Source organism: Triturus cristatus, chromosome 5_1 (assembly GCF_964204655.1).
Source record: "Triturus cristatus chromosome 5_1, aTriCri1.1, whole genome shotgun sequence".
Taxonomy (NCBI): Eukaryota; Metazoa; Chordata; class Amphibia; order Caudata; family Salamandridae; genus Triturus; species Triturus cristatus.
In genome coordinates, this window is record NC_140587.1 from 618,044,269 (window position 1) to 618,116,357 (window position 72,089).

Genomic DNA, 72,089 nt, shown 5'->3' on the forward strand with positions numbered 1-72,089 from the left:
GGGGAGAGCGGACATCCCTGCCGCGTACCGCGAAAGATACTAAAAGCGGATGAGGCAAAACCGTTATACTTGACTATGGCAGTGAGTGTACAATAAAGTTTCTGAACAGCCGAGATGAACCCTCGACCGAGGCCAAAAAAGCCCATTGTGCACCACAAGGAGTCCCAGGCCACCCGGTCGAAGGCCTTCTCGGCATCTAACATAATCATTCCTATATGCTGCTCCATGTGCTTGGCGATATCAAATGCTACTATAGCGGTGTTAATATGTGCGGTCGTGTCCCTGCCGGGAATAAAACCATGTTGTTCCTCAGATACCATCAGATGCATCAGGGGAGCTAAACGCGATGCCAAAAGTTTGGAGAACATTTTGGCATCTGAGTTAATTAAAGATATCAGTCTATAGGAACTGAGATTATCCGGTGGCTTATCTTTTTTTGGGAAGACAATGATGTTGGTTTTGTTCCAGGAGGGAGGGGAGTCACCTCCCCTAAGTATCTCATTGATCAGCTCAAGAAGAATTGGAGTTATTAAGTCCCTGAATGTTTTATAAAATTCGAGTGGTAGGGTATCTTCCCCCACTGCCTTGCCTACAGGGAGGGCATCCATTGCAAGATCAAGCTCTGCTAGATCGGCCTCCCTTTCCAAGCTCAGGATCTGAAGCGGGTTTAATATGGGAAGCCCGCTCTCTTGTATATACGCAATAGCCTGTTGAATGTAACCATTACTCACTTCATTGTACAGGTCCATATAGAAAAGCCTAAACTGCTCCAAGATATCTCGCGGTTTCGAAAAGACGTCACCATTTACCCCCTTAATTTTTTTAATATAAACCCCGGCCCTTTGATCGGCAATCTGATGAGCCAATATACGTCCAATCTGTTCCCCGTACTCATATTGCTGAGTTTTAAATTTAAAAAAATTACTAGCTACTTTATCTTTAAGCCTTCTACCTAACTTTGCTCTGATGTCAACGATCTGTAGATATATTGAGTGTTCCTCAGTGTCTTTTAGAACAATGGATTGGGCATGTTGCTGTTCTAACTCCATATATTTCGCATGGTCCTTTTCCAGCGATCTAAAGTAGGTCCGATTTTGTTTGACGATAAATTGAAGGGTGACCCCCCTTATATATGCCTTTAGACAGTCCCAGACTATTGCGAGCGATGTGGAATTTAGGTTATTTGCTAAAAATTCCTTAAGAACTTCACGCATATGTGAAATGTAATCTGCGTTGCTAAGAAGGTGCTTTGGAAACGAAAATTCCCTACTTTGTTTACCTTTATTAGAGCCAATAATCAGAGTGAGCATAACCGGATTGTGATCCGAGGTGATCTTGGGGCACACCGCCATATTAGAATTCTCCAACAGATTGTTTTTAACAAAAATCATATCTAAGCGGGAGTAGTGTTTATGCGGGTGTGAAAAGAAAGTAAACCCTGGAAGTGAGGGATGTAGGATTCTCCAGGCATCTTCCAATTGATGAAGATATAACATTTCTTGGATCGCTACCCTCACCTGAGCCATTCTGCTCCTTGCTTTTAGATTTGTGGTGTCAATTACCTTATCTAATATGCAATTCATGTCACCCATCACTATGAGATCACCTGACCAGTCTAGTAGTTCTGAGCTGAGTTGAGAAAAAATATCAGGACAATCATTATTCGGGCCATAAATCGTACAGATTGTCGAATTGTGATTATGTATAGAGAGCTGAGCTATCACCCATCTTCCCTTAGAATCAGCCAAGGTACGTATAGTTTTAACCCTAAGCTGTTTAGCCTTCAACAATGCCACCCCCCTAATAGAGACCGACTGTGAAGTACAAATAATTAGCTCATAGCCTAGCTGTTTCAGATAACTGCTATCTTTAAAAGCCACGTGCGTTTCCACAAGGCCAACAATGTCTGGCTTAAAAACCTTCAGCTCTTCCGTGACGAGGCATCTTTTGTTGGCTTGGTTCAGCCCACACACATTCCAAGACATAATTTTAATGCTTGACATAATGTAAGTTCAGTTTAAATCTAGGTGTACCATATCCATCTATACCTAAAATGACATATAAAATTTGCAATCGAAATTTCATAAAATAAATACTAAACTTCGAAGATAGTGGTAGAGTATCACAATATTTAACAAAGAGAGAGTCACACTATCATAGAATAGCCACAGAGAAGTTAAGGATCAGGCTTTGCTGCATGTTGCCATTTAAAGAGAGCATTTCTTGCTTCCAGCTCGTTGAAAAAAAAATAAGTATGGCCATCTTTGACAATTTTCAAGCGGGCGGGCTCCTGTAGCATAACCTGCGAGCAGACTAACTTAAAAGGGTCAATAAGTTGCCGGAGGAGCCACCGCCTTTCCATAGTAGACTTTGAAAAATCAGAACGCACGAAAATTGAGATAGAGCCCACTTTTACAGGGGTTGAGGGACGTGCCTTAAAAAAGATAGCCTGTCGTAGCAAAAAGTTGCCCAAAAAAACCAGTATAGGCCTAGCAAAGTTTCTTTTAGCTTGGGCATCTCGTGAAAGAAAAGGAGGCAACCTATGCGCTCTTTGAATTTGAGTGTCCATGTCTCAGTCATCCAGGTCTGGAAAGGCCTTCCGAAAGAGATCAACAATAAATGCCCAAGGATCAGAACCTTCATTGCCCTCCGGAACACCAAAGACTCTCAGATTTGGGCGCCTCTGCCGATTTTCCAAATCTGCTATTTTAGATTGGGCGTCGGCAAGCTGTGACTCATTGATGCTAACTTGTTTCATAGTTGATATATTATCCTCTTCTACCGCGGCCACTCTGTTTTGAAGTTCGGAGACCTCAGACATTAGATGAGAAACCTTAGAAGTGACTTCGGCCAACGATTTTTTGATTTCGATGCTATCGGCCCTGGCCTGATTATAGTATTGTTGTGCCTCAGCTCTTTGAATTTTGAGTGCCTGCATAATTCCAAACATAGAGGGCTCGTCCTCCTGACTTTTATCCTGACGATGATCAGAGTACTTCTCCATCCCTGTGGCCTCTACAGCCCCTCTGCACAGTAATTCCTTATGTGACATTGATTGGCTGATCCCTGCTTTTGGAGCCATTGAGGCCTCAAGGGCGGGTTCTGATCCCGACAAATTCAGCGGGCTATTCTGGATATCGTCCAAAGTAATCGCCCTCCTAGAAGGTGCGTTAGCTTAGAAACATCGACTGGCAAATACACCACGTCTGAGTGATCCTTCAGGGATGATGTAGGAGTGGCAGTTGAGGCTGTGAGGGGACCTGATAAACCTGAGTTAGATAATCTAGAAACAATTGATCTAACCTCTCCCTTTGTAGAAACCCATTTCCGCAAGGGGCTCGGCTCTAAACTCTGTTTTGTGGTATTTGTACCTCCTTTCAGCCGTTCCATTGCTTCTGATAAATGAGCCTTGGTGTTGGCGCCGCCTGAACCCCCTCGACCTCTGCCGCCTTTCCCAGACCTAGGTTGCTTGTGGTTTTTTCCCTTCTGAAATTCCCATTTCTCCAAGGTAGCTTTATTATTGTTATGAAGTGTCTCCTGTTTATCTAGATGTTGAGGAGAATTCAAGGACATTTGGGTCTGGGCAGAGCTGTGTGAAGCAAGTCCCGGCTCCTCAATGCAACTTCCAATGGCCGCCCCCTTTCCATGGGCGGAATTATCACTCAAAAGGTTTCAACAGTTCGAGGCGCTACTTTGACAAGCTCCATTATGAGGTAACACATGGTTATCGCACTCAGCGCCGAGCAATAGCTGTGACGGTAATTGAGCCGATTCAGTGCTAAGTTGCGTAGGTGGCATTAATATGTTTCCACTAGCTTCTATAGAGGGAGATAATACTGTGCGCTCTTGAGGGCAGGCTGTGCTATTTGAGGTCTGCAAACCCATACCTGCCGATGAGGAGTTTTCCGGATTTGCCGAAAAATTACCGCCACCAGTACTAACATTAGATTCCCCTGGACAGGGAGTGCCATTTGTTGACAGATCTTTGACCGCGGTGTTTAGAACATTGACCATTTGGTCGGTGGGTACTTCCATATCTACGCTGCGGGGGCGAAGTAGAGCTGTCACCCTTCCAGATCGTAATAGCTTCAGCAGGGGCTTGCTCACCTGGGGGTTGGAGGGCACGATATCTCGCTTCTTTGAACGATTTACCCCGAGAATAACCCCACAGTCAGCCCCCAAACATATAGATTGCTCATCTGACCTGAATGTATTTGATCCAGCTGTTGGAGAAAGAGCGTGAGTTGCAGTCTTTACCGGAGCCCCGCCTTTCCTCGGCGGGTCGTTCTTGGCGGCGCCACTGCTTTGAAGTGTGGGCCCTCTCCTCCAAGGAATACAGGCAGACACCCGGATTGGCAGCTGCCTTCTGCGCAGCTGCATACACAGCCCCTGAACACGCTGAAGGAGTGTCGGGGGGGCGATACAGGTGAGGCCGCAGGAAGAACTCTAAGCGTGAACCACCTCGCTGCGCGGACTCCAAACACCGCGCAGCTGATCTCAGCAACACGGCACATCAACTAGGATAGCGGGGACAGCTGTAAGCAGGAGCGGAATTCGAGTGAGTAAGCATGTAAGCAGCCGCGCATTGCTTTATCTCCTCTGGTAGCTTTTTTTTTTCCTTCTTTCGTTACGTCCTGTAATTTCGCTTCGCTACTCCACCTCGGTTAAATCTGTAGACTTCATCTCCATCTCCATTCCCAGGGCATTCAGCAGCCCGAGATCGAGCGTCCAGAGGGACAGCGGGAGCGGCCGGTGCGGGCTCTCAGGGAGAAGTGGGAGGGGGAATCCTCAGCAGCGGAAGCAGTCCGCTCACTTCCCTTCCACCTCCCTACCAGTGCAGCTCCATCCTCGCTAGGTATTACAGTCTCGGCCAAGTATCTGGGGGTGTGTTTGTGTGCCAATACTAACGATATATTTGACCTAAACTACACACCGTTGCTGAAAAAGGTTACTAGTGACTTTCGTAGATGGCATAAGCTCCCACTGACCATTATCGGTAGATGTAATATAGTGAAAATGAGCATACTTCCTAAACTTTTTATATCTTTTTCGTGCCATCCCTCTAAAAATTCCAATGACCTTTTTTAAACGCTTGGATGGTGTTGTTGGAAGTTTTATTTGGAGTTTTCGGAGAGCAAGAAGGGCGATTAGATATATTAAGCTGTCTTTTAGGCAAGGCGGTTTCAAGCTTCCAGATTTTAGAACCTACTTTTGGGCTGCCTTCCTCAGTCGGATTCAATCTCTTATTATGGGACCTGACGCTAGGAAACCCTGGCTCTCGTTTCAGCTAGCATGTGGCTCAAACACTGGATTCTTATTACAACATATGTTCGACCCAAATTACTACAAAAGAGTCCGATTTAAGACTATTCGGCATATTTTTCACATCTGGCAAGATATATGTAAAAAACTCAATCTTCCAAAGTGGCATGAATTTATCTATCTTTGGGGCAACCCAAGGCTCCCTGATATTTTCTCGGATACAGTTGCACGTGCATGGCAACAACAGGGAATTACACTTTTGGGGCACTTATACGATAAACACGGCTTTAAACCATTTCAATCACTTATAGTAGAGTATGAGGTTACATATAATTCATTTTTTAAATATCTACAAATTAGGGATTTTTTTATGCGGGGAGAAGGTTTAATGGCACTGTCCCCTTCAACTGAGGTTCTTCGAGCGATATTTAAGAATAGCAATCGCGGTCTTATAGGGAGAGCTTATCGCTGTTTTATTGAGACAGTTGACGGGGATATTATACAGGTTACAGACAAATTAAACACTATGTTTGCAATAGAGGTGACTCCCGAAGAGGTCTCAGACTCCCTGGTCAGAATCAATTCTTCTGTAACCTCAATCAATTTAAAGCTACAACACCATCGCATCTTTTTTATGTTATACTATACCCCTGAAGTTATTTCTAAATGGGCCGTGTCACATAATACAATTAAATTTTACTGTCCTAAGTGCAATGATTTTGCCGTAGACTTACGACATATGTTTGTTACTTGTCCTAAGCTTGCCGATTTTTGGCATAAGCTTGCACATGAGCTAAGTAAGTTAATCGGCAAAGTAACTGTATTATCGGAGAAAGAAATTGTATTAGGTTCAGTATTCGACACAGGTAACATTTCAAATTCTTTAGTGTCAGTTTTTATTGCATGTGCTCGTCTGACTATTGCTAGGGTATGGATTGAAAAATCCAGTCCTACCATTATTGAATTTTGGATACTATTAAGGGGGGTTTATGAGATGGAACTGGCACTGGCAAAAGCAAGGGGATTGAGATCTTTGGTTAAATTTGGAAGGCTTTGGTCCAGCCTCGAGTGGGGCTAATAATTTTTATACTGAAATTCTATACTATTTGTTAGGATATTTGTTTTGTGTATGTGCTTATATCCATCTGTATCCACTGTTAGGTTTTTTTTTTTTTTTCTATTTGTGTTTGTGACCATTAAAGTAAAATATGAAATAAAAAAAAATAATAAAAAATCGATAACTGTATAACAGTCAAGATTTCACGTATGTACAACCACATTCCTTTGTTGGCCAATCTGACGTCTTAAAATCCTGTTATGCCAAAAACCTAGGTGTGTCCAAATTAAACCATATTTATACTGCGGTACCCTTTACACATAATCCTTCGACACTGCTCGAAAAACACATCTATCTACACCTGGGTACATTGGAAGTCACCGGAGCACCTCTTGCCCTGCATTGTTCATAAGAAATATTTCTACTTCATAAAAGTCTGATTAAATTGTAAGTGACTGTATAAGAGAAGGGTGAGTTAGTTGCTGCTCGATTAATATGGTCTCTCAAGACAGAGGAACGCTGAGATGAAGAGTGGACCGGCATCGCTCAAAGGTTCGCCTGCATATCAAATGGTTATGAAATTGGATATGTGGTTATGGTGAAATAACGGATTAACAGCTGTTCCTCTTGCATGGTACCTTTCAATTGTAGTGACTGGACTATTTAAAATAAATGTTGAAACAAGGGATATATCAGTAAAGAAATACGTGGATGCATTTTGACTATGATTTAGTTGCTAGGGGTCGGTACAGGATTACTGATAATAAAAGGCATGGTATTAAGAATCATTTTCCTTAAAACATTGCACACTGGTCATATGATTAATCGAGAATTTTAAAACTGTAAAGAAACGTGGCAAAAAGAGGAAATTGCTACACCAATCTGTTCTTCTCTCTTAGCTTTCATGCACAGACTCTGAGAGACAAGGATAGAGGTGATTTTATGGGGCGATTTTATAGGGCTGTGCATTTCCCATGGCCATTTAAATAGACCACCACCCTGTGCTAAGATGGCAAAATTAAATTCAGCAAATGTGTTCTCTGAATTAGTACATAAAGAGCCTGCAGACAGTGACGTCCAGATTATAGTGAATAAAGATACGTTGCTCAGCATATTTCAGGGTAATAAAAATGAATTCACAAATGCTCATCAAGCTCTCTACAATACTATTCATCAATGTTACCAAGAAAGTGTAGAGCTTCCCTCCCATGTGAGGCATGGTCTCATCTGGTAGTAGAAATATGATGATCCTTATCTCCAAACCACTCTGTGACCATCTCTGCAATTAATTGTCTTATTTTAGATATGACTGCTCAAATGCGGGAGTGGCATAACCACCACTATAATTTATTTCAAGAGTTGAAAGGGGCTCACCATAATAAACTGGTCAAAAACAAGATCGAAAAATGTCTTTCCATACGGACATTTACCAGTAAAGCCACAAATGAATGTGCAGAACTGCTAGATAAATTAATAGATCCTCAATGTGAAATTTCACAATGGCCTCCCATGTGTTTCCAAGACCAGCTAGCTGAAATGTTGCTTATCGCGAGGGACTGGGTGGACAGAGACTCTTCTATTGTCCATGATCTCTATGATCATTACATTAAGAATCTCTAGCATGTTGCTCGAAGGTCACTTTAGTGACCAGAACAAGCTGATAAGTATCACTGGGCTTCTAGGTGTTCCATTTTACTGCAGGCCAGTTGCATACATGGGAGGACTTACCTAAATTATTATCTCACCTTCAACAAGGTGTAGCTCAAATACGGATGCTCAGGAAAGCCATTCAAGACCTTAACGGCCAAGTACTTTGATTACAAATAAAACAATTAATACCTCCTGACACACAAACACCTGATTTGAAAGATGGAAAAAGGTGCACACATGCCTGAAGTGTTTTCCTTATGTGACCTCTTGATGAAAAAGAGTGCTGTTTTCAGCTCAAGGACAATGAAGCATTTAAGTCACGCATAATGCGTTTTGCACTCATGTTACACTTACAGCTTCTAAAGTTGAACTATTGGAAAGTGTTTATTTGCATATGACCAATGTTTCAGCTGCTTTTGCTATACTTGTACTATTTTGTTTATTTCTTCCTGCTGAGCCTTGAAACATTGTAGGGAGAATGGAATGATGTGGTTAATTGGTGAACAGATAAGTGCTGGGGCTCTCGTCAGGAGGAAGCTTGCACCAGCCCATTGCTCCTATTTGTGCCACCTATAAAAGAACTAACTACTAACCATGTAACCTTACAAGTGAGGAAAGGATGTGGTGTAACATCCAGAGCTGCCAACTTTGGAGATGGGGAACTAGGTTAGAGTCTCGACGGAAGCTCAATATCTTGTGATTCTGGGCAAATCACTTAATCTCCCCGTGCCTACAAAAATGAATGTGTCCTTAACTGGTGCTCATGAAAAGCACTCCTATACCTTCAGGTCGAGTTTGCGCTATGATCGCCAGTGTTGAGCACCAGAAACCACTGGCTCAAATTAAGCTCTGGATGTATACTACTTCTGATTCCTGGCACATTGTTCTATTACTATAAGTGATAGAATGTGTTTTAATTGTTCTCCAAGTGTGGTTCTGCAGCCAAGTGATAATTCACCCATTGGTGTGATACCCCTCCTTGATGGAAGATTGCCGACCTTCAAATAGACATGATAGTTTGAGTGACAAGAATGAGCTCCCAGTAAGCCTTCTGCTCTGTGTGTTCACAATACGCAAGAGCCTAACCACACAATGGCCACAGATTCTGGGAATACAGCCAAGACTGGTAGATCAGACCCACTGCCTCGCCTATGTCTCTCATAAGAGGACATCTGAGTTTGAAATCATCTTGAATGTAAAAGGCGGAACAGCGCACTGTAGTCTCCTGTTCTAGTGAGGACTATTGCGCCCCAGCCTTATTCCCACCATTCAGTCTTTTGGCACGGTTAGTGGTAGAAAGAAGTAAGCTACCAAGAGTGAACACAGTTATTCGAAGAGAGGGTGGTAGAGTAGTGATATAATCTCACAAAGTAAGCTAGATACAGATGGACATTCAATAATGTCCAATCCATGTGTTCCAACCATATTTGCAATATACACGTGTCCGATTTGTTTTCTTCTAGACTCCGGAGATACCATTTTTTTAATAGCGGTTTTTTAAGTGCTGAATGTTCACTAATGATGTATGCAATTGAGGTGCTCTGTCATTTCGATAGAAAATGTACCTTTAATGACGCTGTGCTTGGTTAGTTCAACATAATACACCAGAAAACATTTTCCTATTGCTTGCTACTCATCAAACAGGTGTGTGACACATTAAGTACTATTTAGGGAAAAGCACACTGTCTATCTAACCTTGTGCAGGATATGTTCCACAGTATTGTCTCTTAAGACCAACAGGCTGCATTTATAAGAGGGTGAGATTAAGGTAGGCGGTATTACGGACTCTTGGTCAATTCACTAACTTTTCCAAGTTATGGGATTAAAATGATTATACATGCTCATACGATGGCACTAGCCCATTTCACTAACTTATTAATGATGCTGACTCCCTTTAACATGGTTCTGCTCTGTGCTGTGAGCAAGGCTATCTAATTGCACCTTTTGTTATTACTTTCTTTCCGCAAGCAAAGCAACTGTTTGGACATGAATTTACGTCACACACATTATTATAGACATTGTTCACATCATGTCATGTGTTTTTGGGTAAAGCAACAGAAACAAATAGTTACACAGATTTGAAGTGGATTCCCAAAGTTGTTTCTGAATGTACACCATATGTTGCACACAACGATCAGAGGAGGGTTTGGTGATTGTTTCTGTTTTCTTAACGCCTTTGTCGCGTATGCCTCACTTCCTTCTCAACCTCATTAAGTTTAACAGGTTTCAGGTGTACTGCAAGTCTGGTTCAAAACAACGAAAAAGTGTGCACTTGATTCATATCCAGTTCTCAAACCGTTGTTTTGGTTTGTCTCTCTGTGCTTGTAAAAGGAAATATCAACTGGAATGCTGCTACATCTATCTCCATTGTTGAAATTAATTGATTATTCTGGAATCTATTTCATCATGCGAAGATATTACCCGATGCGCGCTAAATATCACAAGCCTAGCTACTATGTAACCTCCTATAGGCTCTATTGCCGTCATCTAAAACTATCCTAATGAAATGCTCAACTGATACAGTGTCTACACACTATGGAACAAATTGATCAAGGTTATGCATCACCCTTATGCCATGCAAGGTGACGTAGGGCGATGCAAAACCTAGAATGAGGTTTACCAAGCTATACAAGGCCACCTGTGTGACCCTGTGCGGCTTGGTATATCTGGAGTAACTCAAGGCAGCGCAAGTCACTGCCTAGCGTTATGTGCCCTGTGAAGGCTTTCCATGGGTGGAGAGTGGGTGCTCCCACGGATCCACCCACATATTTTGGCACATTCCCAGATTTACCAAGACAGGTAAACCTGTGAATGCATAAAAATGCTACGCCTTCCCAGGCGAGGCAGAAGGAGGAGAAATTTCTTTATTTCTCCTTGTTGCTTCCTCTTTATGAGTGTGCTGCATTCTGCAGCCCATTAAGGAAGAGGAAAATGCCTTCTGAGGATTGTTTGCGAACCTGCCTACAATCCAGGCACCCTTGCACATGGCGCAAGGGTGCCTGCATTGGTACAAGGTAGAACATTGTGTGCTAGCGCAAGGAGAGGACAGGCATGCACCATATAATGTTAAATATGGCGCATTCTCACCAGCTCCCTTTGACGCAGCGCAACTAGATGTCTTGCTGCGTTGTGTTGCGTGAATGTATGATAAATCTGGCACTATGTTCTGATGTGTAATGCATTTAATTATTAAGCAATTGATTTGTAGTTAGGGAAATAAAATTTCCATATTGTGAGTTTCAGGTTTGTTATTGTCTCACAGCCTCAGGATAAAGGATATAGGTAATGATTACATTAATACTGCAGAATATTTAGCGAAAGGTTGCACCATATGAGATACACTATAGATCCCAAGGTGGATGTGTGCAAACAGATGAGGGTTTTGAGTAGACTACCGTGAAATTATGTTCAACAATGACTCTGTTGCCATTAAGGACTTCTTTGTTCCATGACCCAGGCTCCTCTCAAACTGAGAGACTGTACAAAAGAGCTAAGATGCATAAGTGGTTAACAATGCCTCTGTAAATAATTGATTTAATTGAAGACAAAAAAGACTTACATTTGTTTCCCAAGTAATTCAAAGTACCTGCAGAGGGTTGGAGTGTGATGTAGAAGCTCCACTGTGCCTCTCGCCCACCTGTATTGAGCGCAGTGGAAAGGTGATGAAAAAGGAAGTGTTAAAAAAACAAACTGATTGTGCCTCTGATTAACTGGCTTGGGTTCTTGCACTTCCATTGACTTTGCTGGCAGTAAGACCCTGATTGAATTACTATTGTGAGACTCCACTACCATCACTGATGATCTGCTACCACAGTACTGCAAAAAACTAACAGAGTACTGCATTTTCGTCATTGGCAGGTGTTACAGGTCCTTACAGGCCTCTTGGGTGTATTATTCAACCAACCAGTTTCAAAGAAGAGCTGCCTGATTCTTTGACCACAAAATATGCTATAACATAAGGTATTGAAAGCCTACTCGTTTGCAACTAATGATCAGATAAGATCTCAAACAGAGTATACGTGCAGGAACTAGTGATCTTTGCCGTGCATGATGGATGAGACTTCAGAAATAAAATACCAGACAGTGACCCTGGACAGCGGCAGTCTTCTGCACTCCCTCGCCAGCAATAATAGATACAGTACTGCTCATTGTGTTCATGGAGTCCAAAGACTGAGGCCAGTGAAGGAGTGTTGAATGACTTTGAAATATCATAGAAAATGCCCCCTGTTGTTAGGACAATGAAGAAATGGGCTGTGTTGGGATTGAAATAAAAAGGAAATCGGTGTGTTGTATTGTTGAGAAAGTATTTTGCAGTCCTAAATATCTCTAAATGCTGTATCTGCACACATCTCTTGTTTAGCACTGAAGATGAGATGACTTATAGTGTAGTGCGTTTAACCAGAGCAGGTGTAGCATAGTATAACATATCAATGAAAACACACCAGATAGGTGCTAGAAGGGAGCCGCGTAAGCAACTAAATATCAAATCTTGTCTAACAAGGAACACCAAACCAGAAGAATTATCACTAACACAGTATCACAGAACTCCTAGGATAGGATTGAAGAGCAACAACCTGGGTGTGTTAGAGGAACTAGAGGACACTCATAAGATTCCTAGATTGAAACAGAACAGGAAGAAGTAGTGCCATTGTGCATCTGAGCCACCCCTTTTACCACCCATCTCCCTTGTGAGTTGTTCTCAAATTTATCAGAGGAAGAAGTGAAGAGATGAATGCAATTGTATTGATTACTTGATGCATCTGACAGGTTAGATACTAAATATATATATATATGGGAAGAAGCACCTGCCAACATTACATACATTTACTCGCTTTCCGTGTGAAGGAATGGAAAATTATGGGATTGTCTCCACATAGAAATGGGATAAGGGGATGCATTTTGTGTTTGAAAATTAGCTTACTTTGTTCTGCCCTGAGATTGGAATGGGAGTTGGTACCTATCCTTTATTATGCTTAGAATGTTCCATGTTTAAATTGGCTGGAAGTAAAACCTAGAACAAGTGAAGGGATGATGAGGCACAGGAGAATGGCCAATTGGAATAGTAACATGCTAATTGCCCTGGAGATAATAATACCACCACAGAGGTTGTCTCATAACAGTCATAGGATAAATGAATCAACAGCTGCCTAGGTAGTATTAGGGATGAAATGACAGCAAAATGGATGTCATCAGATATTTTGCAGACCAAAGAAGGTGGAGTGTGCAGGTGGTGGGCCAGAAGTGGTGTACCTTCCTACCAGACATCAGTGGCAACATTAGGCAGGCAATAAATATGATCTATCAGAGAAGTAAGAAAGCATGACATGTACAGAAAGGAGGAGGGTGGGATTCCTTGACTGCCTGGTTGGGTGGATGGGGAATATAGATAGTGGAGGCAGTTTGGATGGGACTTAGTATCTTGGTAAGTCTTTGCATAATAATTACAGTTGTGCCACAATGGATCCCAACTAAAATGTGCAGGCCCCAGTAGCATAGAGCAGAGTCTCCCAATGAGCAGGAAACAAGAAAATGATGGCCATTGAGCTTGATTAAATAACTTATTGTGTGTCAGAGAAGGGTAATGTGGAATGTATTTTGTGATATTCAATAGGAGCAAGCATACAGAAGTTGCACAGGCCTGTTGGCCTCTAAGTGAACTTGAACTGCCAATAGTTTTGCTGTAAAAATTATCATGTCACAAGAGTATCTGTCAAGATGTTGCTAAGCTTCATTTGCCTGTTTCATAAAGCAATGTTCATGTTTAGCCAAAGGTTTTATTCTGATTAATGATTAATAATTGGAAAACCTCTATTGTTTCACAGAGAAACTGGCTCTCATTGGCTGTGTATCATTTGTGCAATATGTACTGTAATCTATAAAAACCTCATGTTAACTTCTGTATTTTCACCAAGTCCACCCTGGTACTCTGCTCCTCGCATCACCTGTTGAATGTTAAAGCTACACTTCGAATTTTATTGCTTTGTGTCTTTATTAATTTTAGGCTCCCAAAGCACAAACCCTTCCATCCTCAGCTGTAGCCTTAGGTGTAGACAATGGCACAGTTGACTCCTCCATATCTGTGGATGGCAGTGCATCTAAAAAGGAATACAGTGCATTGCAGTTGGGATATTATTTTGACTTCCACCAAATGTGATCAAAAGTAATGGGCCGTGTCATCCTATTTCTTGAGTCTAGGTCTGAGTGCCAGGAATGTCTTATAGTTGGCAGATAAGTGGCTTTTGTGACAATCTACTGTGAAAGGGAGACCTTTTATGGAAGTCAGGATGACCTGTTGAGCTTGAGGTCACAGAAAAATTGTAAGAATAAGCCTTGGACAACATGATTTGGAGGAAGTTCCATATCTTGATTTTTGGGCTCACTGAAACTCCAACAGAGATGAGGTTTCAAGGTGCAGAAGGAGAGAAAAGAAATCAGCCAGGAAATATGCCATTTAGTCTCTCTCAATACCTTGTCCAGGTAAGAAACCAACTGCCTTACCGATGGGATCTCCCTTTGCTATAAACTATTGTGAGACTCCTGGCATATTGTCAGTGTTCATGGTGCCAGTGGTTTTCAAGGTCAGCTAAGATCTGTGAGGCAAGTTGCCACAGTGGCTTTTAAATGAGATATATGTGGCAAACCAGGTACAAATTCATCTATTATTTTGAATCCTGCAAGATGCCTCTACCAGATGATGTAGAGTTACTGTTGTGATATCTTTCAAATATGGCTGGCTAGAACACCACACAATGAAAGGCGGTAAGACACTCTGCAACAGTACAAACTGTTCTGGAGAGTTTTCTCAGCCATGCTTCAATGACAGATAACTGTACCACCATGGGAGAGGAGTTTCACATACATGCTACCTCTGTGCACCAACATCAGTTTATCTTTCTACTTCCACGCTCTCAGCACTATATAAAAGGTAGGTGACAGTGTGACAACATTTGATGTGATACTTTATTATGGTGAACAGGAACACAACCCATGGAATGATGAGGTGGGAGGGCTGTAAAGAATCTTCAGATCGATTATCCATCAGAAAGAACATTTTCAAAGGTAATTAGTTTGTTCTTCTGATGGATGCTTCGAACCGTTGATTACGCACCTTAGAATAGATACAATTGCAGTACCTCGCAGAAGAACATGGCAGGCAAAATGAACCTCATGCCAGACGCTGGCTGTCAGGGAGGTAGTGTTTTGTGACTATATGAACAAACACCAATGTCGCAGCAGATATCAAGAACTGACTTTCACCTTGTCAATGTCATCATAGCAGCTTTCTTGGTCCCGTGAACCTCACAAAGGAACTCCCAGCTTCCTTAGTGTGAAGCTGACAGAGCCTTTCCTCTACTTTCAAGAGTTGTGGCAGAGCAAACAACTTCAGTAGAGTAGTCAGCTGGCCAGCATGAATAACAAGTTACTTACCTTCATTAATGCTCTTTCTGGTAGAGAATCTATCCAGCTGCAAATTCCTTTTGTACATCCCGCAGGCAACAGACTTGATCAAAAATCTTTTCAGCAGCTCCTCTTTGCTCTGTCAGGAAGCGCTGTGCGGTTTCACACCAAATTCGTTCTGCTCCATAAATGACGTGTGGAGCCTATATGAATGTCACCGCTGCATGCTGACGTCAGTTGCTTTTGAGTATATCCATGCCCCCAGATGTACACCTCCAAGTGCACATTGATTGAGGCCACTGTGCAGAATCCTAAGCCTTGGGATCTTTTTAATGGATAGAATCTAACCACAGAACAGGGAGGAAGAGAGGGTCGGTGAGGAATCTGCTGCTAGATAGTCTCTACAAGAAAGAGCATTACCGAAGGTAAGTAACTTGTTCTTCTGCTAGAGACTTCTAGGCACAAATTATTCACCTCTTGAAAAGATTGCAAAGCAGTACTTATTTGGAGGCGGGTCTGTGAATGGACTCAAACCAGAAAATCTTGCAAGACCGAGAAATTTGTTTGCAACAGTCCTTACAGCACTTAAAAACATTTTTTTGGGGGGGGGGGGGGGGGGGGGAGGGTGACATCCCTTGCACACTGAAGAAAAATTCTGAGGTATATGTCTCAGAGATACCAAGGGTGCTCTGGATTTGTGTCTGGTGATGTGGAAAGGAAGGAACTGACATCAGCATGTAGAGTGGCACCTATATAGGCTCCGTACGTCATTTTCGAAGCAGAGTAGCGTCCATGATCAGCCACACCAAGTTACTGCAGAAAGGTTTTCGGATCCAGTTTAATGCATGGGGAATATATATTTTAAAAAGTCTCTATCAGAATGGGTGATACCACCTTCAAGAGGAAGCCACTTATTTGTCCAGGTAGAGAGTGGTGTAGGGAGGTTGCACAGAGAGTGCTTTCAATTCTCACACAGTAAGCATAGGTTGTGGTGTCAAGAATGACAGTCTTGAAAATCAGAATGCGTAACAAGCGGATGTGCATAGCGCCAAATGGAGTGCACATAAAGAATGTGAAGACTAACTTTAGGTCCCACTGGGGCATTGAAAAAGGCCTAGGACAGAAAATATGCATCAAGCCCTTCAGAAAATGCATCACAACCAACACTGTAAAAAGTTAGGGTTGACCAGGCAAACAAAAAGACGGAGGGGTTGACAAAGTTATCCTTAACATTGCCCATTGCAAGGCCATGCAGGCCCAACAACAAAACGAACTATAAAACACCAGAAAGTATGGTCTGCATCGGGTCAGCAGGGTGGTCCATACACCAGGTCAAAAACTTTTCACAGCACCCAATGTAAATGGATTGCATGGGAGAGCGTCTGGCTGCAAACATTATATCCACCACTTCAAGCATCAAGTCAAAAGGAGTCAATTGCTGCCACTCAATCTCCACAGATAGAGGTGAATTGGACCTCCTCCTTTACCGAGAAATAAGGTTCTCTCAATGTAGAATACAGATCAGAGGGAAAATGCTCAGGAGCACTGGGAACCACACTCACCTGGCCCGTGCAGGCCTATTAACATGACGTGGATCTGGTATGTCCTGAATTTTCTCAGAACTCAAAGTAGTGGTGGGAGCATGTACAGGAGACTCCTGTCCCATCACAGAATTAATGCATCTGCCAGTTACCATTTTGGAGGCAACACCAGCGTGCAGAAGCTTTCTACACATTTGACAGTGTCAAACAGATCTAGCCAGGACATGACCTACTGATAAAAAATGCTCTGTGCTACCAAGGGATGGAGATGTTATTTGTGGTCATCCAGCCAACTTGCTTAGTAGTTGGCTACCGAAACATCTTCTGCTGCTCCAGTCATCTCCAAAGATGCTGAGTCTCCAGGCACACGATCCAGGACGCCGTGCCACCCTGCTTGCTGCAGTACCACATGGTAGTTGAGTTGTCTTTTAGAATATTACCTTGATATTGGGTAGATAGACTTTCTGGGCTTCAAAATATTGATTGAGAGCTGGCATTCCATTGGCATCCATAGGCTCCTGATTTCTACCTCCATAATACCATAACAGCATATGCTACAACTGGGAAATCCAAGAAGGGTAGGGAGAGTGGCCTGCCAATTGTCCGACTGGAGGGGGTGCAAGTTATAGTTAGAGCTGTTAACTGTAAATGCTGAATTTCTTAGATTTTTTTTTATTCAAAACGTTAACATTCTCACTGAGAAATTCACCTATCATATTACTTTAACCTATTTTTTTTTCAGTGAAAGTCTAAGTTTCTTTTAAAACAAAAACAGATATTTTTATTATGCCCAACTATAGCCAGGGCTACTAGAATTATGCAATTTGGTGGCTGCTGTGATTTACGCATATTTATAGATTAGATAAAAATACATTAATAGTTTTGGGGAGTGTATGTATGGCAGATGACTTTATAATATATGTTGTATTCAGACATTATTTTAGTTTTTTTTTAATTATTGCAACAAAATGTGGTTCACAGTTTGCAAAATCTTTACAAAAATGTATGTGTATATTAAACAGATAAATAGAAACTGTTTATTTGCTCAGTGATTGTAAATCTGAGATCAAGACATGTCACGAGCAATGTTTTTTTGAGATGTTACTGCTCTCGCGAGCGTTAATGTTTTCAGTTATTATTTATTGCTAATCTGTAACAGAGGAGTGAATAAAATATGGTTGGATATTTATTTTTTTAATCCCGGATGCCCTGGGAGTTGCCTTTATAAGCTGCAACCTCCAACACAAAAGGGATGGGAGACTGGTTGGGCTAGCAGCGGGGGCTGGATGTTGGCAATATTGAAACTTCCTACCGTAAGTTCGAAAGGGGGTACATTTTTTGATGAAACTGTCTGGGTGAGGCAGACAGGCCCAAGGAACATGCTGTGACCCAGCTTTCTTTGAAACTATGCTGGGCAGTAAGTTTTCTAACCAAAAAGGCGAGAACCATCAAATGGCATGTCCATTAGGGATACTTGGAGATCCCTGGGAACCAAAGACCTCATCTGGGCATACGTGGTGCTGAAGCACCACACTCGTGCCAATTTTCCAACCCTAGCAGTTGGTTGTGTTCAAGACAGAGTGCATAACAAATGTGCCGCATCGCAGCCATCCTGGATAGCTTGGATCAAGGATGTCTGGAGGTCATCTGGAACAAATGGTGAAACTTGAGCTACCTTGTTCCATAGGGCATAAAAGTAGCAGCCTGTAAGTGAGGCGGCAGCAGGGAATGCCTACTTAGGTTTCAATAATGTGGAATAGGTGGACAAAAGGATACAGAAAATGTTTGAAACGGATGAGCCTCAATGCTGCAGTATGTTTGTATGCTCTCATCAAAATCTCATAAACACATTTTCTTTTAAAGAAGACTGCTGGCTTTTACTGAGCGCAGAGCAAGGCTATGTGGGAGAAACGATGCGGTTACCCAAATGTCTCTATTCATTTAGACTCCTAATCAAAGTTTTACTTTACAGGTGGGCACCTGCACCACCAAGCTCTATGGCGTCGGGTTCATGATTTCAACCAAGAGAGTATCCATGAGGAATTTATTAAATTGTAATAAAGGTTCTGAGCAGGCTGGAGTACCACTGTAAGAACATTCGTTTTGACCTCCATAGTAGGTAGTAGTAGGTCCAGTACCTCTACCGCCCAACATATAACAGTAACAAAGGAAGCACTTTGTTTTGTGGTACAAAAGGGGGTGGTGATGGACGGAGCATCAGAACCAAACAGTCGCACCCAGTCAACAGATCTGGGTTTGATCCATCACCGTTCTTTAGCCCAATCTGCCACCCCAGTTAAGACATGGCCATATGCAAATCAGTCTGATCCTGTGCCTCATGGGAACAGTCCAGCCTGAACTGCCAAGCCATGCCTTCCCTGGACTGGAAACAAGCTTCCTAGAACCGGTTTCTGGCATTTCAGCCGCCTTCAGCCAGGCTTGCTTGAATCCAGTGGCAAAGTGAGCAAGGGACTCACGTCTGAGCATACCCTGCCAACTTATGGCGAACAAAGCGGTACAAAAGGGGGTGGTGATGGACGGAGCATCAGAACCAATCAAACACTCACACCCAGTCAATAGATCTGGGTTAGATCCATCACCGTTCTTTAGCCCACTCTGCCACCCCAGTTCAGACATGGCCATATGCAAATCAGTCTGACCCTGTGCCTCATGGGAACAGTCCAGCCCGAACTGCCAAGCCATGCCTTCCCTGGACTGGAAACAAGCTTCCTAGGACCGGTTTCTGGCATTTCAGCCGTCTTCAGCCAGGCTTGCTTGAATCCAGTGGCAAAGTGAGCAAGGGACTCACGTCTGAGCATACCCTGCCAACTTATGGCGAACAAAGCGGTACAAAAGGGGGTGGTGATGGACGGAGCATCAGAACCAATCAAACACTCACACCCAGTCAACAGATCTGGGTTTGATCCATCACCGTTCTTTAGCCCACTCTGCCACCCCAGTTCAGACATGGCCATATGCAAATCAGTCTGACCCTGTGCCTCATGGGAACAGTCCAGCTCGAACTGCCAAGCCATGCCTTCCCTGGACCGGAAACAAGCTTCCTAGGACCGGTTTCTGGCATTTCAGCCGTCTTCAGCCAGCCTTACGTGAATCCAGTGGCAAAGTGAGCAAGGGACTCACGTCTGAGCATACCCTGCCAACTTATGGCGAACAAAGCGGTACAAAACGGGGTGGTGATGGACGGAGCATCAGAACCAATCAAACACTCACACCCAGTCAACAGATCTGGGTTTGATCCATCACCGTTCTTTGGCCCACTCTGCCACCCCAGTTCAGACATGGCTATATGCAAATCAGTCTGACCCTGTGCCTCATGGGAACAGTCCAGCCCGACCTGCCAAGCCATGCCTTCCCTGGACCGGAAACAAGCTTCCTAGGACCGGTTTCTGGCATTTCAGCCGTCTTCAGCCAGGCTTGCTTGAATCCAGTGGCAAAGTGAGCAAGGGACTCACGTCTGAGCATACCCTGCCAACTTATGGCGAACAAAGCGGTACAAAAGGGGGTGGTGAAAGAGCGGTGATGGATCAAACCCAGATCTGTTGACTGGGTGTGAGTGTTTGATTGGTTCTGATACTCCGTCCATCACCACCCCCTTTTGTAGCACTTTGTTTTGTGGCACGGCTGGGAGGAGAAACAAGGTCAATATCTGGAGAAGCATCCAGGTCACTGGATTCTAGTAGTTCCTCATATCATCAGAATAATCTTTAATCGGTTAATTAATTCCATAAAAGATACACACAGAACACCAGGGGCAAAGCTCATATAAAAAGATTAAAAGTCCAGAATGACAGCTAGAATACAAATAGAGTTAAAATTCGTTTAAAATCATACAGAAATACATAATACGGTATTACAATTTCAAACATTCATCATCATGGAATTACATGGGGCACACTTAATACATAGTATAGCTGTCAACCCATTTTTTCCTGATCCTAATTGCACATGTTAAAAACCTTGCAACATTAAAGCAAACATCATAATGTTACATTATTTGTAGTAAAATTAAAGCGGGTCTGGACTGCGTAAATTGCTTCCCTCTTAATAATTGATGATGGGGACTACTATTAGGTTCACAAAAGAATGCAAACTGCATCGCATCCTGGTCAGAAAAATTGTCACAGCGAGATGGAGCTAAATTCTCAGCCTTGTTCATCCTATTGGGTCTGCCAACAACTAGTGCAGTAAATTCAACATGAATCAAGTCAACAAGAACCGATGTTGAAGATTTGTAACAAAAGTGAGATAGGGTTCCGTAAGCCCACAGGTTGTGACAATATGAGCAAACTGAGGTATTGGCTAACTTTCTGCACTCCCATCAAGCCCGAGCTTTGGCACAAAAGTGTTTTTAACCCAAATCAGAACACCTCTTACAATTCTTTCGGGGTGATCGCATAAGTCTGGGAGCCACTATTCCCCAAAGGTTAGTCTGATGTAGTTCAACTATAGAATTTGTTTAGCTTTGTCCAGATGCAGACAATCTCTCAAAATTGCCCTGTTTAACTCCAAATCTGGGTAGGACCAGATTCAAATCCATCCTATTAGAGGGCAGATTGACTACAAATCTGAAATATAACCCACACCTAGCTCCTCGTGTACCACAAAAGAAGGTATAGATTGGGGCACCGCAAGTAGGCATCTCAGGAACGTGTTCTCAATTACCTGGATAGCAGGGGCCTCTTTAAAGCTCCAAAATATCACTGTTATATGAGACCAGAACAAGACATTTGGACTGGTAAATTTGAATCAGTGACTTGATGGGTTTTACCCCCAGCCGACTGGCAAAATCAAAAACTGAAGCCACTGCCCTGGCCATGCATTCCTTTTAGCCTTTAAGATAGGTGCCCATGTACCCTTGTAATCAAATAGAACCCCCAGGTAAGGAAAAGCATTAACACTAGAGATCTTGCCCCAGCCAAAGTATAGTCTCTCCGCCCCCTTAACACCTCTTCCCACCACCATGGTGTAGGACTTACTATAATTAGTACATAAATCCAACTTGTCCATAAAACTAACAAATGTATTAAGCATACTTTGGAGAGCGATTGCAGTCCCAGAAAATAGGACCGCATCGTCAGCATACAGAAGTGCGGGACACAGTGTGAACCAGTCCACGGAATATCTAAACAGGCTGAACAAAGTGTCTCCCCCAGGTTATTAATATAAAGAGTAAATACAAGTGGGGCAGTATACATCCCTGACTGACTCCACAATGAGCTTTAAAAGGTACAGTGGTATTTCCATTGTGATTATATCTTATAAGTGCCTCCAGATCCTTATGCAAATACTGCAGGAAGTACACAAAATCTTTGTAAGACCCATATTTAACAGTATAGACCATAATTTACTTCTAGTGACCATTTTCAAAAGCTGACGAAAGGTCAATAAATGGCAGGTGTAAATGGCTCTTATTAGCAACAGTATATTTGTCTATAATCATCTGTAAATTTAAACCTGTGTCCAGAGTACTTCTTCCTGCTCTAAAAGCACAAGTTACTTACTTGTGTAACAATATATCTGTAAGAGACATTAGTTAGTGATGGATTCCTTACCTTAGAATATCCCCAGGCGTCAGACTGGATCCGGAAAGTTTTCGTCAGCAGTGACCCTGTGCGTCAGTAGGCGTCATCATACGGCTCCGCATACGTCGCGGGCTTCGTAGCCGCCGATATGACATCGTCGGAGCTACTTAGACGCACCCTCGGCGCGGACGTCAGCGCCAGGAGCGCAGAGCCATGCCAGAGACCGACTACTGGGGCAATAATAATAATCCACATTTTGTAAAGCACGAACAATCACCCGTAAGGGTCTCTAGGCGCTGGGGGTCGTCGGGAAGATTAAGCAAGCTATTGCCCAGAGTCACATGGTGCTGGGCTAATCTGCTGCCGGCGCCGGGGATCGAACCGTGATCCCCAGATTCCGGGGTCGCCCTGGCCGCGGCGCCACACCTCTTCCTCCCAATAGAACTAGGGCCCTGAAAGGGATGACCTGAACCCTAGAGAACAGTTCGCAGAACAGGGAGGATGAGCGGGCGGTAAGAAATCTATCACTAACTAATGTCTCTTACAGATATATCGCTACACAAGTAAATAACTTGTGCATCTGAAAGAGACACGTTAGTGATAGATTCCTTACCTTAGAATACATACCCAAGCAATACCAACCCTGGATCTGCGAAGTGAGATTACACCAGAAAGTCACGGAGAACTGAACGGCCAAAGAAGCCGTCTCTCCGGACCTGACTGTCAAGGCAATAGTGCTTAGTGAAAGTATGCAACGAGGCCCAAGTGGCCGCCTGACAGATGTCTTGCAGGGGACACCGCGTCCCAATGCTGCAGTAGTTGCTGTCGCCCTGGTAGAATGCTCACGTAGCCCAACCGGAGGTTCCTTTTTAGCCAGAGAGCAACAGGCTTTAATGCATAAGACAACCCAACGGGAGATAGTTCGCTTGTGCACAGCCCGGCCTTTCTTGGCGCCCACGTAGCCAACAAAGAGCTGGTCATCCACCCGGAACGGTTGTGTGCGGTTGAGATAGAATGAAAGCGCACGTTTTGGGTCCAGACGGTGGAGCCTCTCTTCTTCTCTTGAAGGGTGCGGAGGCGGAAAGAAAGTGGGCAGAGTGACAATTTGCCCGAGATGAAAGGCAGAGACTACTTTTGGTAGAAAGGAGAGACGTGGCCGAAGCACAACCTTGTCTGGATGAATCGCAAGGAAAGGAGGTTTACAGGAAAGAGCCTGGAGCTCACTCACCCGCCGAGCGGAGGTGATGGCCACCAGGGAGATAGTTTTCAAGGTTAATAACCGCAAAGGACAGTTATGAAGAGGTTCAAAGGGAGCGCACATCAAGTATGTGAGAACCAGGTTCAAGTCCCATTGAGGCATTAAAAAAGGAATAGGAGGGAAAAGGTGAGTAAGGCCTTTGAGAAATCTATTGACAACCGGGGACTTGAAAAGAGAGGGCTGATCAGGCAGCCTAAGAAAGGCTGAAAGAGCAGAAAGGTAGCCCTTGATAGTGTCCTGAGCAGAGCCCTGCTGGGCCAAAGAAAGAAGGAACAATAGGACCTCAGAAAGAGGGGCAGCAAGAGGATCTACAGCTTTCGCCGTGCACCATGCCACAAATTCTTGCCACCGACAGGCATGTACCATTTTAGTGGAGGGACGCCTGGCTGCCAGAATTACATTACAGACTTCAGGAGGCAAGTCAAATGGAATCAGCTGTCGCCGCTCAATCTCCACGCAAGGAGGTGGAGGCTGGACAGGTTCGGGTGGAGGACCGTCCCCTGTTGCTGCGACAGGAGATCCTCCCGAAGAAGCAGTCGAATCGGGGGAACTACGCTCACACTGAGTAGCTCGGGATACCAAACTCTTCGAGCCCAGTCCGGCGCCACAAGAATGATTTGGGCCTGGTCGCGTCGGATCTTCTTTAACACTCTGGGCAGAAGTGGTATAGGTGGAAAGGCGTACAATAGACCGCAACTCCACTCGTGACGAAAAGCGTCTCAGAACGAGTGCCGCCTTGGAAACTCCAACGTGCAGAACTGCTGACATTGCGCATTCTCTTCGGTGGTGAATAGATCTAACCAAGGTTCTCCCCACTGCTGAAAGAGAACTTGCACCATCTCCGAGTGAAGATGCCATTTGTGATCCAACATGCACCTGGGGCTGAGTTCGTCCACCCTGGCGTTCAGTGTACCTGCCAGGTGTTGAACCACCAAGGAAATGCCTTGACGTTCCAGCCGCGTCCAGAGACGTAGAGCCTCCTGACATAGGGACCCCACTTCGCCCTGTTTGTTGCAGTACCACATGGAAGTGGTGTTGTCTGTGAACACCTGCACTACTCTCCCCTTGACAGAGGGAAGGAATGCTTTCAGTGCAAGTAGGATCGCGCTGAGCTCCAAAAGATTGATATGGAGCTTGAACTCTGATCTCCGCCGCTCCCATGTGTCCGTCACTACTGTGTGCTCCGGTTGGGGAAGGGAGAAGGATCTGCCGCTGACCCAACGCTGGTTCATGAGCCACCATTGCAAGTCCTGTGCAGTGCCCTCCGAGATCTGGACGTAGTCGGACAGGTTCCCCCGATGCTGCGTCCACTGGAACTTTAGGTCCCACTGCAGAGCCCACAAAAGCCATCTGGCATGATAGGTCACAGCAGGATGCAGGAGGCCATGAGGCCCAGCAGCCTCAGGGTCTTCCTGACCAAAACCCAGGACCAGGGCCGAAAGATCGGAATCATAGCCCGAATATCCCGGACTCGCTGTTTGGGAGGATAAACCCGAAACTGCGCCGTATCCAGAACCGCTCCGATGAAGAGGAGCTTCTGAGAGGGAATCAGTTGCAACTTTGGAACGTTGATGGAAAACCCCAGCAAATGCAGGAGGTCGGCCGTAGTCTGGAGGTGGGAGACGACTGCCTGGGGCGAGCCCGCCTTCAACAGTCAGTCGTCAAGATAGGAGAAGACTGAAATCCCTGATCAGCGCAGATGAGCTGCGACCACCGCTATCACTTTCGTGAACACCCGAGGGGTACTGGTAAGGCCGAAAGGGAGCACGGGGAATTGAAAGTGCTCGTGGCCTACCGTGAACCGTAGGTAACGCCGGTGGGCCAGCAGGATGGGGATATGAAAATAAGCATCCTGCAAGTCCAACGCTACTAGCCAGTCTTGCGGGTCTAGGGCAGACAAGACCTGAGCAAGCATGAGAATCTTGAACTTCTCCTTCCGGAGGAAGCACTTGACATTACCGGAGGTCTAAGATCGGATGTAGTCCCTTGTCCTTCTTTGAACCAGGAAGTAGTGGGAATAACAACCACGATCTACTTCTGGCATCGGAACGCGCTCGAAGGCCCCCTTGGCCAAGAGGGCCGCAACTTCCTGCTGGAGAAGTGCCAAGTGATCCCCCGACATGCGGTGGTACTGAGGTGGCATGGCTGGAGGGGTAGACTCGAAGGGAAGGGAGTAGCCCTTCGGACTATTTTCAGAACCCACCTGTCCGAGGTGATGGTGCGCCAGTGGGGAAGGTGATGGCGAATCCTGCCCCCCACTGGCATCTGGTGGGCCTGAAACACCGGACTAGGAAGGTTTTGAGGCAGCGGCGGTAGGGGCGGTGGTGGATTGACCTGCCTGCTGCCCTCTGGACCCACCACAGCGGGTCCCACGTCCGCGGCTGCGCTGACATTGCGGCTGCGCAGGCTTGCGGGACTGAAAGGAACGCGATTGGGCGCCCCGACTCTGACCCCGAGGGAGTACGCGAGGTGGCGAGACCCAAGGACTGCGCCGTAGCCCGAGAGTCCTTAAAGCGTTCCAGGGTGCTATCCGCCTTGTCACCAAAGAGGCGAGTGCCATCAAAGGGCATGCCCAACAAAGTGTTCTGGACATCCCCAGAGAAGCCAGTATTTCTGAGCCAAGCATAACGGCGAAGCCCCATTGTTGTGGAAAGTGCCCTGCTGAGGGAATCGGCTGTTTCAAGCCCACAACGGATAGTAAATTTAGCAGCATCCCTCCCTTCGGTAATGGCCTGGGAGAGAACCGCCCGTGCTTCCACAGGGCACTGAGGCAGCACCTGTGCCACGGTGTCCCACACAGAATGAGAATAGCGGCCCAACAGGCACGCAGTATTCACCCCTCGCAACCCAGAACTGGCAGAGGTGAAAATCTTTTTCCCAAACTGCTCCAGTTTCCTTGATTCCTTGTCCGGAGGAGCAGAAGGGAATGCGCTCGGCGAGGCAGAAGCCTGGACAACCAGACTCTCAGGCGTCGGGTGTTGTGTGAGAAAGCTGGGGTCGCCTGGTGCCGGGCGATGGCGGCGTGCCACACCCTTATCTACAGGGAACCCTGAATTAGGTTTGGTCCAGGTGCTCAACAGGATGTCAGTAAGCGCCTCCTTGAAGTGCAGCAGCGGCTCCGCGGAGGAGGACGGTGGCTGAAGCACCTCGGTCAGGAGATTGGTCCTGATAGGTATAGAGGGGAGGTTAAGAGCCTCAGCCGCCCTACGCAACACCACTGAAAAAGTCCCAACCTCCTCCGTAGCCACGGAAGAAGGGGAAAGTGTTACAGGGTGTGGAGAGAAATCCAGATCCACTGGACCCTTCTATGTCGCCTTCCCATTCAGGCTCATCCTCTCATTGAGCTGCAAGAGGGTCTTCAAACCCCTCCCAGTACTCCCCTTCATCCACCGGTTGTTGAGGAGGCTGGTGAGGATGAGGTGCCCGGGGAAATGGGACGAACTCCCCACCCAGAAATGGAATTGGGGGGTAAGATACCAGTCACAGTACGGCGCCGTCCGGCGACAGCGCCGGTGCCGAGGCTGGAGCCGGCAGCGCCGCAGGGCATGCTGCCAGCGGAGCCGAGGCCAAAGGTGGCAGCACGGGGGCAGACCCACCCAACGGGTCCGCGGGGCCCAAAGGCGCTCCGGAGGGACCCGATGAGGCAAACAAATGGCGCAACGCCGACACGAAGGCCTGTACCTCATCCGAAGTCGCGTGCGGTCACAGAAAGGGTGGGTAGGCCGAAGGCAACGACGGAGGCTCCAACGGAGCCAGGGAGGAGTGACCGCCCACCCCCTTCACTGCGTCCCGTGACCGGTGAGGGGTAGAGGAAGAGCGATGTCGCTTCTTTGACTTTTTCTGGCGCCTCGACTTACCTGTCCCTGATTCCGGTGAGCGATGCTGATAGCTCCGCAACCGGTCCCTCGACCTCCCGTGGGACCTTGATCGAGCATTTTTGATGGCTCCGCAACCGGTCCCTCGACCTCCTACGGGAGTGGGACCTTAATCTGTGTGGAACCGATTGCCGGACCTCTAACAACTTTCGGGAACGCTCCCGCAAAACTTTCGGCGCAATGGCCCGACAATCAGGGCATGCCTCGGGGTCATGGGCATGCCCCAAGCAGAAGAGACACACATCGTGCATGTCCGCTACCGACATGTTCCGACGGCAGGCCCTACAAGACTTAAACCCAGGCATCCCTACTGCACCAGGAGTCAAGTACTCAACACAACAAGTTGTCAGAAACCAAGTTAAAACTTTTAACTAGGAGTACCGCTCTCTCTCGGAACTGACGTCAGCGCGCGTGGGCACGTCTAAGTAGCTCCGACGACATCATCTCGGTGGCTACGACGCCAGCGACGTACGCGGAGCTGTACAACGACGCCTACCGACGCGCAGGGGTACTGCTGATGAAAACTTTCCGGATCCAGTCCGACGCCTGGGGATATTCTAAGGTAAGGAATCTATCACTAACGTGTCTCTTTCAGATCTTACTTGCAGGTCGCTCAGGCTTTGTTTTTGGACAACCATACAGTTATCTAGGCGAGAATAGCCCACCCCATGATTTGAACTACTGAATCTATTAAAGAAATAGGTCTGTAGCAATGTGGATCATTTCTTTCGCCCTTTTTAAAGATTGGTACAATAATAGAACTGTACCATCTGTCAAGACAGCGTTCAGAACTTGTGTCAAGATTTTGGCTCATTTAACTGGATCAATTATAAAGAAATCGTCAGGTACTTCATCCAGGCCTGGGGCTTTATTTTTTGACATACCATAAATGGTCTCCTTAAGTTCCCCTTCCATAAAAGTCAAATTTGATTTACCCACCACTACCATGCTGTTAGACTCTAAATCATCAGCGGAATCAAACCCATAAATCCCCTAGAAGTGCTCCACCAAGTCTTCAGGGGAAGTATGTCAACCCAACCTGCCACTTACGTCCCCTGTATAAAAAAAGGGGTAAGTTACTATCTCCAATAATTGTGCACTATTCTTCAAGACACTGACCCTAAGAAGTTGATTCCCACACCACCTCACAGATGATTTTTTTTCTAGTGGCTACTGCAGTCTTATACATTTTTCTGCATAGAGCCACTTCCTTACTGTTACATGCGATTCTATATAAGGCTATGAGCGAATTTTTATAGGCTTTGGTGCAGGTGTGGTCAAACCACATAGATTCTGGAACAACAGACTTGCTCTTCCCTAAATGATGAGTCTCCCAGATGAACACTCATAGCCTAAAGAAATGACCCCCCTAGACAGGTGTATATATCCTGTCCACTAATCAGATGTAAATTATCCAGAATATTTTACAGGACCACCTTCGACAACCTCAGTCTACACCCCTGATCTACTGGCTTGAGGTCCCGCACCACAAAACCATTTTTGACCTTCACGCTCTTCCATTGACTGCAGTCAAGGGCCAGACACAAAGGATCATGGTAGCTGAATTGGCTCCATACTGCTCCAAGCTGTTTAACAAGGTACACTTAGCAGAGAGCCGAATATAATCAACCGAAGAGCTAGAATTTCACCCAACAAAGGTAAATAATTGTGACTTTTATTATAATTAAGGAGCATCAAGATATTACCTAAGAAATCGCATTGTCCTGTATGTTCAAAGTGGGGATTACCCTCAGGAAGCAGTTCCTCACCCCTTAAAAATTGCTGGGAGCATAATAGGGCATTAAAGTCCCCCAACAAGATCACCCCTGGTGGGACACGTTGCTTTTCCATAAACCAACCAAGAAACAAATATAACGTCCTTAAGTGGTCATATGGAGTGTCCTTTGAATGAGAATTATAAAAATTTTAAACTAAGTGACTGGGCGAATACTTAAACGACAAGGTAAATGCCAAAAGAAACTGAGAGCCCATGCATATCTGGGACATCTTACAAGGGATATCAAGGGCATCAATGTGATTAAACCACCCTTGGCTCTACCTCTGACCGAAGGGATGGCCGGCAAGAAAAAATAACTGTAATCATCTAAATAGAAAGTCGATCCAGTTTCACAGGTCTCCTGAAGCCCCAGGATATGATTTTCCTTTATTAGACTCTTCTCATCCAATTGCTTGCTGCCTAGAACCGCCACATTCCAGCTCATAATATCAAAATGGGTATTCATGGTAAGGTTACCAATGGGGATCAAGGTTGGCACTGAACTCTCAATCCTCCCCTGCGTCAAGGGTACAATATCAATGGGGGTAGGTAGTCAGTCCTTAAAATTGAGAGAACTTAGTAAACTAAATCTGTTCTTAAGCTGAATGGGCTCTGCCCCATCACTGTTTCCTACATGCCACCTCAGGGAGTTCTCAAAAAGTCTCTCAAAAACTGTGGGTGGGTAAAAGCAATCTAAAGGTAAAACTTGAATGCAGGGTGCTAGGAATTGATCTGCACAGCCTGAAGTAAAAACTGCCTGGACCAATAGGGCTGATCAAAGTAAACTATAAACAGTCCCATGTTTTTTCCCTCAACCCACCCCACTCAGTTCTTCTAACCATAATGATATATTTGGCTAAATGTCCCCCAAACCTCTGTTGATTGGTCCACCAATGTATTACTTTGCTCTTCAAATCATAAAAGGGTCCCTCTCATTCCTTCTCTTTAAGGTGGCACCATTTACAAAATTGCTACCAATCGGGTTGATTCAGATGGCAAGTTAGGTCTATGGCTGAAAATAGATGGCCTAATAAGAGGGACAGTTGGTCGTTAAAGGGCATCACAGGCCCTCACATTATCAACTTCAGTGACTCCTAGGAGCATGGCACCCTGTGCACTACGCCCTGTCTGTAACAATGACTGTTTACCTCTCTCATGGATTGGACAGCTAGGACTTAGATTCTTCGAGGGAGACTGTTGTTGTTGACTGGTTCCTATCTCTCATGGTCGGTCTCTGGTCTAGCGGAGGGGTATTTCCCTGCCACCCTGCTCTGATGCTCTATTAAGAGACTTGACTGTCCCTCATGGGGATGATTAGAGGTCCCGTTGGGAGCTATGTCAGCATGGCTCACAAGGTCAAACATTTCCTCAGTTAAAGAGCCTATGGCATCCTTCATAAGTGATTCAATTCTACAAAAGAAATTAATCAACAAAGGTTCAACACTTGATATTATGCCAGTCGTTATTATACATAAATCCTCTTTAATGATCTGAGACAGAACACCAGCCTTAGGTGACCTGCCTCTTCCATTGTATTCACTTTCACTCCACAGGGGCCTTTTTGTGCCCAAATCCCTTTTCTTCATTTTCATAGCTGGCGGGGGGAAGGGTGGGTTTTGTGTCTGTGTGTGTGTGTGTGTGTGTGTGTGTGTCTCTGGATGGATGTCCACTGCTATAACTCCCTTGTAGCCTTCTGCTCTTAATGGGGAAACCACCTGATCACCCTCAATCTCGCATACATAGTCACTTTTAGAGTCCTCCTTTGAGCGAGAAACGAGAGACATAGATGGGTTCCCACCTAGTCCTACCTCTTTTTCAGCAGACTGGATTTAGTCACTTATGGCTCCCACAGCTCAGGTTAGATAAGAAATAATAAAGCGACAATCCTCAGATGCTTGTGAGGCCGCTACCTCTGCAGGACACAGAGACTTACTTTTGCCCATGATAAAACAGATATGGGCTCAAGTCCCAGCCTGACGATGTCCTAAACAAAGTGTCGACACACGAACACCGTGCTAGTGAAAAGATCCACAGTTTAGCAGGGATTATATCCACCCCAAGAACGCCACAAATTTGCGGGGCAAAAATCACAATAAACAGTAGAGTCACATTGTGATTCCCAAAGGTGAATGGGGACTAGTTCCCACCCTAGATGTACTGCAATGAGTTAAGGATCAATGTTCTCAGGGTCCACACAAACCGGTCCAGCGCGACCTCCGGCAACATTCTGGCAATCGTGCAACAAAAAAGCAAGAAAGAAGAAAAAAAAAAGACAAGCTAAGGGGTGAGCCACGGATACCACAGGGACCTTCATGGTGGGGGGGGGGAGATGACAGAACTAAGGGGGGCGGCCCTGCCCTGGCATGGACGTGCCCACCCTTGGCTTTGCCTGGGTGTAGCCCACACATGACCTATGCTGCGGGAGATCTGACGGCACTTTCAAATGTGTGGGGTACCTCCCGGCGCTATCGTATGTGGGGCTTGAAGTTTCCAAAAGCAGGGTTTTGTCTGTCTCGCACTGTGGAAGATCTGGCAGCACTTTCAAGTGGGTGGGGGCTCCTCACCCAACCCCTCTGGTAGCGCGCCTCATGGCACTATGGTATTTGGGGCCTGGAGCCCCCAAAAGCAGTGTTTCGTCTGTCCCTCATATCCATTTCTCTCATCATATTGGGGGAAAAAATCACCACCTTTATCAAAATTGTCATCAAAAGAATCTGTTGTAAAGGTTGTGTGAAGTGTAAGCCCTACCGCATGGTAAGGGCAAGGTAGCAGAATCTGAAGGGTTACCGGTTGGCTGCATTATGTGGGATGAGGGAGTGGCCTTGGACTAGGTCAGGGTGAATTCTGCTCAGGGGCGGAGAGCAAAGTGTGTTGAAATCGTGCAGTCCCATATGGCTTTCAGATTCATTTGAGTACAGTTGTTGCGGTCCTGGAATTGTGTTACGACTCCAACCTCACAGGCATACTTCATGAGGGTCTCTCTTAGACATCTGTTTGCAACAGTCTCTGCTTAGTTTGAATCCTGTTGACATAGGTGGTGACAATTTTCCTTGCACACTGGGAAAAGCATGTGAAAAAGTCTTGAAAAGACTAAGAAGTAGCAATGGATCTGAAAGGAACCAACACTAGCGCACATAGGTGACTCTTTGATGCAGTTTTGCTGGTCACTTCTGAAGCAGAAAAATAGACCACATACTGGTATTGCTTTCAAGTTTCCAGATCCAGTCTGACGCCTGGGGAATATTCAAAAGGTGAGGAAGGAATGGTTTCTTACTTGTAATCCCAGTTCTCTCTTGGGGAAATCTCCATTGAAGTCATAAGCACGGAAAAGTCCCGCCCACGTGCTGGATCCCAGAACACTTCTTATAATATATCTTCTTAAGTGTAGATGTTCACCTTTCTTCGGGTAGGCCTGGAGAAACATCAAAGACATGTATATTTTGCAGCCTGTAAGAAAGGCTACAATGGCCAAATTCTTCAGATTGCATTATACAGGAAAGAGGAATTCTTAGACCTGGTCAGTCCACCGGCCGCAAGGAAACTTTACTGCCAATTGAGAATGGGTTGTCTTCCGCTTAGGTCATTTACATCTGGATGGGACGCCAATAAAACCACTGCTTGTCTGGCCTGTAGCTATATACTTGAGGATGAAAAACATGTCTTTTTCTTCTGCCCAATATATCTACACCAAAGGAAACGCTGGATCAAGCCCCTTTGCAATAATCTTGGCTTTAGAGAATGCGAAAAAGCAATGAGAATTTTAAAATATGACACAAAACCTCTGATAGTTTTCGCTGTTTCCCGGTTCCTCAACTCTGTCTGGTTATCACGTAGGAAATTTTTATAATCGATTATCTTGCCAAACATTTTTCTGCTCATCTTGAATGTAATGTGTTATTTCGAAAATGATTGGATTGGCTCTATTTTTTTTTTTTTTTTAAGATTTTTATTTGTATTATCTATTGTGATAATGATTGCCGCTTTTATGGTCATTGAACCGAAATAAAGCTTTTATTGATGATGGCATTATATGGGTAATACATATATATGTATGTGTATATATATATGTATATATATATTATCTACTGGCGGTCGCCAGTAGATAGTTATAGTTAGGACCGTGTTTCCATAGGAAATCTCAAAATTCTATTTTGAATAACTTTGGCACCGGTTGACGAATCTTCGCGAAATTTTCAAAACTAATGGGGCGCTCCGCTCAGCTCCTACCCTGAAAGTCTCGGGGGGATTCTTCAAGCGGGGGCCGAGAAAAAAGGGGGGTCCCAAAACGCGTTTTCCCCATGCATTTTCCCATAGGACCTTTAGTCGAAGGTACAGCCCGAACGGCTGAACAGAATTACTTGAAATTTGGCAGAGAGGTAGTCCTCAGGTCAGGGATGTGCCTTTTGCATATATGGAGTTAATCTGTTCAGTAGTTCCTGAGAAAATTGCATTTAAAAGCACATACATATCTATAGCCGCGCACCATAACGTGCGCGAGCGTAATTCTGATTGGTTGTTACATGTCAGTCAACGTTCGAATCGGTCGAAATCAGGAAGTGTCGGCCGCCATTTTGTTTGTTTTCAGTGCGAGAGTGGAAAAGGAAGATGGCGAACGTGAAAAGGGGGCAGGGTAGAGAGTTCCTGACCCCCTAGCCTTTGTCAGGGGGTCCCTGAAGGACCCCGAAGGCAGAAAAAAAAATAAAAAACTTTTTTTTTAAATCGCGGGGGTGCGCGCACCGTGAAAAACCATAAAAAATAAATAAATAAATAATATGTAGTTTATTGAAAAATAAATATATAAAAAAAATAATAATACATACATAACTTAGCATTTAAAAAAACGTACAAATTCACAGAAAAAACCATAGGTTTCACACACGTTATAGTTAGGAATTAGCATTTAAAAAACCTTGCAAATTTACTTAAAAAACCATAGGTTTCACACATGTTATAGTTAGGTGGATATTTCACTCGTAAAAAATCAATCAAATTCCACCGTTATAGTTAGTCCAGATAACTATAACTCGCGCACCCGCCACTCTATCACAAGGATGATGTCATCAGTGATGTCAAGAGTGATGCCACTGACCATGTCATGAGTGATGTAATATGTGACATCATGAGCAGAGGATTGCGGGCGCGCGAGTTATAGTTATCTGAACTAACTATAACGGTGGAATTTCATTGGTTTTTTACGAGTGAAATATCCACCTAACTATAACATGTGTGAAACCTATGGTTTTTTAAGTGAATATATATATATATATATATATATATATATATATATATATATATATATGTATGGCTGTTTAAATCTCTTTCACTAACCCTTTTTAAAATGTGAAAGATGAGGAATGAGAGGACAGGTTAGCCCAATAAGACTGCCTTTATGTAAATGTGAAAACAGCAGCTCCTCGCTTTTTTGAATTTCTATGTAGATGGACATGGAGCAGTTCTCCTGTTATATGCATAAACGTTACTCACAATTGCTTTGGCGCTTGTACCTTTTGATTTAAATTTGGAGCACACACCTCCCTTTCACCAGCCCCTTTCCCTTTCCCTTTACCAGTACCACGCGGTGCCATTATGATTCCATTATCGGCATACGCTATGAAGGGGGAGGTGTTGAGGAGGTTGCCAGAGGAACATTGCCTACAGCAGCTATATGCTAATTAGATTGTTTGCGCGCATGGACTGGGGAGCAGTTCTCCCATGTTATGCACATGCACACCCTGTTTCTGCTACAGCGCATGCGCTGTGTGTCAGAATTCCAGAGGCCAAGCCGGAAAAGGAAACCACCCAGACCCCTCCATGATAGTAATACCAGTACCGGCACCTCATTACCGGCGAACGCAATGAAGGGGTAGGTGTGGAGGAGGTAGCCCGCGTTTCAACTCGTAAGTAGAAGTACTATGTGATTAGCTTCTCTGAGCCATTTAGCTCAGCACCACTTGTGCTCGGGATCTGCATCCCTCATTTCTGTGTATTTTATTATTGTTTTTTCAGCCCGGCCATGTGCGGGCGTCCATTGCACTTGCCTATAGAGGGACAGTCTCAGCAGGGCTAGGTAAGCAAACTATGGGCACTATGAATCTTGTGTGTTACCAGCCTAGTATTCCTGGTGGGACCTTTATCAGGCAATATGTGATTGCTTTGGACGCCACATAGGGATGGGACTCTATTTCAATGATGGGTGTCTCGTGTGACTGTTAATTCTTTATTTCTTCTTCTTTTTGACTAGAACCATTGAGCACACAGCTGTGGCACATTATGAGGCATCAAGTTTTACTGAAGTCCATATGTTTGGTTTATTTTGTTTCTCTTTCCTAGGTATTAATCATGAGCGGTATCCATCATACAGCTGTTGCCATACCGAGGGTATACAAGTTGCTTTTCCGCCCCGATTGAGATAGAGGGTATTTTATCTCATTGACACTGTTCACGTGCACTTCACTTATTTGAATTATTATGGTCCTGAAGAAGCGCAAATGACACTGGTTGGGCGAGATAAGCGCGAAACATGTCGACCTATGACCTATGACACCCAGGCATAGTGAGCCTTTGGGGCAATGTTTTATTGAGCGGTTTTTGGACTGCGAAGGGTACAACAGTTACATTGTCGCTTCATGTTGTCCCCTTTTTTTACTCATTAACTATCTTGCACGCACATTCCCTTTTTTACTCTCATTGAACCCACTCCCCACACACCCTCATGCACCATCCGGCAGTCCTATAAAAGATCTCCGATAAAGTGACCCTTCGGGGGACCCGTAGGGAATTGCAGCGCCGGCCCTACGAGGAGCAACTGCCCGATGATGAAGCATGACACCCCTTGGGGTGTGTGAGGGCCTCAGAGGACGAAAAGTGTTTTTCCCCTCACTTGTGGGTACCCCTTACCTAAGGTTTCTCTTTCTTTGTTCACATTTTTCTTTCTTGTTAAATGCACGGGTGACTTTTTGCACCCTTAAGTATGGGTGACTTTTTGCATCCTGCTTTAGGAACAGTGACCTCTTGTTGGTTTAAAATGTATGCATCAGGAGCATGGACACTGGACCTTTAATAGCTCCTAGGTCCCCCCCCCCCTCTATTGTTTAACATATATTGTACGGCGGTTCAGCCGAGGGACTCTACTATCCTTGTCTGTCTTTCTTCTTCTTTTTCTCAGACACACGAGTACCCATTATATTGACACTGGGAGTAGTTGCCATACTCCTTCTTGACTCACTTGTGACTACAGAGATTTCGTCCCTCTATCTTTAAGTGAGATCAATAAGGCTAGGGGCCCTAGGGTATTATAGAGGCTGCGACCTAGGTCTGTCTCATGTATTAATTTTATTTAATATCATCGGTGTTATTGGGTATCTGGTACTTCCACCTTAATGCAGTAGTTTGGATACTGAGCGCTTGCCAGTCCATTTTTGCACTGCTATTACCTTTACAATGCGGGCTTATATGGCGATTTTTTACAGCAGCTCCTCGCTTTTTTGAATTTCTATGTAGATGGACATGGGAGCAGTTCTCCTGTTATATGCATAAACGTTACTCACAATTGCTTTAGCGCTTGTACCTTTTGATTGAAATTTGGAGCACACACCTCCCTTTCACCAGCCCCTTTCCGTTTACCAGTACCACGCGGAGCCATTATGATTCCATTATCGGCATACGCTATGAAGGGGGAGGTGTTGAGGAGGTTGCCAGAGGAACATTGCCTACAGCAGCTATATGCTAATTAGATTGGTTGCGCGCATGGACTGGGGAGCAGTTCTCCCGTGTTATGCACATGCGCACCCTGTTTCTGCTACAGCTCATGCGCTGTGTGTCAGAATTCCGGAGGCCAAGCCGGAAAAGGACACCACCCAGACCCCTCCTTTATATTAATACCAGTCCCGGCACCTCATTACCTGTTTTTGCTACAGCGCATGCGCTGTGTGTCAGAATTCCGGAGGCCAAGCCGGAAAAGGAAACCACCCAGACCCCTCCATTATATTAATACCAGTCCCGGCACCTCATTACCGGCAAACGCAATGAAGGGGTAGGTGTGGAGGAGGTAGCCCGCGTTTCAACTCGTAAGTAGAAGTACTATGTGATTAGCTTCTCTGAGCCATTTAGCTCAGCACCACTTGTGCTCGGGATCTGCATCCCTCATTTCTGTGTATTTTATTATTGTTTTTTCAGCCCGGCCATGTGCGGGCGTCCATTGCACTTGCCTATAGAGGGACTGTCTCAGCAGGGCTAGGTAAGCAAACTATGGGCACTATGAATCTTGTGTGTTACCAGCCTAGTATTCCTGGTGGGACCTTTATCAGGCAATATGTGATTGCTTTGGACGCCACATAGGGATGGGACTCTATTTCAATGATGGGTGTCTCGTGTGACTGTTAATTCTTTATTTCTTCTTCTTTTTGACTAGAACCAATGTGCACACAGCTGTGGCACATTATGAGGCATCAGGTTTTACTGAAGTCCATATGTTTGGTTTATTTTGTTTCTCTTTCCTAGGTATAAATCAGGAGCGGTATCCATCATACAGCTGTTGCCATACCGAGGGTAAACAAGTTGCTTTTCCGCCCTGATTGAGATAGAGGGTATTTTGATGGCGCGGATCCAAGATGGCGGAGTAAGGGTCCGCGCAGAGCAGCTCGCCCAGAGGCTCCGTCCTTCCCTCTGCTCGCGGTGAAAGAGATACGGACACAATGCTTTGAGCTAAACTGAACTACGGAGGATAGACCCCCCTCATACAGACGGAGAAAGTAGAGGATTATACTTCTCGAGCTGCAACCATAAGAAACGGCTAAGGGGTGGATTTACCCGATGCTAAATCCAACGGAAACGGTCCGGTTACTCCGACGCACGCTACAAGGTCTGCGTGGGAGCTCTGGGCTCGGCTGGTTTGGTCTTAGGTTTGGTCTTAGGTTTCGGACTTTTGCTTTCCCTCACCTTGCCTGGTGTTCAAAGAAGATGCCTCCGAAAAACCAGCCCCGCTTAAGAAGGAACAGTAAACAAACAACGGGAGCCGCGGCCCCTCTGGCTATAACGGGACGAGCGGCAATAACTGTGTTACCTTTGGTCACTCCGGCGGGAGCTGAAGGAAATGAGGGATTAAAGAACAAAGAGCCTCACGCTGAACTCGAGAAACCGGCTGAGAAAACGACTTTACCCCTGACGCTAACTGAGCTTGCCGAGCCACAATCGCAGGAGAAAGGAAACATGGATAAACAGGTACTGAGGCCACCCATATCATGTTCACATGTTAAGAGCTCTGCTCGAAATACAGCTAAGTTGATGGACCAATCTTCGGTTGGAGAGGGGGGGCTGGCCCAGGGTGAAATAGCTGGTCTCTTAAATGCAGAAACTATTCTGAAAGATTCCTCGGGTACTAAGGAGGTTCAATTAGACAAAGTGAATACTGCGAATACTGCTAATATACTGGGGGCTAAACATTTAAAGTTTACGGCCAGTGATACACGGACAGCATCTGATACAGTTGCCACTGGTTCAACAAGTCCATTAAAGGATTGCATGCCGGTCGGAGCGCAAATAACAGTTACAATGTCTCCTACAATCTCTGAAACAATTGAAGCCCTTTCCTCCGGCACAAAACCCGTTTTGCAGGCTTCTGGGGGGCCCCGCACCGAGATACTGGGTCTTACCTCGGTCGTTGAACCGGCTGGCAAACCTCAAACGGAGATACTGGAGGCTCGGACCTGTGAGGCAGATGCATGCACTCAAGGGGGGAAAGAGCTACCAGTGGAAATCGTGGAATCTCCGAGGGTAACGGACATTGTGGAGCATTCTGGCACTACAGACTCCACTGAGCAGGACTCTTTTGAGGAACTGGATGACGAAATAGAGGCAGAGGACGAGGTGGGGGAAAGGCGAGAGAGAGACTGCAAGGCCAAATCATATGGTGTTAGAGGTCGCAAACCTAAAGGCAAGCCTAAGTTTAAAAGAGGAGGAAAGACGGATGCCATATCAAACCGGCTCACTATAAATAATGCTCAAAGCCTTAAGAAAAAGCAGCCAGACAAGAGCCCTTTAAGAAAATGGATAGAAACTAAAGGTCTTGTTAAAAATATGACTTTGAGACTATCTGGAAATAGCTTTACTGAAACCTTAGAAAATGGTGAATCACTATCTTATTCTTCCGCTTGCCCTGCTACTGCTACTGCTTTGCCTAGCCCACCTCCTGTACATTCGGATGATTCTCAAGTGCAAGCAGTCATAAATCCGCAACTCAAAGCAATAATAGCTCATCCATCGACATGTGATGCCCTTACCCCACCCACTGAGAGATATACACCTGTAATAATACCTCTTCCACTCTCTCAAGCGAAACACTCTTGCACAACCGAAAAAGGATCAAGGCAAGAAGTGGCTGAACCTTCCTCAGTAGATATTATTCTTCAGATTTTAAACGAACAACGGGCCGAAGCCCAAGAACACTTTCTTCAACTGAGGGAGGACAACAGCAAAATGCAAGTATCACTACAAGAACTGACTTCTAAATTGGGGGGGGATCTCTCAGGATATTGCTTGACTCCAACAACGGGTGGTGGAGATTGAAGAGACCAGTACGAAAACGATATCTACAATCGACAAACATGATATACAATTGTCTGCGCTTGAACTAAAAATTGAAGATTTGGAAAACCGGCAGAGACGTTCCAACCTGAGACTTTTTGGGATACCTGAAGGGTCTGAGGGCTCTGACCCCAGGGCCTACTTAGTAGGGGTTCTCCAGAAAGCCTTCCCAGACTTGGCAGACTGGGACTGGGACTCACAAATTCAACGCGCTCATCGCCTTCCCCTGGTTCTGAGGAACAGGGGAAACCAGTTCCCACGTCCTTTTTTGATTTTTTTTGGCAATTTTTTACTCCGCCAAGCAGTCTGGCAGAAAGCACGTCCTAATTCCCCCATAGTTATTGGGGAACTTTCAATTTTTGTTCGCTCCGATCTCAGCAAGGAAACGATGGATAAACGCTGGAAGCTCCGTAAATTGATAGATCCTATCAAATCTAGCGGGGGCCAGGCGTTTTTACAAGAGCCGGCTCGTCTAAAAGTCATTAAAAACGGATATACTAATTTTTTTAATGATGTTAAAGCAGCTGAAGCATATGTATCTAGCGTCTATACAGACAAGAATTAGCTAGGGGGGAAAAAAAAAATTTTGTATCCCCAATCTCAATATAATTTACAAATGTATATTTATAACTGCAAGGTCTTCCTCCACAAACTTGCTGGCAGCTGATGGATCTCACTATCTAGCTTTACGAATAGGACGCTTGTAGGATATATAGGACCGCTCTTAAAGAAATAATGGTTAACCCTATTGGAATATCTCCAACTACTGATATTATGATATGTCTTCATTAAGGGGGGGTAAAATCCTCTTTTTTTTTCTTTATTTAGTTATCTATCTTTTTTTTCCCCAGCAAAGGGAGGGAAGTACGGGGTTCTCTTGGGTGTCCAGCTACTGCGGCTGCCCCTCCAGCGGCAGCTGTTACTCAAGGGCGGTTCTTCCCCGGCTGGGGTAGGAACCAGGGGGGGGAGGGAGGGAGGGGGGAGGGCGGGAGGGGGGGGTTGGGGGGTGGAGGAAACACAGTAAAAAAATGTATGCAGGCTGACGAAGATGGATTTTGTGAATTTATATCAGTTCTTTTTTCTTCTTCTCTATTTTTGCTTATATTACAAGTAATAGGAAATGTATTGGGGTATCTCGTGCCTGATCTTGTGCCTGAAGGTAGGCTTTGCTCCTTTCTTAACAAATGAATTAAATAAAGTGTTTAGCCTGGAATGTAGCTGGACTGAATAGTAGAAATAAGAGATCCCTAATCACAGAAGAATTAAAATTACACAACCCCCATATCGTTCTCCTTTCTGAGACACATATAGCCGGGAAAGATAAGAAACTACTTAATCAGTTGGGTTATGATACTGTGACCTGTTCGAGCTTGGGACATTCTACTAGAGGAGTGGCTATTCTAAAGGACAAACGCTTTAGAGCTGAGGTATTACAGACTCTTAGTGACAACGATGGTAGATGGGCGATTGCCCAGCTTTGTTTCGAGAATCTCAAATATGTCCTATGTGTGGTCTATGGCTCTAATACGGATGAACCAAGGGTCTTTGATCATTTGAATATCAAACTCTTGGACTGGGAGGGAGAACTTATTGTTATGGGGGATTTTAATTGCATAATGGATTATAAAATAGACACAACCAGGCCCGGCTCCTTTCAAAGGATGCGTAAAACTAGGTCATCTATTCTTGACCTATGTCGTATCCATAATATCAAAGATGCTTGGCGACACTTATATCCAAAATCACCAGGTTACACATATTACTCAGCACCCCATAAAATGTGCTCAAGATTGGACATGGCACTAATAAGTGATAATTTGTTAAAGATTAGCACTATGATTTTATGCCCCCGCATCTCCTCTGATCACAATGCGATAATTCTTATAATTACCAAACCACACAATAAGACTCTACCTAGACCGTTCTCTTTTCCCAGATATTTGATCTCAGACTCGCAATATCTGACACAGCTTAAACTACATCTCATAGAATTCATAGACATTAATATAGACTCTGCCTCGTGCAGTACGGTATGGGATGCTTGTAAAGCAAGCATTAGGGGCTTCACTCAAGCATATACATTTAGACAAAATTTGGAACGTAAAAAACGCAACGCCCAACTCATATTAAAAATAACTACCCAAGAAGAATTATTGGCTTCAGCGCTTCAATTAAACTCACCACTGACTACAGAAGTAGGACTTAAACTTGGAATTTTAAAAAACGAAGCTAAAACTAAGCTCATGCAAAAGAGCAGCATTAATATACATAAATTTAAAATAGCACAATATGAGGGAGGGGACAAAATCGGGAAAATTTTGGCTTATAAAGTTGCTGAGGACAGAGCCCGTACTCTGATTACAGGAATTCGAGGGGATGATAATAAAATTTATAATCAACCAACAGATATAATAAAACAATTTGCTGACTATTATAGAAAGTTATATACTTCAGAAAACACCCCCAACCCAGATGCAATTAGGGACTATTTGGACAAACATATAATTAACTTACAACCCATACCGGGGATTGACTCTCTGTCGGACAGCATTACAATGGCAGAACTACATCAGGCTATATCTTTGCTACCTGCAGGGAAGGCGACGGGGGAGGATTTAATACCTCTGGAAATATACAAAGTATGTTTAGCTGAACTGGAGTCTCTTTTTTTGAAGGTATTGCAATCAGTTGGGCTCAATGGGAAAACACCCAAGTCATGGAATAGGGCGAAAATAATTTTTTTTTTAAAGAAAGATAAACCAAAGGAGGAGAGGGGGTCATACCGACCCATATCCTTGATAAATTCTGATGCAAAAATATATGCTAAAATTCTGGCACTGAGACTGGCTCCTATTCTGCCCAAAATCATTAATCCACAACAACACGGATTTATAACTGGGAGAGACACTACCATACATGTTAATATGGCTATCACGGCATTTGATGTAGCAGAGCAGGAGTCCACCCCACTCGGCATGATCTTGCTAGACGCGGAGAAAGCTTTTGACCGAGTGGGGTGGGACTACTTATGGTCCGTCTTGTCTAAGATGGGGTTTAGGGGTCAATTTCTAAGGGGTGTACAGGCTCTTTATGACAACCCATCGGCCTGTATTGGTTACGGGGGCTTGACCTCCTCAGATTTTTTAATACTTCGTGGCACACGTCAGGGATGCCCTCTATCACCCCTGCTATTCGCCCTTTCATTAGAACCATTTTCTCTGCTCTTCAGTCCCAAACCCAAATTGTACCTTTTAATTCCGGCTTACAAACGCTTAAAATAACTGCATACGCTGATGATATCGCAGTTTACTCACAAGATATTGAGGAGGCATTAAAAGGTATTGTTTTCGAGGCTAATACATTTGGGGATATATCTGGGTATAAACTTAACTATCAAAAGACTCAGGTTATCGCTAATTATACCCCAGTCTCTTCAGTCCCCGAGATTTGCAAAAATGCTACATACCTAGGTGTTAAACTCACAGCTAAAATTCAAGAAATCAACAACTTGAATTATAATACACTAACAAAATCGACTATCTTATTACTAAAAAAATGGCACAGATTACCCTTGAATCTAATTGGGAGAATCAATTTGATAAAGATGAAAATATTACCTAAATATTTGTATTTATTTCGCTCTATTCCACTGACTTTAAATAATATGTTCTTTAAACAATTAGATGCTGCATTTAGTAGATTTATTTGGGGCTTTAAAAAAGCAAGAAGATCGCTGAATCTTCTGAAAAACAACATAAACATGGGAGGTCTTAACTTTCCTGATTTCAAGATGTATTTTTGGTCCGCTTTTGTGCTGCGTATTCGCTCTCTACTTAAAAAAGAAGGAACACTTTTTTTTCACACTTTTATGCTAAAACAGGATTCAAATATGTTTTTGCTACGAGCTAACGACCCTAATTACTACAAAAGAGTGAAATTTAAGAGTGCTAAAGCTTTAATAAAGATTTGGGGCAATATATCAAAACATTGTAAAATCACCTATTTTCATTCAAAGTTACCACTGTGGGGCAACCCGGGTCTGCCGGGAATATTCAACGATAACAGTGCTTATAGCTGGGCTAGGACGGGTATCAGTGTCTTAGGAGACCTTTACGGTACACATGGGTTTTTAGATTTTAATACCCTTAAGTTGCTATATGATATTCCTGAAACTATGAGATATAAACATTTACAGATACATGACTACTTGATTAATAAAAAACAACTTACGACGGTCTTAGATAGCGATATATTGAACTACCTATATTCAGCTAAAAATAAATCAGTAATAAGTGACACTTATCGTCTTCTAACCAGCTTGAAAGCAAATGATTGCTCTAAATTAGCTGATAAATGGGGAAAGCTAATAGGCATAAATATTACACCGAGGAAGATAGAGTGTTCTTTGTCAAATATTAATAAAAGGGTCCGTTCATCTAGTTTAAGACTTCAACAGTTCAGAACGAGCTGTATGTTATATTACACGCCCAAAATAATAGCTAAGTGGTCTCACAACAATTTATATAGCGATCGAACAAAATGCCCTAAATGCTCGGCCGAGGCCGTTGATCTGGTACATATGCTGTTCTCATGCCCTACTTTTGGGACCTTTTGGGGGGACATTCAAAGAGTTTTAAAAATTAAGACGGTTCAACTACCCTCATTCAACGCTGCCTCGGTCTTGTTGGATATATATCCCATCTCTTTTCCACAGGCAGGCCTGGCCTCAATCCTTATGTCTTGCGCTAAGCTAACATTGGCCAGAGCTTGGACCCGCCCTGATCCACCTACGGTATGGGACTGGTGGACACTGGTAACTGAGATTCACTTGATGGAGTTAGCATTAGCAAATTTAGGAGGGATACGCTCCTTGAGTAAATATGAAAAGAATTGGGGAACTTTTATGGAATGATCCGGCTATTGCGATTTGTTTAGTACTACGAAACATTCTTTCATATTTCTTTTTTGTTATATTCACAAATGTATGCATCAATGTATATTGTCTCTTTTGTCTTCTGTCAGCCTGTTTACAAATAAAAAATTAAAAAAAAAAAAAAAAAAAAAAAGAGATAGAGGGTATTTTATCTCATTGACACTGTTCACGTGCACTTCACTTATTTGAATTATTATGGTCCTGAAGAAGCGCAAATGACCCTGGTTGGGCGAGATAAGCGCGAAACATGTTGACCTATGACACCCAGGCATAGTGAGCCTTTGGGGCAATGTTTTATTGAGCGGTTTTTGGACTGCGAAGGGTACAACAGTTACATTGTCGCTGCATGTTGACCCCTTTTTTTACTCATTTACTATCTTGCACGCACATTCCCTTTTTTTACCCTCATTGAACCCACTCCCCACACACCCTCATGCACCATCCGGCAGTCCTATAAAAGATCTCCGAAAAAGTGACCCTTCGGGGGACCCGTAGGGAATTGCAGCGCCGGCCCTACGAGGAGCAACTGCCCGATGATGAAGCATGACACCCCTTGGGGTGTGGGAGGGCATCGGAGGACGAAAAGTGTTTTTTCCCCTCACTTGTGGGTACCCCTTACCTAAGGTTTCTCTTTCTTTGTTCACATTTTTCTTTCTTGTTAAATGCACGGGTGACTTTTTGAACCCTTAAGTATGGGTGACTTTTTGCATCCTGCTTTAGGAACAGTGTCCTCTTGTTGGTTTAAAATGTATGCATGAGGAGCATGGACACTGGACCTTTAATAGCTCCTAGGTCACCCCCCCTCTATTGTTTAACACAAAACAGCGTTTGAGCCTTTAAGGGCCCAGAGAATACCAGTATCCCATAAAGCACAGCAGGTGACAGTTGCTTCAGTTCTTTTTTTCAGAGAAGTGGCAGTACTAGATAGGGAAATCGGCCAAGAATTGCCTGTCACTTCCACCGAGAAGGGGGAAGGGGGTTGCTTATGGCTTCAATAGAGATTCCCCTGTGAGAGAACTGGGATTACAGTCAAGAAACCATTCCTTCTCTCTCAGGGGATCTCCATTGATAGTCATAAGCACTGAATGGAGTACAAACCCATCCCCACAGAATTGCAGTAGCCGCTTTCCCCCTTGTAGAATGAGCTTTAGGTCTACCGGATAGAACCTTATTTGCCTTCTGATGACGTGAGAGAATGCAAGCACCATCTATCAGGATACAGACTGATGCTAAACCTGAAAGGACTGGTCCAAAGTATACAAACAATTTGTCTGTTTTGCAGATACCTTATGTTTTGTTCGGTTAAAATGTTATGACTTGGCTGGCATCTAGAGAATGATCTGAATAATGGGAAAATCTGAAATAACTTCCGGTAGGAATTTTGTATGAGTCCTCATGTCCACCTTACTAGAATAGAACACAGTGTATGGTTTGTGAAAACATAACACCTGAATTTCACTAGCCCTACGTACTGACGTGACAGCTATGAGGAAAGCAACATTCAAAGAGATATTGCAACGAGGATTTATGAATGGGCTCAAAAGGGACATGCATGAGGCATGAAAGGACTATATTCAACTCCCAGAGAGGGGCTGGACGCCCTATTGTAGGGGAAAACTTTTGCAAACTCTCTAAGAAAGACTGATAATAGGAATTCTGGGGGAAAAAAAGATTTGTGAAGGACATTTTCTGTAGGTAATAATTGCTGCCAAATTATTTTTTATAGAAGAAAGCTGTAAGCCTGATTTGGCCAGATAAAACAAAAATGGAAGAATCACTTCTTGACTGCCCATTGGATTAAAGTTCTTGTCAAAACACCAGATACAAAATCTCTTCCATTTAAATGAATAAACCAAATATGTTGAAGGTCGTTTATATTCCTTGAGCATGTTCATGCTTTCTTGTGGAAAGTTCAAATGCCATATTGTACTAGCTCAGGGTCCATGCTGGCAAACTCGAAGAGAAGAGGTTGGCGATAAACTATCTGACCGCCCAACTTCCTGAGAAGGTTCGGTCTGCTTGGCAGCTTCACATGTGGATGCTCAGACATGTGAATAAAGACTGTGAACCTCGATTGCCAGGGACAATCTGGAACTATCAAGATCATTCTGACCCTCGAGTAAGACAGTTTGATGGAAACTGATGGAATCAGGGGATCGGAGGAAAAGTGTAAAGAAATTTGCCAGAGCAGTCGGTCCATAGGGCATTTCCCAGTGTCCCTGGTTGGAAGTACCTCGAAGCAAAGTCTGAGCATCTTTTTCTTTTTGCGGTGGCGAATAAATCTGTGTGGGGAGTGCCCCACGTGCTGAATTGCTTTGCACAACGTGTCGTGAAGGACCCACTCATGGTTTTCCTGTAGAACTCGGCTTAGCAAGTCTACCTGAACATTGAGCATGTGGAAGACGAGTTGTAGTGATTTGCAGGTCTCTAGCTTTCAATCAATTCCAAAGTGTCTGGGCTTCATGAGACAATAACCTGGACCTTGTTCCCCCTTGCTTGTTCAAATAGTACATGGTGGTCGTGTTGTCTGTCTGAATATATAACATACAACAATGTCTCAACAGGGAGTAGTCAGGGACAATTTTTGTCAATCATGCACATAAATTGCAAAAGGAGGGAGATATCAATTATTTGATTTAGTAGTGAGCAAAATCTAGGATAAAAAAAGGGGGGTACAGAAATCAATATCAACACTATATACATTGGATGAGGGTGTAACCCAAAGGATTTTGTGCACAACAGTGCTCATGCAATTGTGAGAATGGCACAAGTAAAATATGGAAACACAGCGAGAAAACAGTTCAGGAGAAAAAAATTAAACGGTTTTGATTTTACAAAAGGTCCAATATTCTTGTGGAGGACATTTATCATCATCAACAAATCCAATGATCAAAGATGCACCAAAAGTTGTGCTGGGTGGTCAACGAAGTTTTGACTGGTGATCAATTCAGGTCATCTTCAGGAGCTGATTACAACATTGGTCAGTGCTGTATGATTTTCAAAAGAGGAGACAAAGGGATAGAATAAATACAATGGAAATGGCTGATGCAATCCAAACGGTGTGTTTCAGGATTGGGCCAGTTACCTGTCACGGAAAGGGGGCCAACCTAGGTGGTGCAGAGTAAGCACCCACAGTCATGCAAGGAGTTGGTCCAGACTAACACCGCCCGAACCGTGTGTCATGAAGCGTGGATTAGGGGGTACTGAAAAAGGAAAAGGTACCTGACTACACAGGTGATACACGAAGGGCCTGTGTAAATGACCAGCTACAACATGGTCTGAGTAAAAAAAACAAGAGGTGGCTGCACGGTCAAACCACAAAGTTAGACATGATCCTGAAATTGCTAATCACAATTATGCATAGAGAGTGAGGATATAGCGTGCCGTGGTGGTGCAACATGGTAATCACTCCTCTTTAAATCAGTTTAGACAAAGCCCAGTTATGGTAATGTCTGGGACAATTAAAAGACCTTGTCACGAAAGCAGAAATAGTAAACAATGAGTGGCGGATAGAATTAATGTTCGCTGACGATTGTCTTATAATTTCTAAAACGCCGAGTGGCCTTCAGAAGTCTCTAGGTATTTTTGAGGACTTTTGTTTAGCCCGCGGCCTCGAAATCAATGTTTTAAAATCCAAATTTATGTCTTTTAACCAGTCAAAATCTTTTAAAAGTAAAATATATATGAACAACATGACATTGGACCAGGTCCAAGATTTTACTTATCTAGGTATTTGCATTCAACATGATTTGGGTTGGAAAAAGCAAGTAGATTTGGCATCCCTTAAACATTCCCAGCTCTCTGGCGCTTTAAGTAAAGAACACGCCAAATCCCTGACTAAACCGATTAACCCTGCTCTTCGGGTATATGATGGCAAAGTGGTTGGTGCTGCGCTCTACGGGGTCGAGTTGTGGGGTTTTGATAATGTACACAAACTATCTACCTCTGAAAATAGATTCTTAAGGAATCTCATTAAACTACCTCAGAGTACTCCCCTTTGTCCCTTGTCCTATGATCTAGGTATAAGGCCAATAGCACTAATTGCCCTGTTTCGCCCAGTTTTATATTGGAGACGCCTATGGGTGACTCCTGAACTCAGGCTTTTCGCTCTTGGCCTGATGGATATTATTAAATTGGATACTTTTCACAAGGTCAAGTGGCTCCGTAGAATGCGTGATTCGCTCCAAGACCTGGGCCTAAAAAACTTGTGGGAGGATCCTCTAAATGCTAGCTTCCCGCCTAAACAAGTATTGAAGGCTTTATATTGGGAAAAGGTAGCAACCCGAGTTTTTTGTTCCACAGTCCCGCTTTCATTGTCTGGTATCTTTCTTGATTTTAAGGATACTATTTCTCTGGCACCTTTTTGGGATGACATTACAAATCCTTTGGACAGGAAGCTGTACTTTCAATTTAGGGTTGGCAGTCTCCCAGTTAGAGAGTTTACTGCTAGATGGGCCGTGTCTAATGTGCTTAACTGTCCTGGCTGTACCGCACCTATTGAATCGGTCAATCATTTTCTGTTCCAATGTCCATCCTATGTAATTCCCCGCAAGTTCTGGTTAAAATCAATGTGCCGACTGCTAGGTACCAGAAATGCTAAGGTGGCAGTGCGTATTATGCGTTCTGCTGAAATCCCATTTGTTTACATATCTGTTGCCAAGTTTTTAGGCAGGGCATGGGTGATCAGGAATAAAATGCTGGCGGGATAACCATCCCGATATTCTGTAATGTCAATCTTTCTGCAAATGCCTTTATTTATTGTCTTAAATTATTTTTTAATATGTTATTTGTAAACTGTGTATATATATAAATTTTGTATGCTTTTATGACAATCGTCGAATAAAGCTTTCTTGACTTGACTTGAGTGGCGGATAGACTAGTAAATAAAGAAACAGCATGCCACATTTCCCATTTAGGAGGTGGTTTGGGCACTTCGTAAAAGGGAAAGGAAGCTAACTCACATGCAATCCAGTAGGAGCCGGTATCTACATCCTGCCTATCGAGTTGCGTAGAGTACAGATCGAGGGGGGGGGACACAGTTAAAAACAGGACCGGCATCCGGATGGAAACGTCTGGTTGGGAACTGGCAGCGAGAAAAAACAAATAGGGGTATAGAGTCAATAATATTCCAAAGGAATGGTGGAAAACAACTTTGCGATGGAATACGAGGGCTGGGGAGGGGATTACAGTAGCTCACCTCTGCAATGTCGGTAGCATCCAGGTTAAATCTGGGAGAAGACTATGCAGGGAGCGCGATCTGAGTTGGTTGCAGCAGCTTGGTATGACAACGTCGGGATGGGGCCAGAATTTAAGAGGGAAAATAGAAAGTAAAGCAGGACGGCGGGATCTAAGTGAAAGAATTCAGTAAAGGGTTTAAGGGGTTAGACAAGTACCCTGAGAGAACAGAGATATTCAACAATTATTGAAAGTTATAACAGCGTGTACAGTGATGAAGAAAGAAATTACCACATAGTTAGGTAATATGAGCATACATTATTCAGCATGGATATGTTTTTTTTGGACGATTCTTTTTCCTCAACGGACAAATCAATTATTAATCATCTGAAAACTCATGGAGGCTTTAAGAAAAGAGGAAAAAAAAGAGAAAATCATACATTCAAAATTCTTTTACAAAACAAAATTGTTGTTGTTAACAATGGGTTGTATCATGAGGTCACAGAAGTGATAGACAGAAGGGTAATGGAACAGGACATGAAGGTCTTTCAGAAAATGATAGTACTGTTCCACTCATCAAGTGTGTTTAGTCCATTGTTCACAGAATCACAGTGTGTTATCCATCTGCATTTGCATTTATTCAAGAGGTGCTGTAGGTTTCCACCACGTCGGGGTAATGTGGGTTTGTCAATGACTTGCCACACCATGTCTGTTTCACAATGACTTTTTTCAATATAATGTTGGACAAGGGGGGCATTTTCTACTTTGCAACGAATGAGACTCGTGTTGGATAATGCGTTGTTTTATCATCTGCGTTGTCTGGTCTATATAGTATAGGTTGGATGGACAACATATCACATAGATGACATTCGTGGACCAAAAGTTTGTTAATTGATTCAACTGGTATGTATGAGTATTCATTTTAAAGCCTTTGGTGTTCAATGTTAGTGGACAGGCCACACAGTTTTGGCATCTAAAATGGCCAAGTATAGGTGGGAAACACAATGCTGTTGTGATTGATTTGGTGTTGTCACATTTGTTGGGCCATTTAATGGCATGTAACAAATGGTCAGCCAAATTGTTTCCTCTTTTAAAGGAGGACAAAGGTGGTTTCTGGAAAGATTTATGTGTGTGTAGGATAGTACAATTGGTCTTGAGGATTTTCTTAATTTTGTTTCTCAATTAGATGAAGGTGAACAGGAATGGGATACGCGTGTTTTCCCTTTTTTGATTTGGAGTCAACCGAAAGTCCCTGTAGCAGTACCACGCCCGCTTGCGAGCCCATGAGATCAGGTTTTGTGGATAGCCATGTGCGGTACGTTTTTCAGATAGTATGACCGCTTCTTGGAAGTAGTCATGTCTCCATTTGCAATTCCTCCGAAGGCAGAGGAACTATCCAAACGAGAAACCATCAAAAACGTGGTTCCAATTTGGTCATCCTCCACATGGAGGGTAAGGTTGAGGAAGGGAATATACTTTTTCTTAGGGTCAGATGTGAACTTGAGATGGGATTGGCAGTTGTTAAGCCATTATATGAAGGAGACAAGAGTATCATTGTTATCTTTCCAAATCAGTAGGATTTCACCGATATGCCAGAACCCTATTGAGTCAATAAAAGGGTTGAGAGGTGTAAGGATGCAGGTCTTTCCTAAATTGTGTACGTACAGGATGACAACATTAAGTGCAAAATATGTGCCCATGGACATTCCTTTTATTTTTTTTGTAAAACATTTTTTAATTAAAAAGAACAAACATCAGCATTACAGTGACATCACTGAGGGAGCAATACGATAAGCATCCGCGTTACAGTAGGTAGGTTACAGACTACAAGCATACATGGTGGAAGGTCTAGGGTGATGGGGGGTCATCCATTGCAGGAGCCAAGGGCGGCTGACATATCTCCACGATAGGAGTGCCACAGGCCCCACACACGAGACCATTTGCCGGGGCATCCACGAGCTACATATACAGTCTTTTCTCTGAACATTGCCCAGGCCAAGTCTTTTTCCCAGTCATGTACTGTAGGTGAGAGCGGAGCTCCCCATCGCTGGGCGATATTCCTCTTGGTAAGCATTAGCCCCAACGTAACCCACTGCGTCAAGCAAACATTTAAATCAGTTGGTTATCAGATATTTAAGAGACACCTATGGGCCTCCACTCGGAGCTGCACCGACAGAACGGTATTGATGATGTCATGAATTTCATGCCAATAGGGTTGGATCTGTGCACATTCCCAAACTATGTGGAAGAAGGTTCCCAGCTGGCCACATCCCTGCCTGCAGGCGCTCTCATCTGCCCTTCCCATTCGTACCAATTGGGGCCCCGTTACATAAATACGGTGGAGGAGTTTTAGTTGGACAAGTCGGAGACGAGCTGGTATTGCTACAACTCTGGGAGAGGAAACTGCCTCCTGCCACTCCTCGTCGTCCATTTCTATGCCATCCCCTGTCCACTTCTCTCGGAGGGCCCGGAGAGGGTCTGAGATGTTATTGACCAGTTTTTTATAAATCAGGGAAATGGTGCTGTCAGGGAGATGACTGTCTAGCACTCTAGCCTCCAGTGGAGGATGATTCCGGCAGTGTGGTCTTGGGCTGTAGGTGTGTACGGAGTGCGTGCCGAACTTGTGTGTTATGGAAGCGCTCTCATTCGGCCAGGTTATATTGCTGTTGCAGCGCTGCAAAAAACTTAATATCTGATTTGTCCCACAAGTCCCTTATGTATGCAATACCTATGAGATCCCATTTGTCGAATCCCTTACTCCTCCACAGATCACCCAGTTGCTCAGAGTCCCATAGCGGTGTTGCGAGCGTTAGCTTACGTCTCCAACCTAGGCGATTGGTGGCTGCATGCTAGATGTGTACTGCATGCTTGGTGGGGCCCATGAGTGGATGGGGCCTAGAGTAAAGGGCTCTACTGAAGGTTCCTCCAGAGAGGAGCCACCTATCCATGTTATATCCTGGGTCGTAAGGTTGGGCGTAGGTGCAGTGGTTAATGGAGGACAGATGGGACGCCCAGTAATACAGCTTGATGTCCGGGTGGCTGATGCCTCCGTCATACCAGTTCAGGGAAAGTTTGCTAAGAGCAATGCGAGGCCTGCCGTTCCACAGTAGGTCCCTCTGGAGGCCCTCAACCTCCCGGAAATATGACGCAGGTATTGGGTCTATGGAATTCTGAAGTGCATACAGGAATCGGGGCAGAGACATTTTAAAAAGGGCAGCCTTAGCTAACATGGAAAGGGGAAGGGACTTCCACCTGTTGGTATCTTTGCGCAACTGAATTAGCGGGGGCTGGAGATTGCGGGCAAAGCGAAGAGAGGGATCCAGAGAATGGAAGATGCCCAAAAGCCTTCGGAACAGGTTTGAAGTGGGCACCCACGCGGTGGAATCGGAGGCTCGCCCGCCACCACGAACAGGAGGGATTTGCTCCAGTTTATGGAATAACCGCAGTACCGCTCAAAGATATCCAAAACCACTATCAAAGATATCCTAGGGTAGAACAAATATAGAGCGATGTCGTCAGCGTAGAGGGAAATACAGTCCTCCCAGTCCGAAGACCAGCGCCTTCCCCGCATCATCCGATCCGGACGTATTCAAGCTGCCAGTGGCTCCAGCGTGAGGGCAAACCGCAATGGGGACAGGGGGCAACCCTTACGGCTCCCCCTGCCCAGCTCAAAGGTGGCTGACTTCTTGTTGTTAACCACCACCTGGGCCATAGGTTGGAATACAATAACCGCACCCATTGTGTGTACTTAGGACCTAACCCAAATTTCTCCAATACCGCCCACAGGTACGGCGATTCAATGGTGTCAAAGGCCATGGCCGCGTCTAGGGAGACTATAACTGCCGGTTCCAGTATCGAAGCCGCTCTGCCCAATACCCTGTGAACTCTGCGTAGATTCAGCTTAGTGTTGCGGTGCGGTATGAAACCTGACTGATCCGGTGGACCAAGGTCCCAATCACCGTCAAGAGGCGAGGAGCTTAGCCAGGATCTTGGGCTCCACATTCAACAGGGATATCGGTCGATAAGAGCCACATTCGGCCTTGGGCTTCCCTTCCTTGTGGATAGTAACTATGGTGGCAGTATGTTGGTCCAATGGCAAGAGTCCCGCTTGCCTCGAGTCCTCGTACATGGCCCTCAGGTATGGGGCCAATTTGTCTGGTTTGAGTTTGTACAGCTCAATTGGTAGCCTGTTAGGTCCAGTGGCTTTGCCCGGTTTGAGCGCCCGCACTGCCACCGCGATTTCATCGTTGGATAAGTCGCTGTCCATGAAGTCATGCTCGACCACCGACAGCTTGGGTAGAACAACATCAGCGAGCATCTGGTGGGAGTCATCTATAGGGTAGGGGGCAGCCGAAGTGTAGACCGCCTTAAAGTGGGCCACAAAGCGGTCCACAATAGCTTGCGGATCCGACAGGGAATCACCCTCTTGCCCTCGGAGTTCAGGTACTAGTCTACTTGCCCACTCTCTTTTATCCAACCAGGCCAAGAGTTTCCCGGCTTTGTCGCCCACCTCGTACAACCGACCCTGAACCGCCCTTCCCATGGGCCCTTGGACATTCCTTTGACTTGTAACTAAATGGGGTCCATGTATAGAAAATAGTTATTGCTGAGAGCACTTTGAAGTAAATCCATCACAGATTTAGTTGGATCGTGGCTAAGTTTAGGTTGAGTTTCCAAAAGATTGTGAATGACCATTAGGACTTCGTCATGTGGAATACTGGTGTACAGGGACTTGCTGTCAAGGCCAACCATCAGTTCAGTATTGCTGTTGCTTGTATGAGGTTGATTAAGTCAGAGCTGTTGTACTCCCACCCCCTGCTCTCGTATTCCATTGCAAAGTTTTTTTTTCACCATTCCTTTAGAATATTATTGACTCTATGCCCCTATTTGTTTCTTCTCGCTTCCAGTTCCCAACAGGACGTTACCATCTGGACGCCAGTCCTGTTTTTAACTACGCCCCCCCCCTAATCTGTACCCTGGCTAAGTACGCAACTCTGATGCCATGATGTATATACTGGCTCCGACTGGACCACTGGCGAGTTACCTTTCCTTCTCGGAGTGCCAGAACCACCTCCTAAATGGGAAATGCGGCACGCTGTTTCTCTATTTACTAGTCTATCTGCCACTCATCATTTACCGACTATTTCTGCTTTTGTGACAAGGTCTTTTACTTGTCTCGGACCATACCATAACTGGGCATTGTCCTAACTGTTGCAAAGAGGAGTAATTACCGCGTTACACGCCGTATCCTCCCTCTCTATGCATAATTGCGATTAGCAATCTCAGGATCATGTTTATTTTGTGGCTTGACCATGCAGCCACCTTGTTTTTTACCCAGACCATGTTGTAACTGGTCATTTACGCAGGCGTTTTGTGTATCACCTGTGTAACGAGGTACGGTTTCATTGTTTTTTAGAATCCAACGATACACGCTTCGTTACACGCTTCGGGCAGTGTCGGCATTGACCAACTCCTTGCATGACTGTGGGTGCTTACTCAGAACCACCTGGGTTGGCCCCCTTCCCCTGACAGGTAACTGGCCAACTCCTGACACATACCGTTTGGATTGCATCAGCCATTTCCAGTGTTCTTATTCTATCCCTTTGTCTTCTCTTTTGCAATCATACAGCACTGACCAATATTGTTGCAACCCAGTCTTGAAGATGACCTGAATTGCTCACAGGTAGAAACGTTGAACACCCAGCGCAACTTTTGGCCCTCCTCAAGTATATTGAACCTTTTGTAAAATCACAACCATAAAAGTGTCTGTAATTTTCTCCTCCTGCGCCGTTTTTTCACTGTTTCCTTATTTCACTTACGCAGTTCTCACAATTGCATGAGCACTGTTGTGCACAATATCCTTTGGGTTACAACCTCATTCAATGAATATAGTATTGATATTGATTTCTGTAGTCCCCTTTTTTTCCATCCTAAAAAGATTTTGCTCACTACTAAGTCAAATAATCGTTGATATCTCCCTCCTTTTGCGATTTATGTTCATGATTGACAAAAATTGTCCATGATTACTTCCTGTTGAGACATTGTTGGATGTTATATGTTCAGACAGACAACACGACCACCATGTACAATTTGAACAAGCAAGGGGGAACAAGGTCCAGGACATTGTCTCACGAAGCCCAGACACTTTGGAATTGATTGATAGCTAGAGACCTGCAAATCACTGCAACTCGTCTTCCACATGCTCAAAATGTTCAGGCAGACTCCCTAAGCCGAATTCTACAGGAAAACCAAGAGTGGCTCCTTCACAACCATGTCTTGCAAAGCATTTTCAGCATGCAGGGCACTCCCCACAGATTTATTCGACATCGCAGATAGCAAAAAATGCTCAGACTTCGCTTCAAGGTACTTCCAACCAATGATGGAGCACAATTTTTGTAAATAAAATCTGCTCACTGAAATCCTCCCAAATGCATGCTTTTTACAAAAATGCGCAGGATTATTAATAACATGAGTGTACAACGTGAAATGTGATTTTATAATGATAAATATGCTAACTGTAAGTTATTCTGTCTTCCTAACTGCAGAAAAATAAACGACAAAAGAATCTGTTTTTATTCTTCGTGAAAGTAGTGTAGGCTTTTAGAAATAATTCTCTATTTTGCTGAAATAAATGTAGGCCCTCAGAAATGTTAGGGGATGTGCTTCCGTGCTCCTGAAGTATCAAGTGTTTCCTTAGAGTTTTTGTCCTCCAAATGTATCAAATGCTTCCTTAGAGTGCAGATTTTTAGCCTATTTCTGAATAAAACTTTAGATTTCTTTCCTGTCTAGGCGAGGGTTGTAGATGATGAATTTAACTATTGCTAGATTTAGTAATACAAATGTATCTAGGTTCTTCCTTTTTCCTCTCCTGGAAGCTGTACAATTTTTAGACAAAGAGTGTTTAGAAATATTACTTAGGTCATAGTCAGAAGGCAGCCACACCATCGTGTTTAGCCAATGAAAATGTTTGTAGAGAATGCAGCATTTTAGCTGAAGCAAGGAAGTACCATACTATAAAGATTTCTGTGGGAAAATGCTCCTTGGCTCGTTCACAAGATCCGTGACCTGTCCTGCGTTCGAGGTATGCTGTATGTGGTGCGGATTCCTGATTCTCTGGCTGGCATATCCTGCTGTACCTAAGAGGGTTTCCTAAAGACTTTGCACACATCGGCTGGTGATGCTGCCTTTGCTATACTCGAACGGCCGAGGAGTTCACTTTTCAGCCTAATTGCACACTGTACATTAGTATTTCATCTTGTAAGTGAATCTTTGTTTCACTGATGTTTTCTCTCCTCCATACCTGAATTCTGATGTTTTTGTAAATCTTCTGTGGTAATTATTGTGAATCTATCCTGTATTTTGTAAACTGAATTATGACATTCTAACTTGTATTTGTGTTTGACCACTCATATTATGAAATAACATGAAAACTAAAGGAAAAGAATGGTGCTTGTCCTTATTACGGAGTTATTTAGAGATGTTTATCATGACCAATGTTTAGCGTATTTCTTCATTACAGGTGCTAGTGGAGAAATAGCGTTCTGTCTTTCATTATTTAGTCCCTTTTAGCTCTACCACAGATTTATCGGAGAACCTTTGATATCACGAATTGTGTGACAATGACTTATGGGACCGTCGTTACAGTTATGCTTCTGATAAGATATAGTGGTTGGTGTGGATAGGTAAACTGACACACAAAAAAACAACGCTTCCGCTGCATTACAGGGACACTGGGGAATGCCCTATGGATCGACTTCTCTAGCGAATTTCTCTTCACTTTTCCTCCAATCCCCTGATTCCATCAGTTCTCATCAAACTGTCTTGAGGGTCAGAATGATCTCTTTCCTTTTGCAATTTATGTGCATAATTAACAAAAATCGTCCATGATTATTACCTGTTGAGACGTTGTATGTTAGATTACTACACACCCAGGTCTCTATTGGTTTTATGGGTATCCTCATGTTGTGGTTTAATGTCAGACTGAACAAGCAGGGATTTCATTTTGATAGACGGGAGAAACGCCTTCAGTGCTAGGTGGTGACCATGGTACTATTGAGGGATTTGAACCCTCTGTAGGTAGAAACGTAGTTGATAAGGTATGTAGGTGTGTATGTGGTTCCTTTTGCTTCTCGACACCTACGGCCTACCACCTTCAAGGTCTCGATCTCAGACTTCATCCAAGCCATTTCATCATCAGTATGACTGTTGAATGTAAGACACTAGAAGGGAAGATTAAAAATACACAGTTGGGTTTCTTGTTTTAGGGCTGCAAGATAAAGCCAAGAGTGCTAAACCATGACAACACTTGTGGGCTGTCAGTAATGGAGTTGGCAGCAGCACTAATAACTTGGTTAGAGACCATGATGCCCTCATTTAGCACCTCAGGGAGCTCCTCACGTCCATCTCTTGGTAAGTATTCTGCAAACTATTTTAAGGAGTCCCATAAGGATCTGTAACATCTGTCCAACAGGGCCGATGCACTTCCTGCTTTCATGGTGGCAGCAGCTGTACCACAACCTTGCCCCCTACTGAATTTAACTTGCTACTCTAGCTGTAGGGAATGTAGACAAAAAAGTAGGGTAGCACAAGTTACTACTTGTGTAACGATATATCTGTAAGAGACATCAGTTAGTGATAGATTCCTTACCTTAGAATATCCCCAGGCGTCAGACTGGATCCGGAAAGTTTTCTGTAGCAGTACCCCTGCTCGTCAGAAGGTGGCATCATGCGGCTCCGCGTCCGTCACTGGCGTCGTAAGCACCGAGATGATGTCACGGAGACTACTTAGGCGCCACCCATGCGCGCTGACGTCAGTTCTGTACACGACTTTCCACGCCAGGAACGCAGAGCCATGCAAGAAACTGACCATTGGTGCATTGAAACTAGGGCCCTGAAAGGGATGACCTTAACCCTAGAAATCAGTTAGCAGATTGGGGAGGATGGGTGGGGTGGTAAGTATCTATCACTAACTAATGTCTCTTACAGATATATTGTTACACAAGTAGTAACTTGTGCATCTGAAAGAAACACGTTAGTGAAAGATTTCTTACCTTAGAATAGATACTCCAGCAATACCAACCCCGGTGGAAGGTCTGCGAACAGATTACACCAGAAAGTCACGGAGAACAGAACGGCCAAAGAAGCCGTCCCTCCGGACTAGACTGTCAAGGCAGTAATGCTTGGTAAACGTGTGCAGCAAGGCCCACGTAGCTGCTGACAAATGTCCTGCAAGGGAACGCCACATCTCAAGGCAGTAGTGGCTGCAGTTGCCCTGGTAGAATGGGCACGCAGCTCCACAGGTGGCTCTTTCTTAGCCAAGGAGTAAGACGCTTTGATGCACAGAACGACCCACGATGGTCCATTTGTGCACAGCCCGACCTTTTTTGGCACCCACGTAGCCAACAAAGAGCTGGTCATCCACCCTGAACTGCTGCGTAAGCTTCAGATAGAATGCGAACGCACGTTTTGGATCCAGACTTTGGAGCCTCTCCTCCTCCCTTGAAGGATGTGAAAAGAAGGTGGGCAAAGTGATGGTGTGACAACCTTTGGCAAGAAAGAAGGACGGGTCCGTAAAACCACCTTGTCCAGATGAACAGAAAGGAAAGGAGGCTTGAAAGAAAGAGCCTGGAGCTCACTCACTCGTCTGGCAGAGGTGATGGCTACCAGGAAAGCCGTCTTGAAAGTGAAGACTGAAAGGACAGTTATGAAGGGGCACGAAGGGAGCGCACATCAGAAATGTCAAGACAAGGTTTAAATCCCATTGAGGCATTATGAACGGCACGGGAGGAAACATGTGCGTAATGCCTTTCAGGATACGGTTAACAACCGGGGACTTAAAAAGAGAAGGCTGATCTGGAAGCCATAAAAAGGTGGAAATAGCCGAAAGATAACCTTTGATAGTGCCCACAGCAGAGCCCTGCTGGGTCTTAGAACGAAGGAACAGAAGGACTTCAGAAAGAGGGGCAGAAAGGGGATCCACAGCCTTCGCTGTGCACCATGCCACAAACTTGTTCCACCTGCAGGCGTATACCGTTTTAGTGGAGGGACGCCTAGCTGCCAGAATGACATCACAGACTTCAGGAGGAAGATCGAAAGCTGTCAACTGTCGCCGCTCAATCACCAAGCATGGAGGTGGAGGCCGGACAGGTTCAGGTGGAGGACTGTCCCCTGCTGCTGCGACAGAAGATACTCCAGAGGAGGCAGACGGATCGGGGGTTCGATCACCATGCTGAGCAGCTCAGGATACCAGCATCTTCATGCCCAATCCAGAGCCACAAGGATAACGGGGGCCCGGTCGCGCCAAATCTTCTTCAGCACTAGCATTAGTGGTATAGGCGGAAAGGCGTACAATAGACCGCAACTCCACTCGCGACGAAAGGCATCACCGAGCGTGTGCCGCCTTGGAAATTCCAACACACAGAACTGATGACATTGCGCGTTCTCTTCGGTGGCGAATAGATCTAACCAAGGCACTCCCCACTGCTGAAAGAGACCTTGCATCACGTCCGAGTGCAGATGCCATCCGTGATCCATCAAGCACCGGCGGCTGAGTTCGTCCGCCCTGGTGTTCAGAGAACCTGCCAGGTGTCGAACCACCAAGGTAATGCCTTGATGTTCCAGCCATGTCCAGAGGCGCAGAGCCTCCTGACAAAGGGTCCAGGACCCCACCCCGCCCTGCTTGTTGCAATACCACATGGCGGTGGTCTTGTCCATGAGCATCTGCACCACACTTCCCTAGACAGAGGGAAGGAATACCTTCAGTGCAAGTCGGATCGCCCCAAGCCTCTCCCAAGTGGCCTCCCCATCCCAGGAGGGATGCATCCATCACCACTGTGTGCTCTGGTTGGGGAAGGGAGAGGGATCTGCCATTGACCCAATTGCGATTCGTGAGCCAACACTGCAACTGCTCGGCATTGCCCTCCGAGATCTGGACATGATCGGACAGGTTGTCCTCACTGGAACTTCAGGTCCCACTGCAGAGCCTGCATATGCCATCTGGCATGTGTCACCAGCAGGATGCAGGAGGCCATCAGGCCCAGAAACCGGAGGGTCATCCTGACCGAAACCCAGGACAGAGGATGAAAGATCGGAAGCATAGCCTGAATATCCCAGACTCGCTGCTCGGGAGGATAAACCCGAAATAACGTCGAATCCAGAAACACTCCAATGAAGGAGAGCTTCTGAGAGGGACTCAGGTGCGACTTCTGCACGTTGCTGGAGAACCCCAGCAAACGCAGGAGGTCGGCCATAGTCTGGAGGTGGGTGATGACTGCCTGGGGCGAGCCCGCCTTCAACAACCAGTCGTCGAGGTAGGGGTAAGACTGACACTCCTGACCTGCGCAGATGAGCTGGGACCACTGCCATCACTTTCGTAAACACCCGAGGGGCGCTGGTAAGGCCGAAGGGGAGCACAGCAAGCTGAAAATGCTCCAGGCCTACCTTTAACCACAGGTAACGCCGGTGGGCCGGCAGGACGGGGATGTGAAAATATGCGTCCTGCAAGTACAACGCTACCATCCAGTCCGCAGGGTCGAGGGCAGCCAGGACCTGAGCCAGAGTCAGCATTTTGACTTTCTCCTTCCGGAGGAAGCGATTGACGTTCTGGAGGTCCAAGATTGGGCGCAAGTTCCCTTTGTCCTTCTTGGGGACCAGAAAGTAGTGGGAACAACCACTCCCTACTTCCGACCCAGGAACGCACTCGATGGTCCCCTTAGCAAAGAGGGCCGTGACTTCCTGCTGGAGAAGCACCAAGTGATCCCCCGACATGTGGTGGCACCGAGGTGGCATGGATGGAGGGGAGGATTGAAAGGGAAGGGAGTAACCCCTGCGGCTGATCTGCAACACACACTTGTCTGATGTGATATCGTGCCAGTGGGGGAGGTGGTGGCGGAGTCTGCCACCCACCGGCGTGGGGTGCTCCACAAAGCTCGGATTAGGAAGGTTTGGAGGTAGAAGCAGTGGGGGCGGAGGTGGACTGACCCCCACGCTGATTCCCAGAGCCGCCCCTGCGGAAACCGCGTACGCGCTGAGGCTGGTTCTGCATAGTCTTGCTGAAGTAACGTGCCCAGGCGCCCCTGCCTTGGCCACGAAAGAAACAAAAACCAGGAGCGGCTGGGCTCTTCATAGAAAGACCCAAGGACTTGGCCGTGGCTCGTGAGTCCTTAAAACGCTCCAGTGCACTGTCGGCCTTATCGTCAAACAGGCGAGTGCCATCAAAGGGCATATCCATGAGCGAGCTCTGGACATCGGGCGAGAACCCAGTAGATCGCAACCAGGCGTGACGACGCAGCGGTGGTCAGAGATCGCCCTGTCCAACGAGTCAGCGGTGTCCAAACCACACCGAATGGCGAACTTAGCCGCATCCTTACCCTCAGCAACTGCCTGGGAAAGGACAGCCTGGACCTCCTCAGGACACTGAGGCAACACCTGAGCAACGGTATCCCACACCGCGTGGGAATAGCGGCCCAATAAGCAGCGGTGTTCACGGACCGCAGCCCCAAGCTGGCCGAAGAGAGCAACCGCTTACCAAACTGTTCCAGCTTCTTAGAGTCCTTATCCGGCGGAGCCGTGGGAAAGGCACTCTGCGACGTCGAGGCTTGGATGGCCAGACTCTCAGGCATGGGACGAGTGGTCAGAAACACGGGGTCACCAGGTGCCGGGTGGTGACGCCTGCCGACATTCTTCTCCACAGGGACCCCGTGGCCGGCTGCGACCAAGTGCCTAACAGGACGTCGGTGAGGGCATCGTTGAAGGGAAGCAGTGGCTCCGATGAAGTAGACGCAGTTTGGAGCACCTCGGTGAGGAGGTTAGTTTTGAGGGCCACCTTAGGAAGATCGAGGTTGAGGACCTCAGCAGCCCGACGGAGCCCCATCGTGTAGGAAGCACCCTCCTCCATTGTAGGTGGGGGAGAGGAAAACCCCGGCGTCCTCCAGATTGTCCACCCAGTCCTGCTCGGAGTCACTCTGACAGGCAAGAGGGTCCTCGTGGCGCCAGGGTCGGAGCCAACAGCATAGGATCCTGTGGCGCCAGGGTCGGAGCCAACAGCATAGGATCCTGTGGCGCCGAAGCTGGATCCACCGGCGGTGCTGACGGGCCAACAGGATCTGGACACGGGACCGCGGGGCCTGAAGGCACGCCGGCGGGAGCCCGAGGCTTAAAAAGGCAATCCATGGTGTCAAGAAACTTCTGCACCTGTTCAGGAGTCGCCGACGGACCCGGGCCGTGGGACTCCCAGGTCCCGCAGGGGCAGATCCCCTGTCTCCCTCGCCCACATCCGAGGACCAACAGAGGGATGTCGGAGAGTGAACACGCTTCTTCGACTTCTTTTTATGTCGTCGCTTACCGGAATCCGAGGGCGAAGACTTGAAGCCCGAGGAGCGACGACTGTGGCCCCGCGAGCGGCCCCGGGAACGATCCCTGGACCTGGAGCGGTGTTGAGACGAGTGCCGGACCTCCAGCAGTTTCCAGCGCCGCTCACTCAAGGCCTTCGGGGCCATGGCCCGACAGTCCCGGGAGTCGTGGTCAGTCTCCAGGCAGTAGAGGCAAACATCATGGGGGTCCGCCACCAACATATTGCGACGGCAGGCCCCACAGGACTTAAATCCAGGTATCCCTATGTGCACAGGAGAAAAAAGGGGAGACAAAAGTCTCAAAAGAGTAGTCAAAAAGTGACTAAGGTACGTGCTCTATCCGAATCTGCGCTTGCTGGCGTGGAAAAAGAAAGAACTGACGTCAGCGCGCATGGGTGGCGCCTAAGTAGTCTCCGTGATGTCATCTCGGTGCTTACGATGCCAGTGACGGACGCAGAGCGCGCACGACACCACCCACTGATACGCAGGGGTACTACTACAGAAAACTTTCCGGATCCAGTCTGATGCCTGGGAATATTCTAAGGTAAGGAATCGATCACTAATGTGTCTCTTTCAGATATTCAGTTTATTTGCCGCAAGAAAGACCACAGAATCAGGGAGAAAGTCGGAGCAAAGATACAGCTGGTCCTGCTCTGGTGGTCTATACTTTTTTGTAGCATCGATGGAGATGATTAGGTTGCAGCCGGTGTAAGGAACAGCTCCATGGCTGGTTCCAACAGACCCGGAACCAGTGGTAGGAGGGGTCTGGACTCTGCCTGGTGGTGAAGCAGTTAAAAAAATCACTCATGCAGATGGAGTGGGAGCCGGCGTTGAAATGCTTTAATTTTGATACGCCCAACACAAGCACCTCTTGAAAGGTGTTGCTGTCATCTACTGGAGAGACCCTTGGTTGGGGATAATCAGACAGTGCTGATGAATATTTTCTAGCACTGGATGGCAAAGAATAGCTAGAACGTCTTTAGAACATTCTAAACGTGGATGCATGATGGCGATGTGCGCATTGAGAAGATGAGAAGATGGTCATGACGAGGAACGTCAGGACCGAATGCAATGTCTGGAATGTCTTGAACAATGAAGAGACCTGGAACGTGATGTTTGAGGATTAGGTAGAGGCTTCCACAGGTTGTGGTAGTGGCGCTGGAGAAAGAGGTGGAAGAGGTGCTGGTGGAGGAGGCAGAGTCGAAGGTGGCAGAGGAGTAGGAGAGTCTGGAAGCAGTATAGGCAACAATGGAGGATATGCCCTGGAGTATTCAGTCAGAAATGAAGAGAAGATGTCTTGGTTTTCTGACTTTTTCCACAGGCCTGGATTGTCTCAAAGTTGATAGGCTTCAACATCAATTTCCTCCAATGTCTCAATGTCAACAGACTCCTTGACAACAAACTGCTCCTGCGCCCCAATGTCGTGGTATCTTTCGATATCCACCACCTATGTCTTAACATCGAACATCTTCTCCAATGTCGACCCAGCCTTCGAAGGTACACATGTAGGGACTGTACCTTGTCTCTACATCTATGCCCTCGATGTCTACCTGCAACGATGTTGCTTTTAATGTGGGCTTCTCTTTTTGCACCTGCCACGCCTGGAGTCCCCAGAGGTATGTGGAAAAACCCTGGTAGAGGGCTGACCCTCTCCTCGCTCCTTTTGCGTCCCACCTTCGGATTGTACCCGCTTCCTGCATCGCTCCTCTGTACCATGGAGGTGAATCTTCTCCCTTTCCCTTAGGGTGTGCCAGGAAAACTTCCTCCAGTGTAGATTCTTATCAAGAATAAGACTCTCAGGAAGGCAGAGGATGCAGACATCACGAGGTTATGACTTGGCCTTCTTTCTTCCACAGGAAGGACACGTCAAATAATGCAAATAAAGATGGCTTTTTATTTGGTCAAGGGAAAAACAATTCTGTCAGAAAAACACTGGAACAGATGAAACAGTTGTCAAACCTTCCCTAGAGGGGGCATGGCTACGAGCGTCAAGATGGCGGCCGCACCTTAGGTGTGCACCGGACCCCTCCGTCATCTGCTCGACCATCCGTGTACATCGGGACTCCCTGCTATCTGGCATCTTGGGCATTGTTGCTAGGGGGCCACCGGAGCTCCGCTTTGGAAGTTGGTGGTGTCCTGGAGTGGTGTGTGCGGCCCTGGTCTCCCCGGCCCGCCGCACGGCATTTCCAAAATGGCGGCCACCGCTGCATAGACCTTGCGCCTGCAGCGACCCGCGGCCCTGGACTGTATGTGGCTGTGTTCTTCTGCGGTCTTTGGCTGGTCTAAAACCCCCCCCCCCGCCCGTAGGACCTGGGCACACTGTGGCTGGTGTCCGCCCGTCGTGAGAGGGTGGTGAATTTGGCCGTCAGTCGGGCGGCAAAACCAACGTACCTGTGGCGCCTGGCAGTCCACGGCGCTCGTGCCTGGGGCCGGCTGCTCCTCCATGGTGGACCCGGCTCTGCCTATTGTGGGTCGGCTCAATGGGGGCCCATGCACCTGCTGTCGGGGTCCGGGGGGAACCTGTGTGATGTGCCTGGGGACACCGGTGCTCTCCTGGTTGATCCTGTAGCCGGGGCCTGGCTTGGTGAACGCTGGAGATTGACACTTGCGGTGCCCCCTGCTGGGGGTGAAGATCACGGTTGCCGCATGGTGTTCGGCGCTGAGGGCCTCTGCCGACGGTTTGCTTGTGTGGCGACGCTGTCCCGGATGCGGGGCCCCAGCACAACGCAGCTGCTGGACTTGCCGGTGAGTTGGGCTTGAACCCCGGGGCCCGGACTGTAGGCCTGGATGCCGTGGGCCCCCATTGCCTCGCAGAGGTGAAATTGTTGGGCTGGTGTCTGCTGGGGTAGACTGATCACGCTTGGCACTGCGGGCCCCATTATGTCACGGGGACAGCCTGAGGCGGGCGGAGCCGAGTCTTGGCGGAGCGAAGTTGTGTGATCTGCTACGGAGGTGCTCCTTCGCTGCCCCGCCTCCTGGGCGGACTTCTCAAGCGTCGCAGGCCTCCGCCAGCGGTGGGACCCCTTGGGGTTGCGGTCTTCGCGGAGGGTCATCACTGGTGCCCTTGGGAGGCCTGCTGGGAGCGGACCTCCCTTCCTTGCCAGTCCCGGTGCCCAAGCAACGCTCCTGGAGGTGGAGAGTCAGCGGAGGCTGCATGGGGGAGAACTGTATGCTTTCTGATTGCCCCGGATGTGCCTGAGGCCTGTGCTGCTGTGGCGGGCTCTGCAGGCAGACGGTGGGAGGGCAGCGGCAGGCGACGAGCTCTTGCGCCTTGGACTGGAGGTAAGGAGTGGGGGTGCAGTGGCATCTGGGTTTAGGTGGAGGATTCGGCTGTCGGTCGGGTGGCAGGCGTGTGTGGGGGGTTCTGGTTAGCACGGCTTCCCTCCCTCCACCCATTCTCCTCCCCCACTCCGGGCGTGCCTCCCCTGCGACCTGCATCGGAGATGAACTGACCCGGCTGGGCCTCTCCGTCCCAGGCCCGGCGCTGCCAATTATTGGCGCGGTGCTGCTGCCATTCCTGCGGACGCCGTGTGCGGTCCAGAGTGGGCCCCGGCCGGGGGGCCCTTAAGATCCCGTTCCTCCCCGGGGACCAGAAATGGCTAGGTCGGACAGGTCAACGAAGGTCCCTGCCACCCAGACCAAAATGGATCACTTCACCACCCCGGAAGGGGGGGGGGGCTACCGGTGAGGTGGCGGGGCAGGAGGCTCCCCCATCCACTGAACTGGCCACTATCCTTCAAGCTATCCACACGTCCCAGATCTCGGTGGAGGGCAAAATCGCAGAAGTGCGAGTGGATGTGACTCTTATCAGGCAGGACCTTCACAACGCGAACGCCCGGATTAAAGAAGCTGAGTCCAAGATCTCATCTGTGGAAGACGATGTGCAGCAACTTAAGGGGCAGGTGGCCCGTCTTCAGTCCCATACTCAGGAGTTGCACTGCCGGGCGGAGGATGCGGAGAAAAGGTCCAGATGCACTAACCTTCGCCTGGTGGGCTTTCCGGAGGGAGCATAACAGGGTCGTACAGTGGAGTTCCTGGAGAGGTGGCTGAGGTTGTGGGTTCCCGAGGGATCCCTATCCCCTTGGTTTGCGATTGAGCGGGCACACTGGTCCCTGGCCCCCAAGCCAATGCCGGGCGCTCCTGCCCGCCCAATTATAATGCGGGTTCTTAACTTCAAGGACCGGGACATCATCCTGTCTGAAGCCCGCAAGCGTCAATGGCTCCTTCATGAAAACTCCGCCATTATGATCTTTCCAATTTACACCCGTGAGGTCCAGGGCCAACGTCGCTCCTTTGGAGAGGTCAAGCAGAAGTTGAGGGCACTTAACATCCAGTATTGGCTCCTCTTCCCAGCTCGCCTGTGGGTGGTATTTGAGAACAAGACACTGTTTTTTGACAGCCCGACGGAGGCATGGACCTGGACGACGGAGTAGCGCCCTCTGCAGGATGTGGGTTGTGCCCCGTGTGGGGGTGTTGTGGGGGGTGGGCTCAGCCACGCCGCTCCCCAGCCCCCACGTAATCGTTCCCGTAGGTGCCGTGACCGGAGGTGGGCCCGCTCGGACTACCCGCCGGGTCACACACAGCAGCCAACCCGGGTCTGGGGGGGTATGAGGGGGAAGGGTCGACCGAGAGTGCTCTGGTTCATCGGGCCGAATGAACGACAGTGGGGCTGCTCCCCAGCCCTCAGCGATTGACCTTCCGGATACAGACCGCTCCTGTAGCCCGATGCTATTGCGGGACCCTGCTTGAGCCGGTCTCTGCCCGCCAGGCCTTGCTCCGCGGCTGGAGACGGCGTGCTGTTTCAGAACTGTTCCTAACTTACCGATGGTCTTTGTAAACATGCATCCGCTCACGAGGAGGGGTCCTCCACGCTTCCCTATTCCCAGGCGTTTTAGTTTGGATGTTTGCCCTGTGCATTGGGTTTTAGTGGGGGCGGGGGGGGTCGACAGATGCCTCTGTTCCCGAAGTGTAGGAAGAGGGGGGGGGGGGGGGGGGTTGGAAGAGTTTTTCCCTGTATGTTGCCCTGTTTGTAGGTTTTTGTTTCAGCCACCACGGAATGTCACATGTTGCCAGTGGGAGGGATGGGTGTCCCCCCGTAAGCCATGATCGCACACACATCCACAGGATCCCAAGCGCGTTTGTAAACCCTAAGCCACGCGCTCTGCGTCGCCATAGAAACGCCTAGCATGATAGATAACGCTTTCCTTATGGCATTTCTCCACGTGTTGTCGTGGAATGTCAATGGTCTGCTGGACCGGCACAAACGCACAGCGGTCGTACGGTACACGCAGCGTCTCCACATTGATATCCTAATGCATCAACAAACGTACCTTTTGGGTAACTGCTGTCCCTTCTTAGCTCGCTATGGCTATGTTCGGGTATGGCACTCCGGCTTCTAAAGAGGCTCACGAGGGGTTGCCATCCTACTAAGGCGTACACTGCCCTTTGTCCTCTCTTAAGTGGTACATGACCCTCAAGGCTAGTCGGTGACAGTGTGCGGATCGTTGGCTGGTTCCCCCTTCGCGCTCATGTCGGCGTATGCCCCCCCCTCCTCCATGCTCGCGTCCACACTTGCGAACACCGCTGCCCTGCTACACAACGTGCCCGCCGGCAACATGGTCATTGCAGGAGACTTCAATGCGGTCTTAGCCCCGGCCCTGGATACAACTGCAAAACTGGTCTGAGTTTCTGGGGCTTTGTGATGCTTGGCGCATATGGCATCCATGCAGCATCCAATTCACGCATACCTCCGCGGTTCACCGCACCCAGGCGCGCATAGATGCGATTCTTTGTCCCCGCGACTGACTGTTCTCTGTTTGCGGACGTCTGCATCCTCCCTAGAGGCATTTCCGATCGCTCCCCGGTACTCCTTAGCTCAGGGCCCCCCCCCGCTCGCAGCCCACTAAACATGGAGGATGAACACCTGGTTTCTCCAGGATAAAGATTTCAGGCAGGCGGTGGGAAAGGAACTCCTACGAAACTTTGCCACCAACGAGGGCTCGGTAGCCTCTCCGGGTACCCTATGGGAGGCAGGAAAGGTGACCATACGGGGCTTCGCTAAATTGCAGTTTAGGGTTCAGAGGCAGTCGCAGCTGCAGGAGATATCCTCCAAGGAAGCGCAGGTGCTTCGCCTGGAACAGCTACTATCCACGACGGAGGACACCCAGGCCAGACACTTAGCACTCATCCGGGATGAGATTAAACAACTATCCATGGGTGCGGCCAAGCTCCTCTGGAGGTCTTCGGTCTCACGAGTCTACAGTTGGGGGGGGGGGGGGACATGAATGGGTTGGCCACATATCCCGGGGCGAATCGTATCATCCCAGAGATAGTGGACAAGGCGGGTGCGGTGCAGCGTGCTCCCGTGGCGATGGCGAACACCTTTGTGGCATATTATCGAAGGCAGTGTACAGCACACAACCCTGAGCTGACCGTTGCAGCCCTCCTTGACCGGGATGGGGTGCACCTCCCTAAGCTGGATCCAGCGGCTCAGAATGACCTGGAGCGTCCCATCTCCTTTAAAGAAATTGAGGCGGCGATCACCCTGGTCTCCCCGGGTAAAACCCCGGGTCCGGATGGCCTCCCGAAGGAGTATTATGCAGCATACCGAGGCACCCTAGCACCCCACCTAGCCAGCCTTTTTAAAGAAACTGTGGAAAGAGGTTCCTTTCCGCCGGAAACTGACATTGCCACCATTGTAGTTCTCTCAAAATCCCAGCCTCCCTCCCGACTATGTGCAGAGTACCGCCCCATATTCCTCCTCAACACCGAAATTAAACTTTACGCTACCATTTTGGCCCAACGGCTGAAACCCTATTTGGCACTACTGGTCCATCCGGATCAATGCGGGTTCATGCCTCAGCGTGGGACCCGTCACTGCCTCAGAAGGCACCAGCTGGCCCTGGCACATCGGCACCTGCTCACCCCGTATTTGGCGCTCCTGTCCATAGACTTCGAAACAGCTTTTGACTCGGGGGACTGGACGTACCTGTAGGGCGTGCTGATCGAGATGGGGTTCGGGCCCTACTTTTGTTCCCTGGTCCGGGTCCTGTACACTCATTCGAGAGCGCGAGTACTGGTCAACGGGGTGCTGTTGGAAGCCTTCTCCATCGCCAGGGGAACTAGGCAGGGATGTCCCCTCTCCCCATAGCTATTCGCCCTGGCGATGGAGCCCTTGGCATCCCTGGTGCGGGCACAGGAGCGTCTCCATGGATGGGAGTGGCCCCATATGGCCGCGGACAAGAACGCACTATACGCGGACGATGTCCTGGTCTTCCTGTCCGACCCAGCCTCTTCCAGGCCACACTGCCTCCAGATCTTGCAAGCATTCGAGCAGGCCTCTGGGCTGCGGCTAAACCCCGGGAAGTCAGTACTGGTCCCCCTACATCTCTCTAGAGAGTGCTTTGATTGGCAGTCTACCACACCATTACAGAGGCAGTCTTTTAAATATCTGGGTCGCCCTTCTTCCCGAACTGGGCTGGTCCCTTAATGTGGCCCGTTAGTCAAGAAGGCCAAGGAAGACCTTAAATGGAAGACGCTGCCTCTGAACCCCCTTGGGAGGGTTGCCCTGTTTAAAATGATTATCCTCCCCAGGTTCCTTTACGTCCTACAGAACACCCCCTTTTGTTTTTCCAGGGCATGGTTCAGGGAACTGGACAGTCTAATCACCAAGTTTCTCTGGAGCGGAGGACGGGCTTGTGTGGCTCTGTCGACTTGTCAGATTCTCTCTTACAATGGAGGCATGGGGATGACGCACTTATATCTGTATTTCCTGGCGGTGCGTCTATTGGTCATCCACGACTGGTTCAATGGGGGCTGGTCGGATCCAGCATACAGGCTTGAACTGAGCGAACTGGTGTTCGCGGACATCCAGGCCATGATGTATGGGGGGCCCATTCCGACCCGACTGCCGGATGTGACGCGCTCTGTGTTGTTGGCCTGGTGGGCAGCGCTCCGTCACACCAGATAGATGGGGAAGTTAACCCAATGTACTCCCCTCTGGCATGGGGCTTGGCTCCAGGAGGTTAGTGGATTGCGGGGGTTCAGAACCTGGGACCTTATTGGTATCTCCCAGCTAGGGGATGTCTGTGCAAGGGGCCATAAGTTGTCCTTCCAGGAGCTCCGAAATCGCTAATCCCTACACATATTACGGATTACATGAGGCTACCTGAATACAGCCCCAGGGAGGCCCAAACGATGTTGGGAGACTTGGGTAAGGGGGGGGGGGTGTCCTGCACTTATCGCACCCTCATTAACACTCCCAAATCCCTAGACAAGTTGAGGGATCAATGGGTGGGCCCCATTGACGAGGTGGACTGGCGTGATGCTCTCATGGCCCACAGAATAATCACTGTCTCCGCCAAACTCAAGCTAGTTCAGCTCTATTTACATGCTGCGTACCTCACTCCCCTGTGCTTGTATAGAGCGGGCTTGCACCCGGATGCGGCATGTGCGAGATGTAACCACGCCCCAGCCGACTTCCTCCATATGGTTTGGTTGTGCCCCCGCTTAGGCCAGTTCTGGGGATCCATTGAAGTGGAGCTAACGGAAGTATTGGGATGGGAGGTTCCTCACGGCCCACGTCACTCCTTGCTGAGGATCACTGATGGGCAGGATGGGTCCAGGAATGATAAGTTGTTTAACACAGCGCCAAGCGGGACATTGAGGCAGCCTGGATAAGCCCTGACCCA